Here is a 55,034-nt window from a genome sequence, read left to right as displayed (position 1 = left end):
TTCAGTCCATAGAGGCTTGGAACCCCCTCTCAAATCACAGCCGAGGGTGGCAGTACCTGTTTGTGGAGCTTGGTGTAGTCTGGAGCTACCCAAGGACGTCTCCCTACCTCCCCCCAAGAGATGTGTGCTGAGCGGGGCACACGTGGCTGAGTAAGGCTGCCTGGCTTGAAGCCCTTCATCTCTCCAAGCTCTGAAGCACTTTGCCCTCAAAGCACAGTGCCCTGGTGAAAGGCATTGATGGGGCAAGCCTCCCTTCCCTGTTACAGCAGAGAAGAGGGTGAAGCCTGAGTCTCCCAAGGTGGTTTAGCCACTGTCTCCAGGGGCTACTTAAGAAACCTGGAAATGTGTCTTAGGTCCTGAATGTTTTGGGTGTTAGAGTGGTTTCTCTTGCAGATTAAGTATTAAAAAAGGAAGGATACGTTCCCTATTTTGAGACTGGTCTGTCATATCCTCAGTTGGCATTGCATGAGCTACAAGGCTAAGAATTAAGAATGACCTTGAGTTTCTATTCCTCCTAAGTGCTGAGATCATATGATCATGTGCATGCAGCAACCCACCTGGCCTATTCAGTGCTGGGGATGGAGTTCAGGACCTCATGCATGCCAGGCAAGCATCACCAACTGTGCTGTACCCTCAGCCCCAGGAAGAGCAGTTCCGAAGCCATGCTCTTTGGATGGTAAAGCCTTTAAGAACGTCCCCCACAAAATTAAAGTTTTTATTATAAGCCTCAACTTGAAAAGTAGGCCCTTGGCTCTGCTTCTCCCCTTTCTTCCCCCTTAAGTCAAAAGAAACCACTTAGAGGTATATTAAACATTTTTTTTTTTGCTCCTGTCTTTTATGCTTTCAGAAGCCAAACTTGAAATGTGAGAGCATATAAGAAGTGCTTGAACCCAGAACACATTTGTTTACGGCCTTTCTTCCTCGTGGCGGGCTCTGTATCTTGGCTCACCCCAGAGCTGCTTGCACGCAGCTGGTGTGGATCCATTCCACCGCTTTTCTAACTTTTCCCAGAATCCAAAGACATCTCCTTTCCCCTGGAGGTCTGGTAATGGCTGTTGTCCATAGTCACGACAATCTCCAGGGAGGGCCATGGCCATCTGACAAGGGCTATTACAGGGACATTAGGCTTGAAGTACCCGCACAGGGAGTCGTGTACCTTTGAACCCGACTGCAAGATCTGCAGACAGCTTACAACACTGGTGAGTTGGGAGTCTGGTTCTCCAGCCCGCAGCTGTGTGTGGGTGCTGCTGGCAGCCAGCCGCTGGAACCAGTCCCGGGGAAGGAGACAGACTTGGAAGAGCTATCTGCTCGCGCTTTCTCACTCTTCCCTAGAGAACAGGCAGGGCAAACAGCAGTCGCTAATAACAGTAGCAGTTACCCTGCTCACTGGGCAGTGTGCTAGCACGAGCTTACTGGGTAAAATGCCCTCTCCCCGAATGCCCAGAGGCCAAAAGGTGGTGTCTGGAAAGGCAGACCTGTGGCCCTGCCCAGGTGCCTCAACTTCTCCCACACTCTGGGACTCGGCTAGTTAGCAGAGGTGAAGGACCCTCTGCCGAGCCATCTGTTGTCTCTTCTGCTCTCTCTGCAGAAGAGCTTTCTTTGTCCAACTTGGGAATATACCTGGAAACAACAGGCGCTTAAAATTAATGCAGTGTTCCAGGTGTCCACGGGAGGTCCCAGCACAGGTTCCGGCGCCAGGCTTACCTGCTGAGCCATTTATTTATTTATTTTTAATATTGCTTTTTAGATACAGTTTCTAAAAGTCTTTTTTTTTTTTTTTTTGTAAATTACCTATTTCATAACTTTTTAGGGACTTCAATTCCACTCAAAAAATACCCATTCATGATCTTTTAATTCTGTTATCTGCTGGGTGGTGGTGGTGGTGCGTACCTTTAATTCCAGCACTTGGGAGGCAGAGACAGGAGGATGGCTGTGAGTTTGAGGCCAGTCTGGTCTACACAGTGAGCTCCAGGATGGTGAGGACCACATAAAGAGACACTGTCTCAACAAACAAACAAATGAACAACAACAAAAGAAACATGAATTCTAGTACCTCAGTTTTCAGCATGGCAAAAGCCCAGTTTAGAGATGTCATTTGTTTCCCACTGTGGAAGTGTAAAGCTTATCTTTAGGTCCATTTCCCCAGTTCCCAAATACTTGAAAGTTGAAGGAATGTAATTATCAACCATAAAGCCAGTTAGAATAAGAAATGGTGCTTCTTCTCCAAACATTCTTTCCTTGAATCTGTATTTGACTTTCTCGGGAAAATCAAAGGCTTCATTATGCTGCCGAGGGCTGTGGTTCCTGTGCTGCCATCAGGAGTCACCTCCTGAGCATTCATCCTGAGCTCACTTCCTCCCACTGGCCCCTATAGTCACGTGGACGTACTCATAACAGAAACATGCACATATGCAAAATCTTTAAAAATGCAGACTTGTAATTTGGAGGAGTGGCAGAGGAAAGATTGCATGCTAGCGAATAAAGTGGACAAAAATAAACCAAGTGCTCTGAAAACAATAACATCAAACAGCAAGATCCAAGTCACCATCCAGAATAAACCAGCAGGCCATGGGCTACACCAAGGGTGGACTGACCTCTAGAAAGGACTCATCAACATTCCCTCAGCGATGCTAAGCCCTTGGCCACCGTGGCTGTGGGTGCCGGATACTGAAAGTGGGTCTGCTTAAGGCCCCATATTAGGTGCCAAATTCTCTCACTGCAAAAATATCTCTCTCATCACAAGGAAAATAAAGACAATTTATTCTGAAGCAAAATATGAATGACAGACAATGCCTTGGGTACATAGATGTTGGTCATCCCAAATACTGTTTTCCAATGTGGTAATTTTATTTTATTTTTTTCAGAATTAAAAAGCTGTAAATTAAGGTACTTAAAAATACATTGTTTTTCATGGTTACACAACACTTGATGGCTTTGATAATGCCATAATTTACTTAACCAGCTCCGTATATGCTAAAAATGTCCTTGGTTTCTGTCTCAGTTTCTTTTGCTGTCGCTGTGATAAAGTTACTCTAACAAGGACAACTTCCAGAGAAATGGTTTCTTTGGCTCACAAGTCCAGGTTACGGCCCATCACTGAGGGAAGGTCGAGGTAGCAGAGGCCCGAAAGACCTTGTCATGTGCGCTCAGGAGCAGACAGCAGCGACCGCCTACGTGCTTGCGCTGGCTTGCCCTCTCCAGTCCAGTCAGGCCTGGACCCAGCGCAGGAAGCGGAGCTGCAGCTTCCGGTTGGTCTCCCTTGCACCACTAAACCAATTTAAAGAATCCGTCACAGGCATGCGCAAGGCCCGTCTCAGCCGAGCCTAGGGTTTGCACAGTGGACAGCGCCCACCGTCAGTTTCTGTGAAGAATGACCTCGCACATGTGTCTCTATTAGCCACTGTTTTTGTTTGCTGTGCTTTGACATCCTCGACCTTCCAGATGGCCCACGTGGCTAATTAACACCTAGAGCAGAGGTTCTCAACTTTCCTAACTGCTTCGACCCTGTAATACACTTCCTCATGGTGTGGTGACCCCCAAGCATAAAATTATTTTTGTTGCTACTTCATGACTGTAATAATGAGTCATAACGTGAATATCTGTGTTTTCCAATGGTCTCAGGCAACCCCTGTAAAGAGGGTCAATCCACACCAAAGGGGTCACAACCCACAGGGTGAGAACTGCTGACCTAGAGAGACTGAGCAGCTGGCCTGGGGGGTCGCCTTTCATAGAAGAGAGTAATTCCGAGGTGAGATCCTCAGTCACTTCCTTTATTTTAGGTCTCACTCATTAAGCCAGTATGCTCCCTCCCTAACGTCCAGGGCTAGGCTCTGGACATCTCAGGGCTCTCCTGCTGGTGAGGGCCTGTTGGCACTGTTCCGTCATTCTGAGTTGTGCGAGCTCTACTTTGCTCATGGAGATCACAATAAAGGCTCTGGCTTACGCCTTCCCTTGTTCTATCTGCGTCCTGTGGGCACACGTGGTTCCTCATTCCCTCTTTTCTTGGCAGCTGTGAATAACAGAGTCTTGTTTTAGGCACAGCTGGGGGTCTAGAGAGATGGCTCTGTGGCTGAGCGTGTACCCTGCTTTTGTAGAGAACCCAGTTTGGTTTTTAGCATCCTCACTGGGTGACACACAGCCACTCTGACTCCAGATCCAGAGGCTCTCTTCTTCCCGCCTCCTCAGGCGCCCACACTCCCATGCACACAGCCACACAACTAAAAATAAAAGAAAGCTTTCTTCCCTCGGAGGGACAGAGTTGTCTGCATCACCTTAGCTAATCAAAACAAACCCTGGATACATTTGAAAACAGTCATTTTGCCAGCCATGATGATGCCTGTCATCTCGAGGCTCAGGAGGAAGAGGCAAGTATCATTGTAAGTTGAGGGACAGCCTGACTTGTGTGGTGAGTTCTAAACCAGCGAGGGCTTCCTAGAAAGACCTCCCCAAACAAACAAAATCCCAGAACCAAGCAACAAACAATGAGTCACCTGCTGCTTGGCTCCAAGGGACCTGGTGTCGGTAGGATATGTAGAAGAAAGGAGAGCAGTGGAAGGATAGCTGCTCTGTTGGCTCATCCCTGTGATTCCAGCAGCAGCTCTGCCAGCCTGGGCTACATGGCGAATCTCTGCCTAAGGAAGGGAGGAGGGGAGGAGGGAGGGAGGAAGGGAGGAGGGAAGGAGGGAGGGAAGGAAGCAAGGACTAAGCTTGGAGGGAGTAGAGAGATGTCTCAGTGGGTAACAGAGCTTATTTCATAAGCATGAGGACCTGAGTTCAAATCCATAGCATCCACCCAGAAGGCAGGATGTGGCTAAGCACATGCCTGAGATTCTGCTGCTCTGGGGCTTGCTGCCCACTGGCCTGGCTCCAGTTCAGTGGGAGACCCTGTGCCCTCCTCTGGTCTGAGGGAAAAAAAGGCCCAAAGTGGAGGCATTAAAAAAAATGTTCATTTTTTTTCTGATTATAAAACAAAGTATATATTCAATAGAGAACATTTTTAAAATGCAAATAATTTTTTAAAGATTTATTTATGCAATGTTTTGTCCCCGTGTGTGCCTGCAGGCCAGAAGAGGGCACCAGATCTCACTAGAGATGGTTGTGAGCCAACATGTGGCTGCTGGGAATTGAACTCAGGACCTATGGAAGAGCAACTAGTGCTCTTAACCTCTGAGTCATCTCTCCAGCGCCCAAAATAATAATAAATAAAAAAATTATAACCCATACATTGTGCAAAAGCTTAAACATAAGATTAGCAAATAATCCAATAATTGCCCTCCTTAATATATCACCCAGAGAACTAAAAGCAGGAATTTCAACACAGGCCTGTTAGTATACAAATAGCCAGGAGGAAGAAACAATCTAAAAGGCCACTGTGTGTGCTAGATGGGTAAAGTGTGCTATGTCCTACATGTAATGAAACAGCACTCAGCTGTGAAGACAACGAGAATTCTAAAACGCACTGCAGTGCGGGTGAGCCTTGAAAACATGCTAAGTAAAATGAGTCAGGACCAAAAGGAAAACGTTACATGAGTTCCCGTCCACAAAGTATCAAAATAGATACACCTGCAGAGAAAGAAAGCATGAAAGCAGCCGGAGGCTGAGAGGAAGCCGGCTGCGGGCCCAGGGCTCAAGGGAAACAGTGGGAGGAATATGGGCAGATGAAAAGGTTCTGAAAAGTGAAAAATCACAGGAGTGAAACTTTTGCACTATTGTGCATCTGCCTGATGCTACTGTTTTACATACTTAAAAAGGCTGTATATATTTTATCAGAATAAAACCAAAACTATCTCCTTATCCAAGGTTTGCGAGTGTGTGTGTGTGTGTGTGCATTTTATAAAACTTGATGTGAAATACATATGAATTTATTTTCCTCTCTTTCTGCCTTGGGAGTTGAACCCAAGGTTTCGTGTATGCTGTGGTGCTTTAAATATGAATGCAAAAGGAATGCCCATCCCCCAAAGCCCATAGGCTTTGAATACTTAGCCATCAATCAGCCAGGGCCTCTGTTAAACAACTAGGAGGCGTGGCCTTGTAGGAGGAAGTGTGTCGCTGGGTGGGCTTTGAGGCAGGTCCAGTGTCTTTCTCTTCTGGCTGCCTTTTGTCTGTTTGTGGAACCCTCTGCTGCCGTGCCTCCCTCCATGCCTCCATGCTTCCCGCCATGATAGTGGACTAAGCCTCTGAAACTGTAAGCAGTGCCCAGGTAAATGATTTCTGCTGGAGGAGCTGCAGTGGCCGCGGTGTCTCTTCAGAGCTGCAGAACCCTGACTGAGACGTAAGCTCGCAAGTACTCCACCAGCCGAGCTACAGCTCTAGCCTAACGTCGTGTCTTCTTAAACGGACTCCCGTCACCCTAAACTGGAATGACCCCAGCTTGGTTTACTGCACTGGTTTACTGCTGCAAGTAAGGCCACCGCCTGATGTTCTGAGTAATCACGTTAACGCATCCTTTGTGGGGCATGACAGTCCAGTCGGAGTCTGTTTCTGGGCTTACGGTGTGAGAGAAGGACACACCTGTCGCAGGACGTTCAAGGCCATTGTGAGCCCCGAGACCGTGGATTGTAAAAACCTGTTTCTAATTGTGGCAAGGCCCAGTCTTTGATCCTAGAGCTTTCTGTTTGCTGTAAACAGGTAGTTGTGGTTGTGGTGTGGCTCAGCCCTTGCACACACCTTTTATCCAAGAGCTTTCTGTAAACAGGATTAAATAAAGTTAACCCTAGGTCAAGAGGCAAAGCAAGCAACCAGCTGAGAGTAAGTGAACATGGAAAAAAAAAACCATAGAGACAGAGAGGAAGTCTGAAGGATGGATAGAGAGACGCACAGGAAAGAGAAAGGAGGAACATGAGGTGAAAGGTATTTAAGACAGTGTGGAGAAGGAGGAAAGGCTTTTTCCTCTGGGACATCAGCTGACTGGGAAGGTCAGCTGGGTACTTTTTCTGCCTCGCTGAGCTATTAGTCTTGCACCCCAATATCTGGCTCTTGAGTCTTTATGGGTGAAATAGAATAATTGAGATTTTAAAAAATAAAACCACACACATTCCCTCCCAACCATTAACCAATTATCATTAACCATGTGATCAAATAATGGCTCCCAAGGCTGTGATCCCATCTGCACTGGGCAGACTCCTGCGCTCTGGCCTCTACTGGCAATTATCACCCACCCACATGTCTGCCAATCTTGCATCATTCTATTTTTATAATTTCCGCTGTATTGTATATCTAATATGATAAGGCAAGCTTCCTTCTTGTTCACCTTCAATTTTTTTTTCTCAATTATTCCCATACACGTTTGTCTTTTGAGACAGGATCTCTCTCCTTAGCACAGGCTGGCCTGGACTTTTATTTAAACCAGACTGGCCTTTAACACATGGAGATCCACCTGCCTCTGCTTCCTGAATGCTGGACCATCATGCCAGATGACCTGTCCAACTGCTCTTTTCTTTAGCTGGAGCAACTTAGCTCTTCAGGATGTTCATTCAAATCTTCCCATATTTGAACATGACAGGCTTTTCATCTAATTATGTCATGAGATTTCAAAGTTGGAAATGTGAAGCTGTGGGCTTCCTGTGACCCACCCCGCTGGGACAGAGTCCCTGGAGTCTTTGTTATTGTCCTCTCTGTCCCCTGCCTGCCTTCTCCCATTGTATTTTCTAATTGGTTGTTTCTAGTGGAGGAGGGAGCTATTGAATTTTGCATCCAGCTACTTTATTAAATTCTCCTGTTAGTTCTAATAGCTTTTCAATTTATTCTTGTGGGCTCTCTGGAGCCTTTTCCACAAACCAATTCAAATGAATAATTAACTCTCCAGCTGAATCAATGACCTTACTGGTCTCCTGTAAATGGAAGGAATTCGGCTGATGGAGAATACCGTGGAAATGCAGAGTAAAGGGGAAGGCTTGGAGCATCCCCATAGGCTTAAGTATGGTCACATTCTTCAATTCATCATTTTGCTGCTCGAAATCCATCCTGAAATAAGCAATCAAAGCTGTAACAGAATTTAAAGCTGAAGACATGCACTGCAGTGCTTTGTATTTATAATTATGGAAACTGCAGACCATGCCCTGATTCTTCATATTAGCAAGATGGCTCAGTGCTGGCTTTAACCTCAGCTGTCTCTGATTCTACCCACTCCATCGCGGTCTGCTCTCCTCCACTGAGCTTACCTTTGTATATTCTGTCGCCTGCTGGGGGCCCCGTCCTGTTTCGTATGCTCTTTACCCACTCCTTGTCCCATTATGGCTCAGGCCCATGGCTGAGGTCAGGCATCTGGGAAACACTTAGGGGCCGGGATCCTAAGTGAGAAGTGGCTGTGGAGATGCTCAGGACACATTCTCAAAAGTTTCAACTGCAACACATCTATCAACTGATCTAGGGGACTCCAGCGCTGGCATGGCTCGTTAGAGTTATTACAAATGGCCATAAACTGACTTAAAGGAGCCGGGCTCTGCTCTCTCAGAAAATGTCCTCCCTTAAGCAGGAAACCATTACGGGGCAAAGATCCAGCTGTAAGCAATCACTGCTCCCTCAGAGAGGCAAATGCCTCCATCCTGAAGAAAATGCTGGCTGAGTCGCCACAGCATTTATTGCACCCATACCTTGGATAAAATATAGCCACAGACACTTTGCCTTCCTTCCTTCCTTCCTTCCTTCCTTCCTTCCTTCCTTCCTTCCTTCCTTCCTTCCTTCCTCTCTTTCTTTTCAGGATATACTCTTGGCTGTCTTGGAGAACCCACCACCCTCTGCCTCCTGACTGCTAGGATTAAAGGCATGCCTGGCCCTCCTTTTGTTAAATATGAGATCTCTTTATGACTTCTTTAGGCCAACGGAATGTGGCAGAAGTGACTTTGTATAGTTTCTGAGGATGGATAATTTCTTTGACTCTTTGGCACACATTCTTGGAGGCCAGTCTCCTAAAGAGGCTCAGCTATCTCACGACCATACTGTGGGAGCCTGAGGTAGCCACATGGAGAAGATCACACAGGAAAGCGGCAATGCAGTGGGCATGGGAAGGGAGCCGTTGGCCTGGCCAATGGCTGGGTGCAGCTAAGCAAGCGAGCCCTTGGCCAGTCCTACAGGTGAGAATCATGAGAAATAAGTAATTGGCATCATACTTTAGAGACGGTCTCTCCACATGCCTTAAATGATAGGCAAGCACTTTGCAGCTAAGCTATACCTCTGGTTCTTGGTTTTTTACACAGTCTTGTTCTGGAGTCTATGCTATCTTTGAACTTGTGATCCTCCTGTCTCACTTTCCTAAGTGCTGGCATGTGCTACCATCCCTTCCTAGAAAGGCTTTTCTTGGTGCAGTCCCAGCTTTAGGCCTGGAGGATTCTGAGCTGGCTGCCAGGCCCGGACATAGCACTCACACTAGAAGGAAACCTTAATCTCCACAAAAGGGCCCCATCTCAAAAAAGTCAGTTAGTGCCCTTTTCCTTCGTGCTTGATTTCAGCCCAGGTGTCTGCCAGGCTTCTGACTTCGTAGGCCGAGAATTTAGGGGCCTACTACTGTTATTCTATTCACAATTGATTCTCCGTAGGCCTGGCCTACCAGAGTGCTAACACCAGTATTGATGCCAAGGTGTGGGGCTCCTGGTTGCATGATTCAGGGGCTTAGTATTTAGAGCACACCGTAGTCCATACCTGAGTGTTTAGTTTCAGTGTTATGTGGCACTTACCCTACTTATTATAGAAGCACTTAATTCCGGGCTTCTTTGTTGCCTGCAGTATTTGGCATCAGAAGTGTTTAATCTTAGGATTAAACAGTGCCTCTGACATTTGCTATCTCAGTATTTGGGAGACGTAATATTTAGCTGTGAGGTATTTATTGGCCCTAGTACTCAGTGGCTGTCATACTTGGAATCCTCCTCTTTAGTGGTCACATAACTCAGAGGCCACGGGACATGGTGGCCTCTTGCATGTCGGTGATGGAGCGCCTGTCCCGAGTCTCCACTGCTGCCTCTGAGCTACACGTGCTCCGGGCAGTTCTTCAGTCTGCCCTGTCGTCAGTTTCCTGCCCTCGCTGCCAGTGTCCTCTGCTCATAAGCAGTTTTTCAGTCCCCTGGCACAGCTTCATTTGAAAATGCACTTTTCTGCAGTGCACAAGAAGATTTTTCTTCCATTTTTCAGAGTTCAGCTGTTTCTGAATCATCTCCTCCACTCCTCCCCGCCCCCCTCTCCTTTGCTCCCAAAATGGAGTACTTTTCACAGTGGGAACTATGGAATTTTCCATGCCTCACCTCCACCTACAGAACAGGAAAGTTACTTGGCACAAGCTTGCTGAGCAGACGGGGCAGGTGTTTGTCTCAAGGGATCAGTGGGCACAAATACCACGCAAGTGAGAGGAGGACGGCGGTGTCAGCTAGGGCATATGGTAGACCCTGGAAGGTGGTGGGCCTAGGCTCACCTCTGGCCTGTAGTGGGGCCTCTCTAAACTCCCACGTGCTGACTGTTTCGCTGGACACAACACAAGTCTCTCCTCCAGGGGAGGCATCTAGCAGGAGCACACCTGAGTGTCCCCGACTCTCCTGAGTTCACCAGGAGTGGCTGTACGCATGGCTGTATGCATGGCTAGCTGCTGTGACCTGCCAGCCAGCAGTGGGGGATGCTGGGGCCTCAAGAAAAAAGGGAAGCTGCCCTCATCCTCCGTCACCAGGAGGGTCGTCCTTTCTCCAACTCGAGTTTGAACTCAGCCTCATGAGGTGTACTTTCCCAAGGGATTAGCCAAGGCTCCCATCCCTTCCTCATCCCTCTTCAGTCCCCTTTAACTCATAAACACTCGCTAAGCATCCCAGCCTGTGGCTGTGGACTGAGCCCTAAGGAGATGAGACAGTGTGCAGCCCATGTTTGAGGAAGAGCGACACAGCTTCTGGCCATGATTCTTTCATGTCTTAGGGGCGAGCAAATTACATTCTTGGGTCCATGTTTAGGATTCAGACTTTGGTTCAGTTTGGCCTCCTCCCTTTTAGTTCTGGTCTAAACCCCCTCTGCCTGGGAAACTTCCTTCTCCCCACTAGTCCATACAGGAGCAGCTGAAACACGGGAAGGCAGAGGCACATAGAGGAGCCCCTCATGCTGGAGTCTGGCTGAAGTGTCTGGCTTGCTGGGAATCAAGGACTTTGGCACAATTACCAAAATGTGCTGTCAACATTGCCTGCATTGAGACAACATTCCCTTTATAGAGAGATAATTTCAAATAAGAATGTTGAAAGAGCTATGAACCATAAGGTTGCAAGCCAAAGGTCTTCCTGTGATGGCTTCACTCTTTGCCCAGATGTTTTCTGGAGCTCTCACAGACAAGGCTATTAACTTTTGCTCACAGTAAAGAGCTCACATAACCTTTGCCTCCATACATCCCCTGGGAGCCAGGGCCGCACTCCATATGCTTTAATCCCATTCAGTGCACACCAGGAAACGCTTCCCCGTTTCCTTCACAAGAAAAAGGACCCTTGGAGATGAGACGTGAGGAGGCCCCAAAATCATACATAGGGCTGTGGTGGAGACGCAAGTGTGACTGTCTTTAGGGAAGCCCGCCTGCTCAGCCCACATCTCCTCTAATTAACTCCAACTCTTCCCCTTTCTGACTCGTCCGGAAATTCTTTTCTGCAGTCAGCAGTCATGGCTTCACCTGATGGGAGGTCCCTCAACAGAACTCAGGTTGCTCCGGGGGCAGCATGGAGCTGTGTCTCCAGCCCGCCCCAGCGCCCTGACGCAGCCCCTGAGGATAGGAGGAGGGCTGTGGAGGATGTCAGAGGGGCCGTGAACCAAGAAGACCATCCTGGCCTCTTCATTTTCATAGGTAACCTCTGTCCTGAAACTTGGGACATTGCTCCGAAAAGTTTGACAATTTTGGACTCTTATGACAATTTAAGAGTTACAGGGGCTGCAATTTAGTCTTCCCTCTAGGGTGATTTAGACTCTCAGTTAAGACCTTTAGCTCTTTTGATTAAAACAGAGACATTTAATATCACCAGTGGTGTCCCAAACTCCCTCCAGCGGTCTGCATTAAGCTTCTGTTCTTGCCTGTGCTAAGAAAGAATGCTCTTTTTCTTTAGTCTTTTCCTTTTCATTCTCTTTTTTCCCTTTTCCAGTGTCTCCTACCTCAACTCCTGCCTCAACCAGAGGAGGCATCAGGCTCCCTGGAGGTAAACCAAATGGATCCTGCATCCTGATTAATGTCCCTAGTGCCACCCTTAAGGCTCCTCTTTTTGCCAGTGATCTTCAGCTCAGCTTCTGCGCATCTCCAGGGCCAAGCTGGAGACTCCTGCAGATTATGGACAGTGTCCGACTAATCTCATGACTCCTGCTTCCGTGCTCAAAGGGAACTCCAGCTGCTCAGACTCTGACCAGTGGGCGGCCCCATGGTGTCCTGGCAGAGGTGTAACTGCGGGCTCAGGAGAAAGTCTTGATTTGTAGTGTTTGCCCATTCTGGTGGTGTAAATACTCCCATTGTAGTCTATTGTAAGCTACCACCGCGGCATTAGCTAGACATCACGGATGTTGTGCCGGGCGCCAACTTAAACAGCGTGGACACAGTGAAACAGGAAGCCGTATGCTTTTAGGCATAATTTAAAAAAATACATTGATTTGTAATTTTACTACTTCAATTTTATGATACTCAATGTATTCACACGTAACTATAAGAAATAACACAGGAGGTTGGAGAGATGGCTTAATGGGTAAGAACGCTAGCTGCTTTTCCAGAGGACCAGACCTGGGTCCCACTCCAGGCACCCACGTACAACTCACAGCAATCCATACCTCCAGTTCCAGAGGACCTTTTGCCTCTCTGGCCTCTGAGGGCGCTATACATACAAGATGCACAGACACATGCAAGCACATAAAAGAAAAGTAAAAGAACACAGAGGGGGCTCACATTGTTTAGCCAATGATGGTATCTTATAGAACCAAACTGCATCCAGGAACCTAATGCTGATGTGCTTGTCCACCTTGCTCAGATTCGTGTTTCGTCTGCCGTCGCCTGTGCGTAGGGGCGTGTTAACCCATGTGACTGCCACTGTCAGGAAACAGAATAGTTCCGACAAGAGGCACCCTCCAGCCGAACCCTTACAATCTAGTTGCTGTTCTCCACTTACCCTGCACCTTTGTTAAACTGAATACTTAATCTCGTCAATTAAGCATGCTATATGAATGAACTTCTGTGGTTCAAATCCCCATTTAACTATGTCTATAATTAAATTTTGAGTTAATTGCAGATTGACGTGGAGTTGTGAGATATAACACAAAGAGCAAGGAGTGACGGCGTGCACCTACAATCCCAGCGCTTGGGCGGCTGGGAGTGGGAGGATCGCTATGGGTTTGAAGCCAGCCTGGATTACATACAGTGACCTGCAGCGATCCTGGACTGCAGTGTGAGACCATCCCCGCAAAGAAAGACGATGATAATGCAGAGACACTCTAAGCCTTTCATAGCCTTTCCTCCACGACGATGTCAGGCAGAATGGTAGTCACAGTCAGGATGTTGACTCTGACACAGGTAAGACACAGAGCGTTTTTGTCACCATGACGGTTCCTCCTGCTGTGCTTTCAAAGCTGCCCGCTCTCTTCCCCTTTCATCCCCAGAGCCTGGCACCCATGAATGTGTTGTCTGCGTCTTTAATTGTGCTGGTTAAGTAACATCAGATGAACAAAATCTCACGGCCTGCATCTGTCAGGACTGGCTTTTGGGCCATCAAGTTGGTGCCTCTGTGAACCTGTTCTTGCAGAATTCTGAGGTATGGACGAGGTTAAAACCACAGCCACTCAACGGTCAGCTCACCAGAGGGCCTTGAGCTGTGTCTAGTGTTTACGTCAGCATAAAGAGCCCTGAACAGGAAAAGCATCTCGTTTTCCTCTTTCGGACCAGTGTCTGAGAGCGCAGTTGTTGGCCACTGATACACGTATGCAAGGTGACTGGGACACTTTGCACTTCCAGTGGCCGTGTGCACGAGTGAGGCAGTTTTTCTGCATCCTCCCGGAATCTGGTGTTTCCACTATGTTTGTTCCCGTCTGGCTGCACCGTGGAGCCCGTGTGCATTTCCCCATGACTAATGATGCTGAGTAGTCTCCGAGTGCCGCGTGCTGTTCGTGTGTCAGCTCACGCCTTTTGCCCGCTTTCCTAGTTGGGCTGTTTATTCACTGTTGGATTTCACGGCTTCCTCGTCAGCGCTGGCAGCCTAGCCCCTTGTCAGATGTGTGATACCTAGACTCGCGTCCTTGCAAAGCCTTTCATGAGTGGATCTTTTCAGTTTGGGGAGGTCCAGAAAAGGCCAGCCTCTCATCCAGCTATTCAGACCACTGAGACAGGAAGTGACAGGTCCAAAGAGCAGGTAGACCCTGGGCTCTTAACCTGCTACCTAACAAAAATGTGCCCTCAACCACGGAGTGTTCACAGACGAGAAGCCGTGTGACTAGACTAGGCTTTGACCAGCGGCATTTGAGACAGACATCCAAGTGACAAAGGCAAAGGGGGAGCGCTCCTGAGGTCAAACCTTGTCCCACCAAAAGCCCTTGGTAATACAAAATGAATAAAGTGTAATTAATAAAAGTTAAATAAAAAATAAAAAAAAAGCCCTTGGTGAGCCTTTGAAGTCAGCTCATCTGTCAGGAAAAAAAAATCACAGCATTTGCTCTTTGTTAACTTAAAAATCACTAATTTTGGAGGTCATAGCTGAGCAAGGCGTCATTAGCTTCCCATGAGCTCGCCAGAGATAAAACCTCTGATGTGTGGGCTCCGATAACAGTTGCCTTGGTTACTGTGCAGGAACTCAAAGCCTGCTTTCTCTAAAAAACACCAACTCTGGGCTTAAACCTGCAGACATCTGAGGAGACTGAAGCATTACACAAGGATTGACGTCGGTGCCTTCATATTGTCTCTGTCCCCTTTGTTGTCCTAACCCATGGGGCCGGGGTCCACTGAGCTGGGCAGGTAGATGTGTTGACTATTTGAGAAATGGTTCGCCCAGAGCCGTAACAATAAAGGGTTAACGTGGTCGTTTGTCTGCTGGAGCTGGAGCACTCTGAACCCCCAAATACCCTGTGCTTTAGTTTAGAGCATTGGTTCTCAACACGTGGGTCACCACCCTTTTGGTGGTCACCTATGAGATATTTACATTGCGAAAGATTACAAAGTGGCAACGAAAATAACATTCTGGCCCGGCTCACCGCAGCCTGAGGAACTGTATTAAAGGGTCACAGCATTGGAAGAAGCTCCACTGGTTAGGGCGCAGCACAGGCAGAGACTTTAATGCGAGACAGTGACCACACAGCAGGGGCGGTTCAGCAGTCACTGGGTTAAGCCGCTGTCCATTAGCCCACCAACCTCAAGGTCAGAATGTTTACCCACGAGAAGGAAAAACATCTTTTGAAACCGTGCCCGTGACCAAGGCACATGAGCAAACTTTAGCCTAGCCCGGGAAATCAATAGGCGCTGTCTGGTCTGTTGTGGAGAACACGGCACTCTGACCCCTCTCCCCTGCTGCTGAGCTCCCTCGGCTGCAGCGAGCCTAGCTCACCCTGAAACCCACTGAAGGAGCTCTGCTCGGGCTGCCTGCCGGGCGAGACTCGCTCGCACGTCTACCGCGCCCACGCCTTCAGCTCTGCTGCCCCGCGCCCACGCCTTCAGCTCTGCTGCCCCGCGATCGCCACGCTCACAGAGGAGCTGGAGATGTTTACACGGATCTGTTCTAACTTGATTTTCAATAGCTGTGTTTAACAACTTGTTCTTGAGATTCTTGGAACTCTACCAGCTGTCTCCGAGCAGGTTTTGACAGACATGCTGTCAAGCCTCTTTACTTTTGCCTGCAGCCTTGCTCGGTATTTGATCTTGCCTCCTGCCTCAGTGTCAACATGAAAGCCACGTGGAAATTCTCCTTCCCCGTCTGGGTTTATTAGCACCCCCCCACACCCCAAATGAAACATATCTCAGTCCTGCTCCTTCCTTTGTCCTCCATTTACAGAGGAAGGCATCCCCACCTGGCATCTCAGCCCTGGGTAATTGGTACTGTAAATCCCCACTCTACCCATTTCTTCAGAAACTTCTGTTCCAGCTGGTGCTCTTCTCTGCAGGCCTTCAGGATTCAAACTCACTTGCTGCCCTCCTGCTTCAGCCCCGCTCCCCCATCACTCCGTCACAGACGCGTCCCAAGATCTGTTTCTCCCACCCCAAGGCTCTCCTCAATCTGTCTCATCTCCCTTTGGCCCTGCACTATGGAAACCTTGGCCCCGAGAGCCTCGAGAGCCTCACCTCTCCCTGAATCCTTTCCCAGGTGCCATGGACCATTCAGCTCACTCCACCAGGCCCTTAGGAGAGTCCGTGCTGGGACTCCGCATGCTCCTCTTCTTCTAGTTGGCCCTGGCTCTTGTCTCTCTTGTGCGAGAGCTCTCCAGCCTGGCTCTTTCACTTCTGCCAGGACACTTGCCTGTACCTGAAGCCTTGCTGGTCCTCGTGGACGTGAGTCCCTGGGCTCTCATGCAGGTGCCTCAGGGGCCCCATGGGATGCGCTTCAGCGTCTTTCCCCCAAACTCCCCATCCCAATTAGGGGCTCCACTCTGACCCTTGTCCCATTTTCCTCAATCATCACAGGCTTCTTCCTCTTCTCACCCATCCCCCCAACCCCACCACAGGCCCTGAGCTCTGGTCTCTCCCTGAACCCTGCTTTTGTCCCTCCACTTCTCTGTCCTCCCCAGGTTCTCATCTGGAGAACAGCAGCAGCCTTCCCTCTGGTCCCCCTGTAGTGTGTGAGCTTCCTTTGAGATGAGTCCGGCTGTGTCTCTCTCTGGATTGACACCCATGGTTTCCATGGCTCTCGGGATCAGGCCTGTCGAAGGCAGCTTGCCCTGCTATCCCAGGTGAATGCAGTTCGGTTGCCCGGAGGACCTCAGAGCCAAGCTCTCTTTTACAACTCTGGACTACAACCTACATACAGTTCATCACTTTGTGTGTGTGGTATGTGTGCACTTATGTGCAAGGTGCTTGTACACCTGGTGGCCTGAGGAGGGTGTTGGGTGTCTTCCTCTGTCTGCTTCATTCCCTGAGGTAGGGTCCCTCTCTGAACCTCTCTGTCGTTTCAGCTGGGCTGGCTAGCCATCAGGCTCCTGGGTGCCTCCTGTTTTTTCCTCCCTGGTGCTGGGGTTACAAGCATGTGTGGCCGTGCCTAGATTTTTACTTTAGTGTTGGGGATTCAAGGTCCCCTCCTAGGCTGGTTAGTGTTTGTCAACTTGAAATAGAAGCACCTGGAAAGAGAGACCCTCAACTGAGGAATTGCTTCTATCAGCTTGACCTGTGGGCGTATCTGTGGGTATTTTCCTGATTAATGATTGGTAAGGGAGGGCCCAGCCCGCTGTGAGTATGTCCCACCCCTGGCAAATGGTCCTCAGTTGTGTAAGCAAGCATGGTGAGCAAGCCATGGAGAGCAGGCCAGTGAGCAGTGTTTCTCTGCAGCTCTAGAGGTTCCTGCTTGAGTTCCTGCTTTTGCCTCCCTCAGTGATGGGCTGTTACCCGGGAGTGTAAGCCAAACAAATCCTTTCCTCTTTGGTTTTGGTTAGAGTTTTCTCACATCAACAGAGAAGCAAACTCAGACAGGCCCTAAGCCTCATTCACCATGTCACTGTTTTTCTTTGTGTTGTTTTGGTTTTGTTGGTTGGTTTTCAGTGTCTTCACTAGACTTGCAAACCTTAGGCACCACCAAACTCCACAACATTCCTACTCTCCCTCAAAAGACAGCTGTGCTGGTTACAGCTGTCGCACATTCGCCTGCTCAGAGCTGGCCAGCATTGTTTTCCCTTTCCATAGATTCCAGATATGCGAAGTCATGTGACCTGTGGCTCTTTGTATCTGGTTTCTTTTACTTAGCATCCTTCTTGGGCCTTGATTTTTCTCGTGCAAATTTCAAAAACATCATTGTCTTCATCCCTCAGGATCATCCACCTCCCTATGTGCTCAGAGATTCTCAACTTCACATCCTTACTCATTTTTAAAGGGGCCTTTTCTGTTTGTTTGTTTGTTTGTTTGTACCCAGATCTCTGCTCTGCTATGCTGGGGTGAAGCCCCTGTTTAGGTCATGGCAGCCCCACTTTACCCAGCATAAGCCTCATCATATCACATCGCTGTTTCTCAGCCAGCATGCTTCCCAGAAGGGCAAAGATTTGCCATCTGATTAACTCCTGCTTCCTGGAGCCTTATCCAGGCTTGGTGTAGAAAAAGGCCCTCAGTAAACATATGCTATATGAAAAATACATTAATATTTATTGGTTAATGAGATGTGGTAGCACTTGGCTGTATTCCCAGCACCAGGGAGGCAGAGGCAGGAGGATCAAGAGTTGGAGGTCTACCCTGGGCTACGTAGAGACAATTTATCTCAACAGACTAACAAAAACAGAACAAAAAGCAAAAATTGCATTGGCTCCTTGGCTTGTAGGCAGAGTCCAGTGGCAATATGAGGTCTTGCTGGGTGACCACTCATTCCCTCTTCTGAGATGCTGGGTGGGCTTAACAGTGAACAGTGAAGGGATCTGAACGCAGGTTGGTGCCTTGGAGACTCTGAGCAGCTGGGGTTGGAGGATTCTTATGGAAAAGGGTTCAGGAAACACAGGCTGGACCCTGACTTCCCTAAGGCCAGGCGGCCTGTTTTCTTGTCACTCCTTCTGGCTCTAGTGGAGAAAGAGCATCCCATGTAGAGGTTAGCCTTGGCCCTGGGCTTCTCAGATAGGAGCAGGCGAGTGCCCTCTGCTCTGTGCTGGAGGTACTGGGGCCCTGTGGTTGTGTCCAAGAGGACTTGGGGCGCAGGAGCAGAAGTGAAAGTGCTGGAGGCTTGCCTGAGGTCCACCGGAAAAGCAGCTGTCACCTTGAGGGTGTCGTCAAGTCCCGTAGCTCTCCTGGAAGGAAGAGGCCTGCTCTCCTTAGCAGTGGGTCAGAAAGCAAAGCTGGTGGCCTGCTTTCCAGAAAGTTCCATGTGGGGGCCCACCTGGGCATTGAGTGTTGTCATACATCAAATGACTCCTCACAAAGTGAAAATATTGCCTGTGAAGTCCCCGGACAATGAGGTTTCCTGCCATGGGGGATGACAGGAGCAAGAACAGGGAAGATCTGCGTGTTTTACCCATTGCGCATGCTTGGAGCATCTACGTTCTTTTAATGCTCACTGCGAGGTGAGCTGCCCTGTCCCACCAGGAGACAAGCGTCCAGTAGGAAGCGCCGCACTCACCTCCTAGCCAACAGGACATGGAAGTAACTAAGTGTGCCGTGGAAGGATTTGGGGTTTAGAAACCCTGACTCTGCCCGACAGAATGCTGCCCCGGGCTTCTCAGGCTGTCCTAAACACTAATCCGTTCTTCTTTCTTCTTTGTTTTTTTCAGGGTAGGGTTCTCTGTGTAGCCCTGGCTGTCCTGAAATTCACCCTGTAGACTGGGCTGACCTCAAACTCAGAGATCTGCCTCTGCCACCTGAGCGTGGGGGTGAGAGGCGAGCGCCACCATCCCCTGGTGGGCAGATAAACACTAGGAACATTCGAATGTAAGTACATAATATTGCATGAGATATATTCACGCCCATCTACTCTCTACGCAGGCAGGCTTGCAGGAAGGATAGCAATGAGCGCAAACTTGAGAATCACAAACAGTCCGTGTTTAGACCTCAATCTTGAGCAATATTTTTGTGGCCAGAAACCTTCCAAATATCCTCTTCAAATCTCAAGGCTTCGTTAAAACAAAGAAAGAAAAGAGAGAGAGAGAAAAAAAAACTGCTGGATTTGCTATACTTTAAAAAGATTCATTTTATTATTCGTGCATCTGAGCGCCGGTGCCCGGCGAGGGGTCGTTTGTGAGCTGTCTCCATCGTGGGTGCTGGGGACCGAACTGCAGTCCTCTGGACGAACCCCAAGGCTCTTATCCCCGCGAACCATTGTCCGAAAAGCCCCTCTGTTAACATTTTTATCTATATTGCTTGGTCTGATAATAACAACATCAAGTCTATAACAGGACCTGCTCACAGGAAAAAAAAAAAAAAAAAAGTGAGAACGAAATAAATTGAAATAAAAAAACCCAAAAACCCTGGTTCCTCCCGAAAGGAACGAGGTCATCCTTGGTGAGAGCTGGGGTTCCAGGAGCGAGGAGTCGCCCCCGGCAGAGGGACGCGTCCACAAAGAGCGCCGAGCGCGCCACCCAGTGGGTGCACGCACGAGCTGCCCGTCCACCCGGACTCGGGGTCAGTGCCCGGACACTTGGGACTGAAGCGCAGGGCAAACTGGAGACACGTCGGGCGCGTCCGATCTGCTTCTCTGGGCTCGTGTTGCTGAGCGAGTGGAAGACGGAAAAGAAACCCGGGAAAAGCCAACAGACACAAACGCCTGCTGAGCCACGGAACTGTTCCGGACGGCGCGCGGCCGCGCCAACCTGCGGCCGCGCCAACGTAACTGGGCGATGCGCCTGCGCGGTAGGATGGACTCGCTGGAAGGTCGTCACGGAAGGGTGAGAGCAGGACCAATCCCAGGTCAGAGCAGAGACCCTTAGTCCTGAGCATGGAGCCGGGGGAGGGAGTGAAGCCCACGGGTGGATGGTTCTGGAGAATGTGTCTTTACCAACTTCATCCTCTCCAGTGCAGATTCCTAGCCGCGTTCCTTGGGAGGACGTTGGCGCGCGGCCGGAAAGGGTCAGCCCCGGTACCAGCCCGTCTTCCGTTTCCTCTGCCTGCTTGCCACGCCCTCGGCAGACCCCGTGCAAGGATTTTCTGCGCAGTCTCCCGGGTCGCTCTACCACCGACCGCAGCGGAGATCGCCCGGATACGGTACTGCTGAGCTGACGCTGGGGTTCCAAATGTCAGTGTGCTCAGCTCTGAGCCCTGGACTGTCCGCTCATCTGCTGGAACTCCCCAACACGGGACGGAGAAGAGACTGGGAATGAAGCCGTCCGAACCCTACGTGCTGGTGTGCAAGTCGTGTGATTTCTGGGCAACTTGATTAATGGCCAACCACCTGCTTCATTTATTCATGGAATTGCAGAGTGATAGATCTAGATGAGAATTTAGGTATGCAGTGCAAATCCAGAGTTTTCTGGGAAGCAAATGGAAACCCAGAGGAGGAAACGTATTTACCCGGGGCGACATGGCTTCAATAGAGTCCAGGTAAGTGAATAGCCTTCCCGGTGGAGGGACGCGTTCGTTGACTTTCCCGTATCATTCAGCACCGTGCTGGGAGCCTAGCCTGGGGAAAATCTTGCTGCAGACCCAAACCGCTCCAATCAGCCTGGCAGCCGTGCAATTCCTGGGTGTGCAGGGCCAGTGAGGACAGGGCTGGGTCTCTGTCTGTCTCTCTCTCTCTTTCTTTCTCTGTCTCTCTCGTTTTGTTTTGGTTTTTTTTTTTTTTTTTTTTTTTTTTTTTTTGAGACAGGGGTTCTTTGTGTAATAGCCTTCCTGGTTGTCCTGGACTCACTTTGTAGACCAGGCTGGCCTGGAACTCACGAAGATCTGCTTTCCTCTGCCTTCCAAGTGCTGGGATTAAAGGCGTGTGGTGCGGTGGCTGCCGATGCACAATTTTTTTGATTGAAATAGAATTGCACCCCTTTCTCTCTCCCTCCAGTGCCTCCCAGCCATCCCGCCTTGAGTCCCTCCCATCCCCCCCTCAAGCTGATAGGCTCTTAGGATCTCTGCATGCCCTCTTCAGGAATGTTTCCTGAGCACCGAAGAGGTACAGAATCTCTGCTGTGGATGTGTCTGTCCTTCAGGGTGCGGCCTCCCACCATCTGTTGATATGTTCATTATGCCGTGTTGTGGTTTTCTGTCACGGTCTCCGTTTGCTGTAAAAAGAAGCTTTCTTGGGGGGGGGGGGGTTATACTTATTTCTGAGGACCTGAAGGTAGAAGCCGCAGATGAGAGAGAACATGTACTGTTTGTCTTTCTGTCACTCAATATAATCTTTCCTAGGCCTATCCGTATACCTGCACATTCCATGATTTTTTTTTTTTTTTTTTTTTACAGCTGAATAGTATTCTGCTGCATATAGGTAAGACATTTCATTATCTCTTCATCTGTCGAAGGATATTTAGGTTGTTTCCATATCGGGACCATTGTGAATAGGGTGAATTGTAGAACAAGTATCTGTGGAATAGGACGTCAAATCTTTGGGCAAGCCATGCCAGGGAACAGCATAGCTGGGTCACATGGTAAATTTTAGGTTTTTTGAGGAGTCCCTCGTGCTGAGTTTTCAGGGGGCTGTGCTGTTGTGCATCCCTGCCAGTTGTGAATGAGGATTCCATTTCTCCATAACTTTGCTAACATAGCCTTTGCTGTCAGTTGTTTTGTTGATCTTGAGGGCTAGGGTTTTTTTTTGCTAAGCTAGACGTGGAAGGCCACAGAGTCCATGAGGCTCCTCAGCCCCTGGAGAGGAAAATGAGCCCCAGTTCCTCGGGGAGCCACCGGGACACAAACTGAGGTGAACTCAGCTTTAAGAATTTACTGCTTCAGGTCATGGCCTCTGTGGTTCTGGGACCTTTAGTTTTGTCTTACTAATTTTATGGTCCTGAATCTGCCTTCGCAGGTTTTTGGCCCTATGGGGGACCTAATCTGGAAACGTGGGAGCTACAAAGACTCCACCACTACTGCTCACAGCACACAGATGTGTCTTCTGTTTAGCCTCATGAAAGATGGTCTTAACTCAACATGTTAGTGACCGTGAACAGGGACCGTACCAAACTCTGCAGCAAGCACGTTTTTAGGTACACGAGGAGGATGGGGGGGCATGGTCCTATGAATGGGCAGGGAGGCAGTGGCCAGGCCACCCCTCCCCCTTTCCCTGGCTCCCCTCAGCTCTTCTTTGCCATCTTGGCACAGAAACACCAGTCTCTGTGGAGGATGGGAGAGCTCAATGGCTTGCCCTAGCTCATAGTATCTCAGGATAGCAGGTGCCGTATTGGCTGCCTCAGATTTTGCTACCAGAAGATTTAAGGGCTTTGTGAATTTTCTCATTGGAATGTAACTCTTTTTTCAACTTCTGTTATTATTATTTTTTCATGTGTGTCCATGTCTGTCTGTGCATGGGTACGAGTGCAGATGCCTGCGGAGTCCAGAAGAGGGCTTCCGGTCCCTCAGAGGTGGTTGTGAGCTGCCTGACCCGGGGGCTGGGAATCCTCCTCTGGAGGAGAAGTGTGTGTTCTTAGCCGTGAGCCGCCTTCCAGTACCAGCCAGAAGCAGCTCTTCATTAACCGTGGCCACCATGGAAGATTAGACACCTGTAGAGGTGAGGAGTGTTGGGGGGAGCAAGTTCCAGAGGCATCTGAACCCTAAAAATCACGCTAGTGTTTCCTGAGGCCCAGGGGGCCAAACTCTTCCCTCTACACCTCTGGGCCATACCTTCCTTTGTTTGACTGGACTTTAAAATCCTCCCACAGTGCCTGGCACCTGAAAATGCCAACCGAAATCCTACCCCAGCTCCTTCTAGGCTATAATGCAGCCTGCCTTGATGAAGAACTCCTAGGATTGGCCACAGGGCTTCCGTTCTCTCTCTCTCTCTGGGTGTGGGTATGTGTGTCCGTCTGTCTGCCTGTCTCTATCCCCCCCAGCCTCCAGCCTCTGGGGTTTACACAGTGGCAAGGGAGGCCTCAGGACTCTTCTGGAGATGCTTTATTTTGTTTTATTTTTATAATCTGGGCTTAGGCAAAGAATCTGGAAATTCCTTAATATCCAGTGTGGGTTTGGGTGAAAACATTTTGCTTGCTAGCTCTCTGCTATGGATCTGAAAGGCATGAGGCAGTCAGCCCCCAGGCCAGGCCAGATGGAGGAGCCCTACACCTCCAGAATGCTGCCTGTAACCCCTTGGCTGTTTGTCTTGTGCCAGGGCCTCATTCCTCCACCCATGACTCCTCGACCAGCCACAGCTGGCCCCCAAGACAGCAGCTGCTTGTCTCCCTTCTGGGCTGGGGACACATCCTCGTGTAGCAGTGCCCAGATAATTCCTGATTGCCTTCCCTGCTGACCATATAGGAGCTGAGCGATTTCCCCAGCCAGCCCCTGGGGAAAAACAATGGAATGTTCCCGTAGCCAGAGTCCGAACTGGCCAAGCAGCTCGTGGCCGGGTCTGTTTCTAGGAAGAGCGAGGCCAGAGTGTGTTCTTGGGCGAGCAGGGAGGCACGGAGGGAGCCCACAGCTCTCTACACAGGGCAAGCAGGGCAAGAGTATGAGGCTTGGTGATGCAATATGAACAAGCAGAGCTAGGAGGAAATGAGAGAGAGGTTTTGTTTATTCTTAATTCTCTTTGAAGTTAGGTCTCAAGTGGTATCCAGAGGGAAAAAACAGGAAAGAGAAAACATCAGAGGCATGAGGCAGACGATGTGTGCCTCGTTGCTCATGGCTTGCTCCATGCCCGACTCCATGCCAGAGAACTGGGTGCCAGGATCCTACACCCTCGGGGCTGCCAGCTCATGACCATCAGGGCAGCATCTTACCAAGAGACAGCAATGTTCCGCCAGGCAGGGACATGCTCTGTGGACCATTTCTGCTTGTTTTGTTTGTGTGGGGTTGAAGGGTGAGCCTTAGCACACTTGAGGTCAGAGGTCAGCTTGAAGCAGTTGCTTTTCTCTTTCCTTCTCTCCCCCATGTTATAAGGATTGAGGTCAGGTTGTCAGGCCTGGCAGCAAGTGCCTTCAGGAGCTGAGCTGTCTCCCCCAGCCCTCTGCTGTGATGTTGCGTTGCTCAGGCTGCCTCAGGTACCTGTACTCAACCAGTCCTCCCGCCCTGGCCTCTCAAGTATGAGGTCATTTCTGTAGCTGTGGTGTCTAGTATGGAGCCTGGCACGCAGGACTTCCTCAATAAAGAATAGCCAAGCACTGTTAGCTATTATTCTGGGTCCTTGTTCTTTCGCAGACTAGAAGATGAACATTATTCAAACCAGGCAGGATGCTTTCAGTACTCTCTTCCTGTTTGCTGCTCTCCTCTCTCCCCCCGATTTTCCCCCTCTCCCTCTCCCACTCTCTCTTTGTCTCTCTAGCTTTTGGTTTTTCTAGACAGAGTTTCTCTGTATAGCCTTGCCTGTCCTGGACTTGCTCTGTAGACCAGGCTGTCCTCGAACTCAGGTATCCACCTGCCTCTGCCTCCCAAGTTCTGGTATTAAAGGCGTGTGCCACCGCTTGCCAGCAGCTCTGTAGATTCTTGAAAGAGAGAACAAAAGGAAGAAAAACTTGTAAGTCCCCAAACTGAAATTGTTACTGGACATCACTCAAATCCTATTCCCAGTTTTTATCAACTAAGGTCTAGGGAGAAGGCCCTTGGCACCAACTCAATGGCAGCGACATAGCTGAGATTTAGGGCTCAACCTCATCCCTCCAGTAAGCGGACATCACCTGGTTCGGTGGGAACCGGCTTTCTGCCCTTGCTCAGAAGCACCCTCTACCCACGGTAAGGCGGGCTGTGTTGGGCACACTTGAGTTCCTTTCTGCTGGCCTTGGTAGCCCACCCCAGCAGGAAGGTGTTGAGGCTGGAGCTCCGTAGGAGGCGTCCCCAAAAAGGAAGGTGCTGAGGCCAGCCCTCAGACATCAGGGCTTTGTCTGAGGTGCCCAGGCCTTCAGGGCCCGTGAAGCACAGCAGTGTCTGCTGTGGACTTTCTGTGCTTGGGTCATTGCCGAAATTCCCAGGTCTTTGGTAACCTGAACACTTGACATTTTCAGGGTAATATTTTTCCCAAGGCATTTGTTCTGGATCACTAACGTTTGGTGCATGAGCTATCATTTTTGATTCGACATATTTAAACCTCATTTTTTCCCCTAGACAAGACAAATTGAATTTGTAACTTCCCATATGGGGTTTTATGAAAAGATTGGTGCTGGGATGCCCTGGGTTCCCAGGCTGATGTCATCTGATTGGCCATGACAGTCTTTTCCCACTTCAGGGTATGAGGGAGTAATTGCAAGTACTCCAACTGGGAGAAGGTATGAGTGGGCTTTTCTCCTGAGGGGGGAAAACAGATCTTAGCAGATGGATGAGTATCGGCGCTCGGGGTTCTCTCCACTGCCTGGAGGGCCCTTCTGGAATAGAAGCCTCACAGCTCTGCACATCTTGACTGTCTACTGAGCTCTTCTCACAGGCTGGGAGGGCAGGGCTGTCCTCCGTGCCTGGGACAACACCGGGAAGCTGAGCATGTGGTCAAGATTGGACACAAAAGAGGGGGTAGGTGGCGGTCCTCAGTGTGGGCAGCTCCTGTGTCAGCCTGGGCTTCCCACTCCAAACCAGACCTCTCCCTGCCCTGTGGGACCTATCCAGCTTGTCCCTTTCTTCTGGTGACAAAGCCCTAGCTCTAGCTATGGCTCCTGGTTAGCCTACTTTCAGAAGAAGGGGGAGGGGTGGAGAGTTTCACAGCAGGGTGGACCATGGGAGGCAGTCTTGGTGCTTGCAGGGAGGCCTGAACTATAGTCCAGGCGTGTGGCGTTGAGCTCAGGCTGACCTCTTCTCGTGGCTCTGCTTGGCTCAGTGTTTGGGGTTTTATCCTCCTGAGCTATCAGAGTTTGTACCCTGCAACAAGAAGCGGAGCTAGGGAGTTGGCCCTGACCAGCTCTGTGGCACTAAAGTCGATTCTTGTTAGACAGACAAAGCCTCGAATAACTTACTCTTTGCCAGTACTTTTCTGTTGCCCAAGGCTATATAGCTCTGTGACCTGTAATCAGTTGCTTAACCTCTCTGAGTCTGCTCATAGCTGTAGAAAATGAATATAAGACAAGTTGCTTTCCTTCACCCGGGCTATTGCAGGGGATTAAAAGTAGTGACGTGTATTAGAGTCCTTTTTAGATGACAAGGTGCTGTTCTGCTCTAAGGGGCTCATTACAATCATCCTGGCTATTGTAGAGGGACGAGAATAGCTACTTCTTAGTAATACTGTAGCCACAAACTCTGTTATGATGGATGAAGAAAAAAAAAAGCCCATTTTCCCAGTGGAAGAGTGACCCCAGACAAAACAGACCAATAAATAACCCCAAATGAGAACAATGGGGTCCCCTGGACCCACAGTGGAGGACAGAGCCCTGACTCCTTCAAGCTGCCCTTTACGTACTCACATACAGAGATGGAAACAAGTAAGTGTGACAGAAGTCTGAAACTGCTCTTTGTTATTACCAGAAATAGTTTTCAGAATCAAGAGCAATTGTTCGACTCTGTCCTAACTCCAGCATCAAACATTATTTTATCTTCTGAAACAGGGTCTCCCATAGCCCAGGGTCTCCTGATCTTCCTATCTCCAGCTCAGACTGCAGGATACAGGACCACGCCCAGCTCCAAACATCATTTATTTGATACAGTTTAACTGGCGTTGGGTGGAAGTGAAGGGTCAGAGCGAGTGTCCACAGGAAGACACTCCGGCTGGGACCACTCCCATCATGCTGTGGCTTCTCCTTTCAATTGGAACTGACCTGGTTTGACCAACCAGAGAGCCACAGTCCCCCCGGGCGGGGTGACTGGTTCAGCAGGGGGCAGGAAGTCCAAAGCGAGAGTCAGCCGAAGGAGTTGGCTGGCACAGCTGAGGACACGTTCTTTCTCGCCTGGAAAGCTGCCGAGATGTGCGGTATACGCTTAGAGATGTTGGTTTCTCTTTGCATCTCCTAAGAGTTGAGAGACACGGGGCTGAGAGGCGAAGAGCTTCCCACTGAGGTGGTTTCAGGGCAGAAGAGACAAGTTGTGCCACCTTGACCACGGGGGGTCTCCATCCCTTCACTAATGTGACCTAGATAATGCTTCACAGGCATCCCCAGAGGCCAACCCAGACAAGGTTCACCTCCCAGGTTGACAGTATTAATCACCGTGTGCAATAACCAGGTTCAAGACCGGCAAGCTTGAGTCATTTCAGTGTGCTATGGTGCACACAGGTTACCTGGCTGGTTGTCTGGTGCCTAGCCCAGAGATGACGGCGGAGGACTTGCCCTGAGTGGAAGGGCCCTACCGGAAGTGGGCCTAAAATCCCACCTTCCCCGGGTGGCTTAGGTAGGAAGATTTCAAGTTCAAGGACTTTCTGGAGGTACAGAGTGAGTTCAAGGTTGACCTTGGCGATTTAGCGAGGCTCTGCCTAAGATAAAAAGTAAGAAGATTGCTGGGGTTGCAGCTCAGCATTGGAGAATTTGACCAGCATGCGTGGAGCCCCGGATTCAGTCCCCAGGACTCGGCATCTGGGGCAGAGCCTAGGTGAGGAGGTGGCTGGAGGATGTTTTGTGTGAGCTGTTTGCTCTCTAAGAGAGGCAGCCAATTGTTCAAGGTGTCAAAGCCCCAGAAGAGAAAAGCCATGATTAATGCAGCGAGAGGCTGCTCATCCTCCTGCAGGCCAGTCTGGGCCTGTTCACAGGACAGTGGCTTCCCAGCAGCAAGAGAGGACAAGCCTCTGGGGACAAACACTTCCGTCCTCTGCCATGTCTTGTCCACCATTGTCTTGGGGGACACAGCATGCCATGTGTGCAAGCTCACAGCCAGCGTGGGAGGAGACTGTAAGCCGGGAATGGAGCAGAGCTAGGAAAGGTCCTCTGTCTGAAACCACTGCAGCGACCCTCCGTTACCATGGAGAGCTCCAGTCCTGGGTGCTGGCTGCAGCCTGGGGACAGCCCCCACCCACCTAGGGACTCCACTCTGTGACCTTGACTATACTGCAGGAAAGAATTTCAGGGTGGATTAGAATGGAACAGAGCTGTGCTTATTAAATAAAGATGAGAGTAAAAGCAAAAAAAAAAAAAAGATTCAAATAGAGGCAGAGAAGGTGAGGGAACACAGATAATAGTGAGTCAGACATTGTGGCGCATGCCTGTGATCCCGGCGTTTGTGAAACGGCGGCTGGGAAATTATAACTCCAAAGCCAGTCTAGGTTATGTAGCAGAACTCTGTCTGTAAATAAGTAAACAAACATACTTTCAAAAGAAAAGGATAATGCTGTACACCCAGGAGGAGGACCTCCTCCCCTTCTATCTGACCCTTGCCTATCAGGTCTCATCAGGACTGGCTGCATTGTCTTCCTCTGTGGCCTGGTAAGGCTGCACCCTCCCCCCAGGGGGAGGTGATCAAAGACCCAGCCACTGAGTCCATGTCAGAGACAGTCCCTGTTCCCCTTACTAGGGTACCTACTTGGACACAGAGCTGCCATGGGCTACATCTGTGCAGGGGTCTAAGTTATCTCCATGCATGGTCCATGGTTGGAGTATCAGTGTCAGAAAAGACCCTGGACCCAGATTTTTTGGTTCTGTTGCTCACCTTGTGGAGCTCCTGTCCCCTCCAGGTCTTTCTATCTCCCCCTTCTTTCATAAATTGTAGTATATTTATACAGTGGAATACTACTCAGCAATAAAAAACAAGGAAATCATGAAATTTGTAGGCAAATCGTGGGAACTAGAAAAGATCATCCTGAGTGAGCTATCCCAGAAGGAGAAAGTCACACAGGCTATATACTCATACTGGATAGCAGACATATAATATAGGATAAACATACTAAAATCTGTACACCTAAAGAAGCTAAGCAAGAAGGAGGACCCTGGGTAAGATGATCAATCCTCACTCAGAAAGGCAAACAAGATAGACAGCGGAAGAGGGAAAAAACAGAACAGGACAGGAGCCTACGACAGAGGCCTCTGAAAGACTCTACCCTGCAGGGTATCAAAGCAGATGCTGAGACTCATAGCCAAACTTTGGGCAGAGTGCAGGGAATCTGGGTTTGGTTTTTTTTTGAGACAGGGTTTCTCTGTGTAGCCCTGGCTGTCCTGAACTTGCTATGTAGACCAGACTGGCCTTGAACTCACAGAGATCCTCTGCCTCTGCCTCTGTGCTGGGATCACAGGTGTGCACGACCTCTCCCAGCTGATTATATAGGTTTTAAAGATAAAATGAAGGACAAGATTTTCAACTGTGGCCTGGGGGCTGTTGACTTTTCCCTTGGAGCTTCGGGCCTCCTGTCTGCAGCATCTCACAGCTGGCCGCCCCTATGCTGGATTTTCTAAATCTCTGGGTTCACTGTGTCACATGCATTCTGACCCTCGGACATCAGCCAGGCGTGATGTTAAGTGTGGCTCACATCCTCATCATGTTCTCAGGGTCTCTGCCCTCCCCCGTCTGCCGATCTTCCTGGGAACACAGGATGTGCTCGGCCGGCCAGGGACCCCCCCCAGAACGTGTCTGGGAACCTCATCCCGAAGCACTACAGCCTTGTGTTCTCCGTGTGCCTGTCACAGAGCGTCAGCGGTTGGTCCTGCGCGTCTCGGTCACCTGAGCTGGCGTCTGTGTTTCTCTGAAGCAGGGAAGCAAGGTTGAGCCCTTGTCTGGTCACCATGACAAAGCACGACGACAAAAGCAGCTCACGGAAGAAAGCACTTAAGTGTGGGCTGGCTTACCGTGTCAGAGCGTGAGTCCTTGTCACGCTCCTGGCGGCAGGCGGGCATGGCCGTGGAGCAGTGCCTGACCGGCAAGGTGGAGGCAGAGGGAGGTTGCGGGGACACGGAGAATGGGCCTGGCACTGCCAAAGCCACCTCCCAGTTCTGTGTGTACCCACTTTCCTTGCAGTTTTCTTGGGTTACTCCAGTAACAGAGCCCAGACCAAAGTGTGAGTGTGTGTATAAGAGAGTGTGTATGTGTGGGGGTGTCTGGGTGTGAGCGTGTGTGTGTGTGTGTGTGTGTGTGTAAGTGTCTGTGGATTCTGGAACAGGAGGTGGGTTAGGAAAGTGTCCCTGGGAGGCAGGAGTGGGATTGGGAGAGGGGCAGGAAGGAAGTGCCTTCTCTGTGGTTGCTGCATGCTACTTCACTTCTGGGCGGACAGGACCGAGGGTGCTCACCCACGGGCACTGCCCGGTTTCCCGTCCCGGAGACATACTCTGGGTTCCGGTTGTGTGGGGCTGAGAGGGCTGCTGAGGGGAGAGCAGGGCTGCTGGGCCCCGATGTGCCAGGGCTCTGCAGTGTCTGCCCTGGCAGTCTCGCCCTTCCTGCTGCGCCGGCTTGGTAAGGGTAAGAACAGCAAAGAACAGCAACAGAACACGTTGCTCGCTTCCTGTGCCCAGCCACAGACCTCATGGCGTCCAGCACCTCAGCACCCGAACACAGGCGGCCTAAGCGGCACCATCTGGAGAGCGTGGCAGCTGGAGAGCATGGGTGAGGCAGGGGCTGCGCCAGGGGCCCTGTTGCTTTTCTTGGCGTTTCCCCTTGGTTCCACCCTCCCTAGTCTGAGGGAGATCCCCAGGTAAGGAAGCCTGTGGGGCCCAGAGTGGCCATGCACTGGGAACCCTGGTGGATCTGTTGGCTGGAGAGCAGGAGATGTGGATGCTGGTGTGAAAAGTCTCCAGTCAAGTGGGTGGTGGCGGTTCACGCTTATGTCAGCACTTGAGGCAGATCTCTGGGAGTTCCGGGCCAGCCTGGTCTATGTGGCATTTCTAGGACAGCCAAGGCTACTATGTGGCATTTCTAGGACAGCCAAGACTCTGTCTCATAAAACCAAGACCAAAATCTAAATGAATGAGTGAATGAATGAATGAAAGTGGTTTACAAGCTGGCCGTGAACCGCCCTAAACTTTCTCCAGAAGATTGTAGCTTGCTTCTGTGCAGAAAACCAGCCAATCTGGCCTTTTCTCAGGAGACATGGAAGGGTGAAAACCTCCCTTTGAAGGTGCTTTGTGGCCGGTGTTGTTTGTAGTTTCTGCTGCACGCTGGGCAGGTGTGAGCTACTGCCTTAGGGAGACACACAGAATGCCTGTATTAGTTATTTTCTGTTGCTGTGGTAAACAGCACAACCAAAGGCAGTTTAGGACTAGTTCGGTTTACAGCTCCAGAGAGCTAAGAAGCCATGAGGTTAGAATGGAGGCATGGCAGCGAGCAGCGGGCGGAGCGGCAGGCGCAGGAAGCCGGGGCTTACACCTGGAACGCCACAGCTGGAAACGGTAAGGCTTTATGTTCTCAAATACTGTCTCCACTGACAGAACAACACAGAGGGTAGACCAGCACCTCCGGGCCTTTGCTCTGGGGACCGCTCTTAGCCTGGACACTTTCCCAAGCCCTCTTGATTGGGCCTTTCAGGCTCACGGCCGCTCAGAAACAAGATGGCCTTAACCTGCTCCAGCCACAGAGGACCTGGAGCGGTATCTCCAGGCTGGCAGGGTCACCTGAACCTTTCCAGCTCTCCGGGGGCAAGAATTTAGCTTTGCACCCTGAGGCAATGCCACCAGACGCCTTTGCCCCCAGGATGTCACCCCCAGGAATCCACAGGATGGAGAGCCAGCATCTCCCATGACCTTTGCTTCCCTTGTGTGTGGTGATGGCTACAGGCCTGCTGGATCCAGTCTACCGGCTATGGGTCCTGGGCTGCAGAATGACAGGCAGCTATAGCAGGAGGCCCAGGAGTGAGAGGCTGGGGTCAAGGACTTCTTCCAAAGCCAAGTTAGATGCATAACGGAACTCAAGGGAGCTTAGGCTTCTATGGCAGGTATACCTTTTCTGGTGTGTGTGTGTGTGTGTGTGTGTGTGTGTGTGTGTGTGTGTGTGTGTGTAAATTACAGAGTGGGGGCTTTGCTGGTTCATCTCTCTCCTTGTTCACATGGAGCTTCCGTGTCCTGAGTCCACAAGGGGAGCGCGTGCCTCAGCCCTGGCTGAAGAGCCTCCTCCCAGTGCTCACTGTCACCACTGAATGAGAGAGAGGTGTCCATCTCCTGCCGTGATGGACTCCAAGGACCGCTCCAGCCCGGAGCTGTTGAAGGCCATCTCTGCAACCCCTGCGGGAGAGCGAGGCTGCCAGAGGAAGACGGAAGCGCAGGGAAAAGTGCTGGAGACAGACGTGGGCCTGCGTTTCTTGTCTTTGTGGGCTGAGCTGCAGGGTCTCTTCTCTAAGGTGGCCGGCCTGGGCTTTCCAACACCAGCAGACATCTCTGAACTCTCAAGCGGCCCAAGGAGGCTGCTGAAGCCACATCTGTACCACCCTCTGTGGTCTGCGTTCTTTGAGGAGATTGGGATCTGGTCCCCTCCCTCAAGTTGTATACAACTATGCAGACGGAACGGCGTGGCTCCCCAAGCTCATCTGTTGAAATCCTAACGCTCAGATTGATGGTGTTGGGGGCCAGGTCCAGGAAGGATTAGTTTGTAAGAGCTCCAGGAGGACCTCCACAGGGCCCCTCCTCTGTGTCTGCCGTGTGAGGGTACTGCACTGAGGTGGCTGTAAGCTAGCCCTCCCCAGAGCTGGCCATGTTGGGTCTGATCTTGAACATCCAGGCCCCAGAACTATGGAAAGAAGTTGCTCCCCCCTCCCAGCCATGGTCCTCTGATGTAGTAGCTGTAGGTAAACTGACGCCCTCTTGCACCCAGCAGACAGCTGACAAGCCTGTTGCTGACTGTGATGTGGAGGGAGGAAGGTTTGTGTCACTTCAGGTGTTGTGGGTCCTTCCTGGCATCTCCTCTCCAGAGACGCTGGTGACTTTTCTGGTGGAGAAATGGTCTTTAGAATTATGAAAATGGCGGTCTTTGATAGCCAGCCAGTCCCACAGTCCCTCTGGACAGGAGCTGAGCAGGTCAGGTCCTGCAGTGGCTGAAGGGATGACTGTTTGGGACTGCCATAAGCCGAGTTCTTTTTTTTTTTTTTCCAGCTCTGTGTGCCTGGCTGGTGTGCTGTTGGTCTGTGTGGTTTTTGTTTGATTGTTTGCTTGGGCTTTTGTTGTTGATACTTCTGACTTTGATTTTTTTTTTTTTTAAATAACCTGGTGGTTCTCAAGGGTAGTTTGCAGAACCACGGGCCTCTGGAGACTGTGCTCCTTGACCAGCCCTGGCCTGTAGGGGAATCCTTTCGCCTGAATAACTGGCTTCTCTGGCTGTGGCCAAGCCCGGGTGGAGCTGCCCCGGGTGAAGGCTGGATGCCAGCCAGGCCCTGGCCTGTCACACACAAACAGCTGTCTTGAAGCCCCCTCTACACCAGGAGACAGAAGACAAAGCACTAAGGCATCGTTAATTTATTTGAGTTTATAGAAGATAAACATCTGTTGTTATACATTTAAAAAGAAAACAAAGCCAAGCAGATTTTGCATATAGGAGTTTTCACAACCTGGCGATGAGCCAGACTGCAGGGTTTTCTGAGCAAAGGGGCTCGGGGCAGTCCAGCTTGATGTGGCCAAGGAATCATCGCACAGATCCGGAGTGGTCTGACGCCAGCCGCAAGCCTCTGCTCCAGACTGTGGCACTTGGGACTCCAGATGCCCACTTCTGAGGCCCAATCAGCCCTCTCCGTTCCCTTTCCATTCTTCTGTCAGCCCTAGTCTGTCTTCGTCGCTTCCTAGCTGTACTTCCCCTCTCCACACAGCAAGCTTCCGATAAACCAACGGCCTTCCAGCAGACCCACCTCCCTCGCCGCCTCCAAAATCCACCCCAGATTCCCCCCAAAGCCTGATCCGGTTCCCCTAAGAGGGTGTCAGCTGGCTGGAGGGGCACACTTGGGGGCTGAGGATCTGGTTCTCTGAGTCTGGTCCTGCCACCTGGTTGCCCTTACAGTTTTAGATATAGGCTACACATCTCTTAACAGAAAACCCAGCATCCAAAATGCTCCAAAATCAAAAGTTTTTTGAGTGATGACATGATGCCACATGTAGAAAATTTCACACCGTGAAAACTCCTTTCATGCACATAACATTATCTAAAAAGCACTGAATAAGATCACCCTCGAGCTGTGTGTAGAGGGTTATGAAGTATAAATGAGTTTCATGTTTATAGTTGGGTCCCACCCCTAAAGATACCTCGTTATATATACTCGCCTATACTAAGCCTGAAGAGACTAAAATCCAAAGCCCTTTTCTTGCTTTCACGACCCCAGTTCTCGGTGTCAACAGGTTGTGCTACAGTAGCAGTGGGTGTGGTGTGCCTGGAAAGTGTGCAGGCGCTGTGGCGGGCGGGCGGGCGGGCGGGCGGGCCTCTGCAGTGCCACCCCAGCTCAGGTGGTGTCCCCCCGAAGGCGGCGTTGCAGCTGTGTGGGGCTGCTGAGGTGAAGTGCCACCCTGCATGCCAGTGAGTCGGGTCTTGCCGCGGCGACGCGGGCCACCCTGATTTTCAGGTTTGTTTGGTGAGCTCTAGCCCACAGCACCAGTCAAGGCTGAGCACGAAGTCGCGCTCAGTCTCTAGAGTAGAGTTCAGGTCAGGTTTTCTGGCCTCCGTCCGCCGCTCACAGTGTGATGGGGACGTAGGGACGCAGGGTGGTGGATATAAACTCACGCCCTTTGGTTCTTCCTTCTGAACCTGACCTCCAGCCCGAAGGGCGATATTCTGGCAGCCTGGCCTGGGGCCCTGGCACTTCCTCAGCAGTGCCGGCCCAAGGCTCAGGACCATCTGCTAAATAATTTCTCATTCCCACGGGAAGGAACTCCCAGCGGGAGTTGGGATGGGTGGGAAACCTGGTTTTACTTTGGATCAGCCAATCGGATGAGAAGCACAGACTGACATGCAAACACCCGCGGGGCAGTGCCCGGCAGAGAACCCCTCTGGGAGAGCGACCCTGAACAACTTTGGAGGGCCACGCCAGGGACCCTTTCCTTGGGATCACGGTCTCAAGTGTGGGGCTGCCACGACCTGAGCTCAGCAATATGCCAGCAAATGTAGCTTTAGCCCACTCGAAGGTGCTAGGTACACCTCAGATGTGCTGAAAGAGCCAACTCCTTTGTTCTTTTCACAAAATCGCACTAGGTGGCTACAGGAGGTGAGTTAACTCCCTCACCCTTTCAGAGAACACATTCTGGATCCTCCCCCCTCCCTCTAACACGTTCCCTACCCTCAGGTGTAGATCTGTATCACACTTGACAAAATTTATCTTTTCATGGTAACCTAGCCTACGCTCCAGGCACTGCCACTGCAAAGGTGTTTGCACCAAGTCAGTCATGATAGAAACAAAACCAGTCACCAGAGGGTGACTTGAGAGCCACCTCTGCTGGCTCTTGCTAGGAGGGCCCCAACCTTCCAGTCACTCAAAATAGGTTTGCCTCAGGCAGACCTATCGATGGGATTGGAAACAGCACCCCAGGAGCCCCCCTAACACTGGCCTGACCCCAAAGCCTGAAATAGCTGATGCTTTGCTTCACATCCATCCAAAGTAAAATGTAGAAGTGCTTCCAATGTGTACTGCTTGGGAGTTTCCAGCTGTGTCGATGCAGCCTTCATGGTGCTCCCGAAGACTGAGACACTCCAAACTCTCTGCCCTCCCCTTCCTCACATCCCCTGGGCCACAGGGAAGCACTACGGAGGGGTGGAGCTGGGAGGGACAGGGCAGCTCTTATCTATACTTGCTTTAGAACTAGAGAGAATCACCCCTGCAGCCCGCCTCCTCCTAGTGCTCATGGAGTTGTGTGTGTCTTTAGTCAAGCGTTGTGGAGTCATGCCTTTGGAAGGGTGATCTAGAGGAGTGAGAGAAACAGACAGAGTCCCGGAAGAGGGGTGTGCACACATGAATCTCCTGAAGACACTTGGAAGCCGAGGTTTCCTCCCTCAACGTGCTCCGTGGGAGGCTGGTGCTCCTCCAAAGCTTAGCATTCAGGGTTCAGGTCCAGCTGACGAAGAATATCCTGCAGAGCCCCCTGCAGCCTGCTCAGAGCCACCACCTCTGCAGAGTAGAGTGAGGCTTCCAGGACGCCATCCAGGCTCTCCGGCTTCTGCAGGCCACTGGTCGGAGGCAGGGAGCAGCTCTTGGAGGAGGCCAGCAGGTGGAGGAGGTCTCGGAGGTTCTCTAGGTCGTTGGATATTTGCAGCACGTTTGGGGAAGGCAGGCTGCTCAGGATGTGTTGGTAGACCGCGAGCGTGTGGTCCATCTTGGACAAAGTCAGGATGGGGTGAAGCCCAGGGATGAAGTCCAGACCAGTAACCCTCTGCTTGGCGGACACGGAGTGCTGTGTGGGAGGAAGAGGAACAATGGGAGCTCAGCAAACAGCAGGCAAACTGATCTCCAAATCCCTGCATCCCATGAGCGAGCCGGGGCTGCCTCCCTCTTTCTCCACCTTCCTGGTCCAGGCCTGTGTTTCCTGTGGTTAGCAGAGGCTGAGCCACCTGCCCTCCACTGCTGCTCTCTCCAAACGTCATCTGTGAAGAACCAGCCATGGCTCTCTAGTCCTTAAACTCCCTCTAGCTCTCTACCCTATCAGACCTCTCCCTCCTAGTCATATTCTCATGTTCTTCCTCATTGGGGTCAGAGTCGGGCCCCCCACTCTGGTGACTGTGGTTAGCAGGAAGGACTTTGCCTGCCCCATTGGCTTTCTCTCATGGCTACCTACATTTGAGTAGTTGGGTCTCCAGTGTGCAGCCCTGATGGCTATTTTTGAAAGATGATGACAATTATCCCCGTGGATGTACAAGCCTCTTATTTTAAAATATCTCACTTCTCCTGGGCTGCTGAGGCCATGGTTAGACATCCATATTTGCCAGGAGACATGGAAATCTCCAAATGGCTCCACCAGAGTGTGTTTCACTATACCCAGTTTAAGCCTCAGAACAACCTGCTGGATCCCATACAGAGTTACCATTATCAAGGTGGTAAAGCCAAGTCTTAAACACTAAGGGACTTGCTTAAGCTCTTACAGATGGAAAGTAGATGTGGGGAGAGACGTGCAGCACAGACATCTGGGGAAATGGCTGAAGATCTAGGCGGCTGGGCCTCAGAGAAAGACCATGGTGGGCATGGACAGCTGTTAGCAGCTGCAGAGAGGGCTGGCTGTGAAGGGGTAAGGCTTGCTTTCTGTGGGACTGTGAAAGGAGAGTGAGCAATAGTCAGGGGAGCCCAGTGGTCCTCCTGTCTGATGGAGATACTGATGGAAATCTGGTCCCCTGTCAGTGGGACGCGTGACACTGAGGGTTTCCTGTGGTCCCGATACTAGAGTTCAGGGAGTAGTTACAGGTAGGAAGGAGAGTGAGAGAGAGAGAGAGAGGCAGTAATGGAGGGCTAATGAAAAGGGGAGCTAGTGCTCTGGGAGCAGGGAGGAAGCCAGGTTCTCCCTGCCTGGCATGTGCCTTATAGGCTCAGCTAGCCACTGAGGGCTGGGTTTTCTGTAGCAGGGTAAAAATGAACCCAGGTGGCCTTATACTAGCACAGAACCTTATGGCTTCTTAATGGGAGTATATGACAAAGGTAAGTCCCTTAAGGTGGCTTAGAATTGGAGCCCTGTGACACAGGCAACACAGTTGAGCAGCCCAGGTGCCAGATTTAGAATTGGAACCACTCGGCTCTGGCTTCCAGCAGGCAGCGGGGTCAAGAAACCAGAAGTAACGAACACCCTAGACTTACAGCTCCTCAGCTTCCAGGAGGCTCCTGGCATTCAGAGAGCACTCCAGGTGTGTCTCAGACTCTGGTTCTAGCCCGACTTGGCCATCGTCCCAAGTCTCCCTACCGTGTGAGAAATGTCATTGATCCTGGTGACGATGGTCTTGATGAGGGTCTTCGTGTCATCCTGGACTTTCTGGATAGGCACGGATTGAACATAGGCCAGACAGGACCAAATCCACAGGAAGTAGCACAGCAGTTTCAGCCACATTTTCCTCCCTAGGATCATCTTCTGAGGCCTGGAGAGAAAGCAGGACACTGTTCATAAGCTCAGCGTGAACACATCCATACGTCTCGCTGACAACCTGCGGTAGGATGTGGGTGGGTAAAATTTGCTTTCCTCCCTTCTCAAAGTCAAAGACAACTCATTGGAACCTAGACTAATGAAGTGCGGACCTTGGGGATAAAGCCACAGGGCTGTGTCCGGCAGACTGTGGAGCAGTACCTGTCAGATGGACTTGGTGACGTGGGGCCTTTATCACACTCTTCAAGGGGACGAGAACAAGGTCTCAAGGTCTAGGTTGTGCGTAGTTGTTTGCTCTCTGCCTAACTTCAGGCATATCACACCACCACTTGAAACCCCACCTTTCTGCCCGTTGTCTACCTGTCTTCCAGCTTTTATGAAGATCAAATTAGCTAATGCATGTGGAGGAGCTGGGAGGTGCCCCTTTCACTCCGAGGGACCCAGGGCTGCCTTGACCTTCCTGCTGCTATGTCTGTTGAGGCCTCCGTTACTGGTTTATAACTTCCTTCCTCTCCCAGGGGGAACCTGAATCGAAGCAGCCTTTCTCCACCAGGCAGACACAGCACACCAAGGATGGAGGATGCTTCCTACCCTCCAGGGTCTCCGTGTCACGGGAGAGCGAGACAAGCAAGTAGGCTCGTACCAGTGCAGGAAGATGGAGCTTCACAAGACATCGATAGAAGACCGGAGGGGGTCACCTCGGCCTGTGCTGAGGACTGAGGAGGGGCTGGGAAATAGAACACAGTAGCCCCAAGTGGCCAGATTTGCAAAGGAGTGGAGGCAGGAAAGAATACAGCACATTCACTTATAATGCTGGAGTTTTCAGTCATGGAACCATGCATTTCTAAATTAACATTATGCAGATTCTTGATTAAGAAACACAGGTTTGATGAGATGCGTGAGGCAAACAGGTAATGACGATAAATGTATGCAAGTCTGTAGCCGTGGTCCATGCTGAAAGTGTGTGTATGGGCTTGAATAATAAAGATATTCATGAATATTAGAATGGAGAGTGTGGAGATGACAGAAACGCTAACTTCTCCCATTTTCTGTTCTTCCTCATCTGGGTCTTGGGAACAGGTAATGCCGTTTTCATCCATTGGTGGTGATATTCGTATAACTCACCTCCTGGCAGTACAGCAAAACGAGCAATCTGCTTATATATTATTTATAATGCTTGCTTAAAGGTACACTCTTTTTAATCTGAATTTTACAGAAGAGAAAACAAATGAGGCTGGGAAAGATGAGCCAACTTTTCCAAAGTCAAAAAAGTTAAATCACAGGCTGGAGTGTGTGAAGGGCAGACTGCATGCCCCATCCCCCATCCACAGCTTTGCTTTCCGGGGTTTCCGCTGCCCATGGCCATCTGTGACCGAAAATATTAAATGGAAAATTCCAGAAATGAGTAATCTATAAGCTCTCAGAGACAACGGCCGTATCCTGAGTAGTACTGTGACGTCTTGCACTGTGTCATTCTGCCTTTCCTGGGCGTGAATCAGCCCTCATCCGGGTGTCCACCCTGGGCCTATTATTCACCTCTGAGTCACTTAGCTGCTTGGTTATCAGATCAACTGTCGTGGAATCACAGTGTTTACTTCTGTTAACCTTTATTTAATTTAATCGTGGCCCTAAAGCAGGGAGTGTGATCAGGGGAAGCATGGACATGGAGAGACGAGCTTGAGATCTCTGGGTCTGAGCTCTGAGGCTCGTGAGGCACAAATGAGCAGAAGTGGCTTAGTGTCCTCGCGGGTTTCTGGGGTCGACTGGAAGTCACGGAGCATACTCTCCGTGGATCAGTGGTGTTGCTAACTTAAATCCTCCATTTAGCTCCCTGAAACCCCAGTGAAGGAAGCAAGTATAATGTCAGGCCGCAGGCTTTAACTGCAGGCTCTGTTTTTTGTTGTTTGTTTTCTGTGGGTCTCTGGGCAGTATAGTTAATTTCCCAAAGCATCCGATCCTATCAATAAAATGGAAGTGATACTAGCATTGGCCCTGAAGGGTAAGGGAGATGAATTTTTTTATATCCCTGCCTGTCTTGGCTGTGTCTGGCTCATGGTTGAGGAAGTAAATGCCAGCCACTTAAAAATTGTTGTAATTCCTGGGCAGAGGCTGGAATGCTCGGGGCAGCAGCACCTGCAGCTGACTGGGTCGAGCCCTTGGTTCACTGCCTCCACAGCCATCCCAACCACCTGGCACTCGTGGCTTTCCCCTGCAGCACAAGGCTGTGGTACTCATTTCTAAGATGTCTGTTGGTGACACCTCCTCCCTCCCAAGATTTACTGCCAGATTAACCACGGTCGTATCATAGCTGTTTTCACATAATGGCCGCCCTGTGCTGCTGGAATGGACAAGCAGGTTTACAAGGCCTCTCTCAGCCTGGATAAAATGCCCCCGTGGGTGCTGGCAGTAAATTACAGGGCTTCGAAAACATGGGATGGAGACGCTGTTGCTGGGTAAGCATGCCTAAGCCAATAGGCCAGGCTTCTAGGACATGCGTCAGGGGTGACAGAGAAGTGGTCACAGCTCCACCTGAAATCAAAGTTGTGATGAGAACGGTATGTGCCCTCACAGCACACACACATCAGCACACATAACCGTGTCGTGGAGACTGCAGTTACTCCCACTGTCTTACTTTCCTTTCTCTCCCAGTTGAAGATGCTCGCAAGTCCTAAGGGAACTGTGTGACCATGGAGGCAACTGCCACACCTGCCAGCCTCTGCCATCGGGTGCAGCCAGACAGCCAAAGCTGGCGGACGAAGTAGAAGGACCCTGTTGAAATGTGGCAGCTCTCAGCATTGTCTACACTGGCCCATGCATACCTCTAATTTTAGCATCTGTGAGGCTGAGGCAGGAGGATTTCTTACAAATTCAAGGCCGGCCTGGGCTACAGAGCGAAACCTTGTATTAAAATTCATTGATTGGTTAATTAATTAATTAAACAAATAAATAAACAAAGCTAGTAAAATTAAAGAGCGAAACAGCGTCCTTCTGTTTTAAGAATGCACGTTGTTGAGGGATGAGGAACACCTGAGTAGAGTCTGAGGATGGTAGGACTCTAGGACCCTGCCTGGTGGCCAGTTAGAATTGGAGGTCAGCCGGGGCGCAGGGGAAGGGGGCAGGGATGTAAGGCCAAGGAGCTGAGGGAGCGGGTGGACGGGTGGACGGGAGGAAAGGCTACTGGCTCACACACACTCAGGTGTGAGCCCCCTCCCCTTCCTCCCATCCAGGGGATAAGTCAGACCCTTCAGGACAAAGTGGGTGGGGTTGGGTACGGTGGCTGCTTCCCCACATCCAGCCTGGAAGGCAGCAGTGGCCAGGCCTGCCCACCGCCTCTGTGTAGCAGTGGGGGAAATGCTAGCAACTGGGGGGCACGGGGTGACAGAGGCATCGCCGGCCAAGGCTGTCGTCCTTGAGCTCAGCCTAGCTCCTCCTGGCTGGCCATACCAGAGATTAGCAAGAGGCATAGTCTCTTCTTTCATTTCTTCTTCAGCCATCAAATTTTTATGGAATTTTCTTTTCTGATAGTTTTAGGTATGCTCCCATGAATTAAATTCAGATAATGTTTGCCTAAGGAGCACATGAAAATATCTGGGAAATGTAAATCAAAACCTCAATGAGATATCACCTCACTTCAGAATGGCTTTTGTCAAGAAGACAGAAGATAGCAGATCCTGGGAGCAGGGCGTGGAGAGAGTGAATGTTCATCCATTGCTAATGAGGCTGCAAATGAGCACATCTCCACCGCCCTTTGGAAAACCGTGGAGATGCCTCTAAAAACTAAAAACAAAACTGCCCTGTGATCCAGCAACCCTGTTCCGAGCCACCTACCCAGAGAGAAGCCAGCATATCAAAGAGATGTTTTGCTTCCATGTTTATAGCCAAGATATGAAATCAATCTAAGTACCCACTGAGGTAGGACTGAGTAAATTCAATGTGCTGCGTAGCCACGACGGAATAGTATTCGCCATAAGTGAATGAAATACTGTCACCATCGCCACATGAATGGGACTGGAGGACGTTATGCTGATCCCAGAGCCCGGCGAAGAGAAAAACAGTTCTCAGAACATCAGAGGAGTGTGTGTGTGTGTGTGTGTGTGTGTGTGTGTGTGTGTGTGGGCGGGGGGGGGGGGGAGGAAGGGGGCTGCAGCTGAGCGTAGGGGATGGCAGACGGGGAAGTGGGGCTTCTTTTAAAATGTTCTTGTAGTCACGAAAGCACGCTGCTCACTAACCCAGAGGATCGGGTTTCAGTCTCAGCACCCATGTCCCGGCTCACAGCTGCGGGCTGCTGCGCACCCAGGAAGATGGACAGGAGGATCGAGGGGGTCTACAGGAAGACCAAGCTTCCGAGAGCACCTAACACGTGCTCTCTCTCCCCCTCCCCTCCCCATCCTCTTCTCTTAAAAATAACAAAAGCGGGTTTTTTTAAATTACATTTGTTTCTTTAAATCTTTTTTTTTTTTTTTTTTAACATATATTGAGTGTGTGCCTGTGTGTACCTGGCACAGGCTTTGTTCACTGAGACCTCTCTTCTGCCTTCTCAATATTGACTTTCCATTAGCTATTTTGAGTTGTCTAATTAACTATGGTCCATAGCTATCTTACTGAACTGCAGAGTATCAGAAAGGATTTGCCCTGGGATGGCAGGCTGCTCAGGGATAAAGTCAGTTACTAGCAAGCCTGGTGACCTGCATTCTATCCCGGATGTTAAAGCTGCACCCACTGGTTTTCTTCTGACCTTCACATGTGCTCTGTGGCACACGTGTGCCTGCCACCCCGCCTCAATAGACAAACAAACAAATCAACAAGGGCTGGTGAGCTGTCTCAGAAGGTGAAGGCACTTTCTCCCAGGCCTGGTGAGATCAGTTCCCACAACCCAGATGGTTGATTCCTGCAAGTTGTCTTCTGACTTCCACACATGTGCCTCGGCACTCTTGCACACACACACACACACACACACACACACACACACACACAATTTTTTTTTTTTAAAGATTTGCCCTTGCTGCAAGTGACGCTCGTGGGGACTTCAGTCCGTTCTTCAAATGTTGGGCACAGTATGCAATTTGAAAATCACTAAGCTTAGCAGGAGCAATTTTCTCTTCTCCGCAACCAAAGGCCTTGCTTGAGAAATCATGCTGACATTCTTAGCTGGTAGGCACAGTGTGGGAGAGGGGGTTACATTCTTTTCTTTCCCACCAGGGAGAGCAAATAGATTTCAACTCCTACGTCAACTCTGATCAATTTTCAGTGGCCCCCTGGAGCATTGTCACGGGGAGATCTGGAGCTCCTGCCACAGGCAGAGAGAGAGGGTGCCACAATCCATTAGCAACACCCGCACTCAGTCCCCAGTCTACCGAGGGCCTGACGCCGAGCAGGTGTTCATTCAGTTGTTATTGAGTGGATAAGCATTCCCCATCCTCCCTCTCCACTCGCTAACCAGGCTGACCTGTCCCTAAGGTAGCTCCCACCTGAAAATCATGTTTCTTTGTTTTGAGACGCTTCCACATAGCCCAGACTGGCCTTGAGCTCACCGTGCAGTCCTCGCTGGCATTGAACTCTTGCTGCTCCTGCCTCCGCCTCCCTTGGGCTGAGATTACAGACATAGCCTGCCATTTTAGAATCTACGTTTACCGCAGGGGAATGCCTGAGAAGCTGTCCTGTAAGGCCTCTGTGCCCAGCCTCCGCTTCCTCCAGCACTTTGGATTCCCTCCACATCTCTTCTTTGTCCCCAGCTGCTTCAGAGCTCTGACTTCCAGCTTCCTGAGCTCTGCTCCATGTGGACGGTCATTCCTAGTGACTCTCCACCACAGACCCCTCAGTGAGCCCGTCCTGTGCCAGCACTCTGGATGCCCTGTCTTTGCCCGGGGACCCGGGCCGAGCTCCTGCTGCCTGCTGGGTGGCTTCCTGCAAAGCTCTGTGCTCCTGAGTACACACACGCTGAGCACAGGTGCGGACTGAGCCTGTCTGTGGTTTAGGTGAAATGTCGGCTAGGACAGTGATTGTGGATTCCCAGTGCTCACAGACAGCAGGCGAGATGGGAGTCTGCGCTTTGCTGTGGAGCAGGGCATGTCTCTGTCACGCAGGGGGCAAGTGCAAGGCTGCCTGCCCCGTGTATCTGCCTTTCTGTGTAACCTAGCCTCTGCGTTTCCGAGAGACGAGTGTGTGGATAAGGGAGAATTTTAAGGCTGTGTCCACGGTGCTCGGTGATGCACACCCCACAGGAATGCCGTGTGCCCTGGGGCCCTGCTCTGCCTCACTGTCCCCCGTGTGCCTGGAGGGGGTTGCAGGCTGGCGTGCTACAATGACCGATGCTGTCTTCCCAGGCAGCCATCTCTGCATCCCACACGGCTCACTCAGACACGCCAGGCATCTGCCCGGGGCCGATGGACAAGAATTCATTGCAACTTCCCTGGCTCTGTCCTTGGCCCTCTGAGCTTTTTCCTGGAACACGGGGGGAGGAAAATATTTCCCCACATACCAAGAAGAGCTTGTTATTTGGGGTATAAAATGTACCGAGTATGAGAGGGATGCTTCTTCAGCCAACATGGACATCTTCCCCTCAGCCCGGCGGCCTAGAGTGCAAGGGGTGGGGCGCCTCCCTTCATGCCCCAGTGACACATGACCACGAGGAGAAAGAGCCGCTCTTAGACCTTCCTCCTCTGAAGTGTGCTTCTACACACGGTACAGACCAGAAAAGGGCTGGAAACGCTCCCTCAGCCCGGCCCACCACTGCCCACCAGGTCCTCTCACCACTGAAAGCCCACACCCACCTTGGGACCACCAAGGGCACCCAGGGGGCCTGTGCTCCTGGGATGGTGAAGTCCTGCCCTGTCCCCACCTCTCCCGAGCCGCGCTTCCAGCAGAAGCGCCTCAAGCGCCCTGCCCTCTCCCAGGCCGCATGCCACGGGAAGCAGCACGCTTTCTGACCATGCTTTTCCCAGGAAGACACAGGCGTGTGCGGGCACCACACCACAGTCCGTCCTGAAGGAACCCCATCCAGAAGGAGGAGTGTATTGGGGCCTTGGGCTACAGCGTGTGTTTAACCTCCTTGGGTAGAAATGCTGACAGTGGAAAAAACGTGCGGGGTACAGGCTTCCCCACGACCTGCTGTTCTGTTCCCCGGAGGCAATCCATGAGGAAGGTACTCACGTGGCTTTGGGGGCAGAGGTAGTGAGTTCTGCCCTCTCCCCAATTTTCGCGGCCGTGCGATTGGGTTCTTCCTGACAGTTTTCGTACCCACCTCCCCTCAACAGTGGTTCTAGTACTGGGTAGACCTCCTTCTCAGTCAAGACCCTCCCTGGAAAATGAATTCTTAACAGCAAAGTGAGGCTGTTTCTGGCTGCAGGGGCCCGGAAAGCTGGTCGCTGCACCCCTGCGTGTCCAGCCTTGTTCTTTCCGTGACCCGCGTGGGATCTTTTCATCTCAGTTCCCTAACCTGCAGCTCAAGGCTGCAGGCCAAACACAGCCTCGGAGCCCCAACTGGCTCTGCAAGAACCGACGGGTGCCCTGCGGGCACAGGCCGGCCCAGCCAAGGCCCCTCCGCTCCCGCCGCCTTCCTCTGTCCAGAACCTCACCGCAAAGTTACTTAGCTCAGTTCCAAGCCGTGCGCACTGCCTCCCTCTTGCCTCAGTTTCTCCGAGTCCGAGAGCTGGGTGCGGTGCTGCGGTGTGCCCAGAAGGACTGGCGGAGCAGAGAGGAGCGCGCCAGGGGTCTTACCTTGCAGCTGCTGGCTCGAGGACTCCTCTGCAGCCCCATGCCTCTCCGCCCCTCTTATAGCTGCCCAGCGCCACTTGCGCAACTGCCGGGCCAGCCCGGGGGCCCTGCGAGTGCCAACTCCCGCCCCGCCCCTCGGGACAGCGACGGTGCGGGTGTTGGCCTGGTGCTCCAAGCACGGGCTGGGGCGCCTCGAGAGGACCTCAGCCGCGCCCTCAAGTGCAAGTTTGGGGACGCTTAGTACAGCAATCATCCAGGTCAAGCTAGCGGCCCCCGTGCAGTGGCGGCTCAAGGACCGTCCCCCGGGCGCCTCCAGCACCGAGGCGAGCAGCCGGGCGGCTGGCTACCGGCTTGGGGTCAGGGAGGCCAGCGAGAAGGACTGCGCCCGCTGCCTCTTCCGACGGCGCTGCTAACCCGACGTGGCTGCTCACAGGGGGAGCCAGGTCCCACGCTCAGGGACCTTTGGCGCTGGTCATTAGGACACAGAACGCACCTGCTTCGAAGGTTGCAGGGGCATTCAGGGATGCTCTGGACCAGTGAGGGGGCAGGGGACAGGGGCCTGTCTCCAACCAAACAGCGTTTTCGCTATTAGGGCGGGGGCATCCTTGGGTTCCCGGTGGGAGCAAACAGGCTTGGGGAGCTCAGCCCCTTGTCTTAGACCCCCAGCTGTTAAGGATTAGAGAAGCCAGGGATTCCGCGGGAGTGTTCCTCCTCTGCATTTGGGGCACTGTGTGTGCGCGGGGTGGGGTGGGGTACTTTATTTTTAAACTTGAGAAAATACATTTGTGGTGATGACGTGGCTCAGTGTGTGTCCTGGGGGCGAGCACCGCGTCGCACTTGAGACGTCCTAGCGGAAGCTCCCCACAGGCAACGGGTTCTGTGAGGCGACGGCTTCCTTGGTTCTTCCCCAAACGTATAAATCATAATATGAAATGCAAAAAAATCACCATATACAAATACAAATCAAAATAGCTTTGATTTATTCTTTGACAGTCCCATACGTGCAAACAATGTACCCTGACCATACTCACCCCGACTCCCCTCTGTCCCCAAAACACTCCCAACCCATCACCCCCTGCCTGCTTTCCTGCCCTAGTGCTGCGTGTTGGAATGTTGGCTGGTCTTGGTCTGGCACGGGTTGGCTCAGGGAGCAGTAAGTTCACGAGAGCAATGGCCACATCACGCTCAGAAGGTGGCTTTTCGCACTGCTCTTCCTCGTCCTCCAGCTCCTGCATTCTTTTCACCCCCTCTTTGGGAATGTTCCCTGGCTGTGGGGAGGGGAAGCGGTGTCGGCAGCCCACGGGGGCTCATCGTTCTCAGAACTAACCGGTTATGGCCACCGCAGAGAGAGGCTTCGCTGGCTAAGGCCGAGCCCAGCCTTCGTCTATGGGTGGACAGCAATACTTAGAAGGCAGTTTGGCAACATGCCGTTTCACAGGCAACAGTGGACCCTCCTGGGGCCTATTACCCCTCTAAGCTGTGGGCTTTTAACCAGACTGACAGGATCAGCCATCAATCCCGTTCTGGGAAGCAGGCCTCAAGTCCAGTCCTAAAGCTATGGGCTCCGCCATCACCAGTGTCTGACTTCTGCAGTGGTGGTTGTGTCTTCCCTGGCAAGGCAGTGTGGCACGCAGGGCCCCCCGTGGGAAGGACCACTGATGCGGCTCCCTCCTAGCCACCCGTACAGCCCCCACCAGTAAACTGGCCAGCAGGGAGGAAGTTTTCAGGTCAGTCCAGCTGCGCTTTTCTATGTCCTACAACCGAAGCATGTTGTGTTTTAGCAATGGGAACTTACTGTTTAGCCAATACAGTAGCTGAGGTGTTCCGAAGACCTTCCTGATCAATGACTTATAGGGAGCTACCTCAAGCCTGGCACTATGATTTTTGTTTAATAACCCATGTCTTCTTGGTTTAACACACACACACACACACACACACACACATATATTTTAAAGATTTATTTACTTTATTACCGCAGTGCTCTGCCTGTAGGCTGGAAGAGTGCACCAGATCTCATTATAGATGACTGTGAGCCACCGCATGGTGGCTGGGAATTGAACTCAGGTCCTCTGGAGGAGCAACCAGTATTCTTAACCTCTGAGCCACCTCTCCAGCCCCTAACACACATTTTTAAATGAAAATGTCTAACACAATAGTGAAAAAAAAATGTAATGAACTTTACTTAATACCGAGGTATAATAATTATTATTTTCCATATTTTAGCTTCAGCTTTTAAAAATTACTTTAAAGCAAACTGCAGACACCGTGACATTGTTATACCCCTAAATACTTGGGTACTTAGTAAAGACTAAGCTTTTAATGTGACCATGCAACCCTGTCAAACCACAGCAATTCTTTTAGATCATGGAAGCATACATTATGCTAACCCCCAGTGGCTCAGAGTTGTCTTATGAAACTGCTTTGTCTGAACTGCTTGTTTCATTCCTAGTAAGTATTTACTTCTTGGTGCCAAATATGTGTTCTCCCTCTGAACTACAGTCCCGTTCTCTGTGGGTAATTATTGAAGAAAATAAAGAAATAAGGACCAGAAAGAGAAAACTAAAACATGTGTGTGTGGAGAACTCTGAGGGTCCTGTGGAAGTGTTGAAGGAAAGATGGGAGGACCTGGAGGGGTCAGGAACCTCACAAGAAGACCAACAGAGACAACTAACCCAGTCCCATGGGGCTTACAGAGACGGAGACATCAGCTAAGGAGCATGCATGGTCTGGACCTTGGCCCCCTGCACACAGTAGCCAGCAGGCAGCTTGGTCTTCATATGGGGCGCCTGACAAGTGGGGGGGGGGGCTGTTTCTAACATAGACTCTGTTGCCTGCTCTTGGATCACTTCCCCCTGGCAGGGCTGCCTCGCCTGGCCTCAGGGGATGAAGATATGCTCTGTCCTGATGTGACTTGATGTGCTGGAGAGGGTTGGTATGGGGGAAGGGGACTCCCCTTTTCTGTGGAGAAAGGGAGAGGGGAAGGGGGATAGAGTGCAAGTGGGGAGACTGGGAGGAGCGTAGGGAGGGGAAGCCCTTGGGATGTAAAGTAGATAAACTAATGTGAACAAAATTTTTAAATGTATGTGTGGAAATCAGAAAGCGTTAGCATTAGCATTGGCTTAGAAGTTGATTGCCACCAAGAAAGGGGAAAAACGCTGAATGTTCAGCTCGGGGAATTGGCAAGATTATTGATAAGCAGTTCTAGTGCAATATACAGACTCTTCAAGTTATGTCGTAAGATAATATTCATGATGCAGTAAAATTACATTTTTAAATGGCAATGGATAAGATTTCAAAATCAGCAAAGCATGGTGCCTTAACCCAGCCCTTGGGGGTGGGGAGCTGAGGAAGGTGGGTCTCTGTGATCTCAAGGCCAGAATGGGTGACACAGTAACTTCCAGGATGGCGGGGACAACATAGTTTGACCTTGTCCTCAAAAATGTTACAGAATGGCACGTTTCCTGATCTCGCGTGAGCAGCTACACACTTTTACACCGAGACATAACATATGCTGGGAGTGCAATTAGGAAGGAAATTTGGCTTTTTACCTCTTTTCTGAGCTATTCAGATCTTAAAAATAGCCATAAAGACTACTTGGGAAAGAGGGAGCAGGGGGCAGCAGGGCATATGTGACTATGATCAAGATATACACATGTATGAGCGTGCCACAGGGAGCTCGTTGCTCTGTGCAGTTAGTGTGTATCCACAGTGGACAGCCCACCTGTCCTCAGGATTGAGCTGGACCCTGGGCATTGGACCCCGGCCTTAGGCATGCCTGGTGAGTCCTCCACAGACCCCAGCCCCAGCCCTCGAGCTACTTCCTAAAGAGAAATCTTTTCTCCCGATGGGGATGAGTTAACTTCATCTGTTTGTCTGTAGGCTACAGCACTCACACGTAACCAAGCTTTGCTTGTCCCCAACATCTTTGTCACTTTGCTCCAGCAGGCTTAGCTCATCTGTAGGGTTGACAGCCTCAGGCTAAGCCATCCCAGGACCACCGAGGGGAACTGCTGCCTACACCCGAAGAGTGAGCGCAGTGGCACACACCTGCAGCCCCAGCCTTGAAAGGAGAAGGCAAGAGGACCAGAGGCTCATCTTCAGCTGCAAACTGAGTTGAAGGTCAGCCAGGCTGCATAAGATCCAATCTTAAAAGGATAAAATAAAATAACGAGGAAAGAAAGAAATGACACCTGACATGGAAAACCTGGATGGGAGTATTTCTTTTTCAATATTTTTTTCTTTTTTATGTGGTGCTGGGATTTCAGCCCAGGGCTGTGTGCGTGGTACACACAGAGGAACCCCAGGCCTCTGGGCTGCACCCTCAGGCCCTGTCAGTTTTATCCTGTTGTGTTTTGATTTTTGTTTTTTTTTTTTAGGGTTTTGTTTGCTTGTTTGTTTTTCAAGACAGGGTCTCTCTGTGTAGCCCTGGTTGTCTTGGAACTCACTCTGTAAACCAGCCTGGCCTCCATCTCAGAGATCCACTTGCCTCTGCCTCCACAGTGCTGATTTAAAAGTGAGCGCCACCGGTCCCTTTTGGGTCTCACTAAGTTGGTCAGTCTTGTCTTGAACTCTCAGCCTTCCTGCCTTAGCTTCCTCAGGAGCTTGAATTACAATTTCCACTATACCTGGCTTTAAATAAAAATTCAAAAGGGGCAGAATACCTTCCCCTAAGTCTACCCTCCTAAGTCACTGTAACCTGTTTTCACTGTACCTTTTCTGGGTTATTGTTTTACCTTCCACCTATATATTTTCTTTAAAAAACATTCATACCAATTCCTGCTACTACTCCTAATCTTTAGTCTTTAAATTCCTATATTTTGGAAATGTTTAAACCTCTGTAATACATTTACAAAAAACATTAAAATATTTTCACATTCCCACCATCCATTTTCAACCATTACTAATCTTCCTTGCTTCCCTTAATATATCTAGAAAATAATTTCTGTCTGCTGTGCATGGACCTGAGACGTTCTTTTTAAAGTCAGTGTGTTTCCATTTTACAGATGCACCATAATCTACCAACCACATTGTTACATACGTAATGTTGTAATTAATACATTTAAATATACTTGTTTGATCCCTGTGTGGGTATATCTGCTGGAGAAATTCTGATAAGTAGAATAATCAGCCAAAGAGTATGTGCATTCAAAATAGAAATATATTGCCAAGTTACATTCCTTAGAGATTGTACCAATTTGCATATGCAATTGACTGCAAATAACAGTGGTTTAGGCATTAAGGATATTGAGTTATCGCTCCTACCCAGAAGCCCCAAGGAAAGCAGGTGCAGCTTCCTGCAGTAGCTTCATTGTGAATTCTTTGATGTTGTTTTCTCGTGTCCTTGTGCTTCTAGCCCCAGTGTTGCAAAGACAACACCGCCCGGCCCTCACACAGTAGGCAAGGTGGAGGAGAAGGCAGTCTGCTTTCTCTCCTTGAAACACTGAAGTCCATCCTGAGTGAGGTAACCGACACCCAGAGAGACACGGGTGGTATGGATTTACTTGTAAGCAGATAGTAGCCGCATAATACAGGATAACCACACTACAATCCACAGACCTGAAGAAGTAACAAGGAGGACCCTAGGGAGGATGCTAATTCTCATTCAGAAGGACAAACAGAAAAGACACCGGACATGGTTGGAGAGAGGGAACAGGGCAGGAGCCTCCCATAGATGTCCTCTTGCAAACTCCAACCAGCAGAGGATCAAAACAGAGGCTGAGACAGCCAAACTTTGGGGAGAGTGTAGGGAGACTTATGGATGAGTGGGGGGCAGGGGATAGAAGGACCTGGAGGGGACAGGACCTCCACAAAAAGACCATAGAACCAACAAATCTGGGCCCAGAGAGTCCTGTGGAGACTTATGCACCAACCAAGGACTATGCATGGAGAGGACCTAGACCCCCTGCTTGCATCTTCCCTGCTTAGATGTAACCCATAGGCAGCTCAGTCTCCAAGTGGGTTCCCTAGTAAGGGGAGCAGTAGCTGTTGCTGACAGGGACTGTTGCCTCCTCCTTGGTCACGTCCCCTTTGTGGGAGGCCTTGCCAGGCCACAGAGGAAGAGGATGCAGGCAGTCCTGATGAGACCTGATAGTATGGGGTTAGTTGGTAAGGGAGGAGTCGGGTCACTCTGGCTCCAGGCCTCAGCTTTTTCTCACTTTCTCTAGTTCTGCCTGAGGCCTTTGTTCATTAGCAGCTGTTAAATTGCATTTTTTTAGTTTCCTCCAAAACCAGTTCCCACTTCATTGTGTTCTACTTGGGTGACGTGAGCTGGGGTTTGAGCTTCCAACAGAGCTTCTTAGTGGAAGGGGACAGTTGATGCCAACCAAGCCTTGTCCTACTCACCTTGCCCTTTCTTGGGGAGGGTCTTCTCTTGTCCTCCCAAGGGAGGACTCCAGTGAGGCCTAGCTTGTGAAAACCCAGGGCTGCCAGCATGCTAACGCCACTCCCTCCTCTTCACTTGGAGTGGGGCTAAGGAGGCAAGACTTGGGATTCACGAAGAGACTGGGATTCTTACTGGGCTCATGCCATCGCAGGAAAGAAGGCCCACAGTACTCAGAAAGATTAGAGTTAACAGAAGGCACCGGCATTGGAGACCAAGGAGTTAATTAGAGAGCAAATGACAAGAGAACAAAGGAAGCTGGGGGAAGGCAGGGAATGACAGCAAAGGATGCATCCAGGGAGATGAAAAGGGCCGAATATTGCAGGCCCTGTCAGCCAGTGGGGACACCTGAAAGAAAAAGAGGAGATTCCTGTGCTCAGACCATCGTTCTGGAAGAGAAATATGGGAACAATTGCTGGGGATGAGACCCTAAACTCAAGATGACAAATCATGAAGAATTGTTTGTTCACCCTTTATTTTATTTTATTTTTTATTTTTATTTAGAAGAAAGAAGAGAGGTCTACTGCGGTTGACTGGCTCCCCCAAAGCTTATGTTGAAGATGAACCCCATTGTGAGAAGACACGAGGCAGGTCACGTGAGAGGTGAGCTATGAGAGGATTGAAGCGTGGATGTGGCATCTGAAAAGCTTTCAGAACAGCAAGCTGAACAATCTTTTATTCTTTGTAATTACTATGGATCCAGGCATCATCAGGAAAGCGTGAGCAATTTCTCCTGAAGCCAGAATTGTGAGGACCAGCAGGACTAAGCCTATGGAACGTTCTGTGATCCACAAGGTTTTGCACAATCTAGCCTACAATGGAAGGAATGAAATAGGGAATGGGGACGGGGATTTGCTGGTGTGAACAAGTTTGAGGAAGCCACAGGATGCTGCCAGCTCACACAAGGTTAAAAGAAAAGTCTCCAGGGACAAAGCAGGAACAGTCATTTTTTTCTCCCTTTTGTTGTTTAATTTCCTCCTCCCTCCCCACAAAAAACACACTCATGTTCATTGCAAAAGTTAGAAAAAACAGGAAAGCAAGCTGCCAGCAAAATCATCAAAGTCCCACCGAGCTGAGACTGCCCAGCTTGTGTGTCCTTCGACAAGCCTTGGTTTGGTAGCAGCGATGTCTTCTTTGCTCTGTATCCAGTCTTGAGGCGTCGAGGGAGGAACAAAAACCAAGAGAGCTGCAGCAGCCTCCCGTCTGAGCTGCACACTGGGTCAGCCCTTGCTGTTGGAGCACACAGTCGCCGAGCACTTGTTTGGGAAGATGCTCCGGGGAGGCCGCAGGAAGCCTTGAGCCCTCCTGGAAGTCTGAGGCATCCCCAGCCTCACAGGCACCCACGGACGGATGAGCTGCCAGCCCCGGAAGGGAAAGCAGGCTTCAAGTCCCCGGGTGCAAGTCCCGGGAATGTAAAATGTCCCCAGCTCTACACTGGGTTCCATTTGCTCCCATAAACATGAAGGATGTAGTTCATATCCTGAAGGAATTCAGCACTCCTGGGGGAAAACATCACCATGGAAACAAGACCAGAAAGAGGTTGTTAGCCATAGCGTTGAGGACAGATCTGGAGCCACGCTGCCCGGGTTGGCTCTTGGCTCCTCCATCTATTGGTGCATGACTTGGGGGGAGCCGCTTCGAGCTGTCTTCCTCCCTGGTCTGTAATGGGAGCGCGGCAGGAGCACCTGGGGTGCTATGAGCTCATTTGTGTTATTACAAGTGAAGCGCTCTGTAAGAGTTAATTATTCATCAGAGCAGGAGAGTTGGAGGCACAGCACAGCCAGGCACTCCTGTGCTGAGCAGCCAGCGGGGAAGGTCTGTGCCCGCTCAGCAGAGCCGAACTCGGCCGCCACGAAAGTCCGTCCTTCCTACTTTTCGCAACCATCAGTTCTGGTTTGTCCCGTTATGGTCTGTTATGGAGCTGAGGAGTCAGAAGATCTGTCCGCCCAGGGCTGAGGCTGCCAAGTGCATTTCTTCCGAAGCTTGGTTACATAAGTGGGGTTGCTGCGTGACCCCTGGGGCGGGTGGGTATGGCCAAGCAGCTGGCCCAGCAGCAAGGAGCTGCTCTCTCCGGCAAAAAGCCTGCTGCTGGGCGTGGCTCCCAGGGCCAGCATATAGTAACAATATGCTCTGCATACATTGCTGTTCTGTATGTGCCCGGGAGAGAGTGATCTAAAAAGTAAGGTGTCTGCTATTCTGATATGCAAGTAATGAGCATCCAGAGAATTCAAATTTCTGATAATTGCACCACCCTGAAATCACAAATATTTTATATTCTCGACGCATAATTTCTCTCTCATCTTGTGTGTATATATTTTTTGTCAGAAAGGGATCGTATGCTGCAGAATATTTGCAATTGTCTCTGGTGTCTTCCTGTGCCTTTAAATCTCTTTCCATGGTGGAATTTATGACACCTGCATTGTGCCAATGTGCCATACATTATTTAGCCAACCCTTTCGGT

At 50.6% G+C, this 55,034-nt stretch overlaps 1 protein-coding gene and 1 long non-coding RNA gene across 9 annotated transcripts; one reads left to right on the top strand and one right to left on the bottom strand.

Annotated features, from left to right (window-relative positions):
* The first annotated feature begins 20,121 nt into the window (after positions 1-20,121).
* LOC110562958 (uncharacterized) lies at positions 20,122-41,497 on the top strand. 8 transcript variants are annotated; one of them, XR_009588272.1, is made up of 7 exons: positions 20,122-21,109; positions 21,564-21,671; positions 21,962-21,986; positions 22,521-22,698; positions 23,033-31,069; positions 38,461-38,547; positions 39,000-41,497. It is a non-coding gene; the product is annotated as an uncharacterized LOC110562958 (long non-coding RNA). The 8 variants fall into 8 exon arrangements; XR_009588268.1 differs by having other exon boundaries at positions 38,461-38,558; XR_009588267.1 differs by adding an exon at positions 22,323-22,415 and having other exon boundaries at positions 38,461-41,496.
* Positions 33,889-46,238, bottom strand: Lep (leptin). The gene is made up of 3 exons (XM_021659887.2): positions 46,198-46,238; positions 38,305-38,476; positions 33,889-36,813 (listed from the first exon to the last, which is right to left on the bottom strand). Exons 2-3 carry the CDS (start codon positions 38,464-38,466, stop codon positions 36,454-36,456), a joined length of 522 nt encoding a protein of 173 aa, XP_021515562.1. The 5' UTR covers positions 38,467-38,476; positions 46,198-46,238; the 3' UTR covers positions 33,889-36,453.
* Positions 46,239-55,034: the final 8,796 nt, after the last annotated feature.

The sequence above is a fragment of the Meriones unguiculatus genome, chromosome 21 (genome assembly GCF_030254825.1).
Source record: "Meriones unguiculatus strain TT.TT164.6M chromosome 21, Bangor_MerUng_6.1, whole genome shotgun sequence".
In the NCBI taxonomy this organism is placed as follows: Eukaryota; Metazoa; Chordata; class Mammalia; order Rodentia; family Muridae; genus Meriones; species Meriones unguiculatus.
Note: the sequence above shows the minus strand (reverse complement) of the source record. Positions and strands in the feature narration are given on the sequence as shown.

Bases quoted from the DNA above. Each gene is read 5' to 3' on its own strand.
- Lep (XM_021659887.2), bottom strand. From the start codon at position 38,466: ATGATCCTAGGGAGGAAAATGTGGCTGAAACTGCTGTGCTACTTCCTG. The intron at 36,814-38,304 runs GTAGGGAGACTT...CCTCCCACACAG, and splicing joins TCAATGACATTTCTCACACG to CACTCCGTGTCCGCCAAGCA.